The sequence below is a fragment of the Telopea speciosissima genome, chromosome 2 (assembly GCF_018873765.1).
Source record: "Telopea speciosissima isolate NSW1024214 ecotype Mountain lineage chromosome 2, Tspe_v1, whole genome shotgun sequence".
Classification (NCBI taxonomy): Eukaryota; Viridiplantae; Streptophyta; class Magnoliopsida; order Proteales; family Proteaceae; genus Telopea; species Telopea speciosissima.
In genome coordinates this window covers 49,247,036-49,319,124 of record NC_057917.1, presented here as the reverse complement: position 1 = coordinate 49,319,124, position 72,089 = coordinate 49,247,036, and the positions used below count along the sequence as shown (strand labels likewise).

Here is a 72,089-nt window from a genome sequence, read left to right as displayed (position 1 = left end):
TCGATTTGTATCGACTTACAAAGAATAAAATTTTGTATATAGTCATATATAATGAAGTCGCACGACCTAACTATGTGGACTTTGACTCGGCCACTCTCATATATATATAGTCATACATAACTACATATTATTAATACCCATCAATCATTCTATCCAGAAGGGATTACCAAAAAAAAATATCTATCTAGAAGGAAAAGATACATATTTATCAGAGTCAATAAGCGACATGCTTATTGCTGTGCCATCCAAACAATTGATCGGACAAATCTCTTCGGTCAATGCGTGTCCCTCTTCCAGCAATATCGATTTGTATCAACTTGCGAAGAATAAAATTTATTCTCTGATTTTTTTGATAGTTGTCAATTGGTTACGATTATCTACGTTCTCAATGTGCCTATTTGTACATAGTCATATGTAATGAAGCACAACCTAGCTATATAGACTTTGACTCGAACATTCTTATATATATATATATATATATATATATATATATATATATATATATATATATATATATATAGTCATATATAATTACATATTATTAAAACCCATCTATCTATCTAGCTATCTATCTATCTATCATTCTATCTAGAAGGGATTACCAAAAAAAGATTCTATCTAGAAGGAAAAGATACATATTTATCAGAGTCAATAAGCAACATGCCGGTTGTTGTGATGTCCAAACAATTAACCAGATAAGTCTCTTCGGTCAATGCATGTCCCTCTTCCAATTAGTATCGATTTGTATCAACTTACAAAGAATAAATTTTGTATATAGTCATATATAATGAAGTCGTACAACCTAGCTATATGGACTTTGACTCGGCCACTCTCATATATATGTAGTCATACATAACTACATATTATTAATATCCATCAATTTATCTATCTATCATTCTATCTAGAAGGGATTACCAAATATCTATCTAGAAGGAAAAGATACATATTTATCAAAGTCAATAAGCGACATGCCTATTGTTGTGTCGTCCAAACAATTAACTGGTTAAGTCTCTTCGGTCAATGCATGTCCCTCTTCAAGTCTTCCTCCCCCGGTCCCCATCAATGATCACTTCATCTTTGCCCTCTCCACACTGTTACCACTAATAGTTAACAAAAATTTTTTGGTCTTTTTGGATTTGATTATTTCTTTTCTGACCCCTTCACTACATGGGTTTATGAGACCCAAAGACTAAAATAAAGTCGGCTCCTCACCCTCATCCCTGCTTTCAAATTCATCATCCCAACAACCAAATTAGCCTTTCTTTCATGTGTAAACGGTTCTAATCTCATATAAGCGTATCAAATTTTTTTTTATAATCTCTAATCAATGAATTAGCAAATTAAAAATAGGAAAAATGTTCTCAACACTAGGGCGCAGGCTGCGTCGGCTACGCCAAACACATAGGGTTGGGAGAAATGACCGGCCTACCCCATGTGTCTAGGCATAGCCTGTGCCCCCTGTGCACTGTGGTGTGGAGAACATCGCCCCTTTAAAATAATTTCTTGGTGAAAGTATTCATATCCACAACGAAAAGAAACTGGATGCTAACTATATATCTAAATGAGATAGCATCTTTACAGATCGGAATCCTCTCCAATGAGAAGATTACCCAATGAGTGCCCAATGAGGCATCCAATGGTTGGGCTGCCTGGCACACATCCTGGCACACACCCAGTCAGCGCACCAGGCAGCCTAGCCGTTGGATGCTCATGCGGCCCATGAGTACGTGATGCCCTCATTGGAGAGAATCCGGAGTGATCAGATGCCCACTGATCATAATTTGTCATGCTTAACATACACATACACACACACACACACACACACAGTCTCTCTCTCTCTCTCTCTCTCCCCTTAATTTTTTACAAAGTTAATTCGTGTGTGTTTGGCGTGTGCTTCAATCTTTATTTATGCACCTTTGCAATATTGCAGCTGCGTGCCTCATGTAATTTAAGCGTTTTAATATATTTTCTTTCTTCCCATAAAAAAAAAACACACACTCCTTATCGATCCCCGACCGCCATCCTCATCATCTCATGGGTCACCTCTCTTTATTACTTTGTGAACGTTGAGGTTACCTTCTTAGTTTACAAAGATAATCAAAGTGTGTTACATGAGGCACGGATCGGCCGTATAGCACAAGTTTACCCCTGATTTTCCTTTAAAAATAAGCTCTCTTTTTTTTTTACTAGTTTACTCTTTGTCCATACCGTTTCACTGATACGATATCGGTATCGCTATTGACCACCTTCAAAATCGTGTAGTATCGACCGTATCGGGCGATCCGATATCGATACCTCAAACCATGGTCTCATGGATTGAGCCATTGAGATATTGATATTGGATAGGCACGGTATCGACCGAGGCCGATACCGATCCTGGGACGAGAATCGGTATCAAACAATGGATCGGTATTGGATCTGGATCGATCGATCCAAATCACAAGTACTTTTGTTTTTTATGGATTTTTTCACAAAAAAAAAAAAAAAACTGTTTTGTAAACTATTTCTAACATTTTTACATTTTATTATAAGATTGTTTCTTATTTTGTCCATTATTTCACCAAAATTAGGTATTTTCACTTTGTTATTTTTCTAATTTTTTTTTTTTATGTTAAGATAACTTTTTTTATTTTTTAACCGATCCCTAAAATTGATACTTTTTCGCTTTTTGGCCAATCCTAGGGCGGGAATCTATTTCTGTCGATCCGACTTGATTTGGATCAGAAGTACTTTTGTTTTTGGTGGATTTTTTCACCAAAAAATCCACAAAAATTTGTTTTGTAAATCATTTTCTAAGATTTTTACATTTTTATTGTACGTATCTTTCTTATTTTGTCCTTTATTTCACTAAAATTAGGTGTTTTTCACATTTTTTCATTTAAAAAAAAAAATTAAAGATATATTTTTTTTTATTTTTTGACCGATCCCTAAAATTGCACTTATCTGTTTTTTGGCTAAGCCAAGCCCAATAGAGGCCAATCCGAATCGGTATCGACGAAGACTAATATCGAAGATTGAAGAACATCACTCAAAGAACACATGATCAAGTGAAAAAGATGAAGAACACAAAGGCTCATATGATGCACAAAATGCAAAGAAGATTGAAGAATTCAAGGACCAAGTCAAGAAAGAAGATCAAGACATCTAGTCTAAAATAGTACACATTATGCATACTATAAACATTGCATTTCATTCATATGCATACCATTGGCCTAAAACAACTCTAGGTGGTACGGTGGTACCAAATAACTCACAAGTAGGTCCTAAGAATAGTGGACATGGTCTAGTGAACAAATGTCCAAAGTCAGTCAAAAAAAAATAGTTTAAATGATCATTCGAGCGAAGTTCCCGGTCAATCGATGAGCCACCGATCGCACTTTCGGATGACCGTAGATCAACCGGCAAACTCCAACGGCTCTTTTAGACTCCAACGATCATATTGACTAGTTGACCGAAAAACATAAAAAGTATAGCCGTTAGACTATTTACTTAACTTATTTTTTAGGTCATTTGGTGATGTTATAAAAGACAAATCTCCTCATATTAATGTGAACCACCTACCATCCAAACTTGAGTTTTATTGTAAAGAATAAAATCATCAAACTGAAATTTTGTCCTTGAAGCAAAAAAGAATATTCTCATTGTCATCTTCTACAAGGACCAAAGTGTTCAAGTCTTCTCTTTCATCAAAAGTTTTACATCAAAAGTATCAAGGAGCTACTTCAAAGTGCACTCATTATCATTCATGTCATTGAACACTCACACAAGAAATTAGGCCACATTCCTTGTTAGGTAACTAATTATTTATGCTCTTGAGTTAGTAAAAACTCTAGGTTTTTTTTTGGGGGTCTATCCTACTCAAGGGCTCACAAGCCCACCACAAGCTAAGGGGGGGAGGCTAAGACAAGCCCACAATCTACAACTAAGGGGGGGGAAGGGGAGAGAGAGGTGCCTTTTTTGGCACAAAATGCAATCTAGAGGTGCCTTTTTTGGCACGTCTAGATTGAGCATTGTGCATTATCATCAGTCTAGACAGTACTTGCACTTTTACAAGGACCCTCTCATCCTTAAGAGATTGCATTGTATTAGTCTAAACTGCACTTAGACTATTACAAGGATCCTCTTATCCTTAACAGATTTGTAAAAGATCCTCTTATCCTTGAAAAATATTTGTAAAGGTGACATTTCCTCACATATTGTATTGAAAGAGAAATACTATTGAAATTATCTCAAGGTTAAGAGGAGTGGATGTAGGTTTGATTGGCTGAATCACTGTAAATCTTTGTCTCTCATAATTGTGTAATATGTTTTTGTATTCATTGTGAATCACCTTAGTTTAATTTTTGCATCAATCATTGTAATTCACAAGAATTAAAAAAAATACAAAATCCACTAGTAATTACCTATTCACCTCCCTCTAGATTATTGTTGGTTAAATGGAGTGTGTTGTCATTGTTGGCAACATATTTGGTCATAGCGGTGTTGTGGCAATAGCTATTGGCGGTTTGGTAAAGCTGGAATGGTCAAACGGGCCTCTACACAGTGTCAAGGGTAATTTAGTCATTTGACATGGTTATAGTGGCATCCGAGCATGGAAGATGAATTTTGGTAGTATATTGGGTCCCTAAGAAGTATTTGGCAAAGGCCCAAAGCAGCAGGTGAAGGCCTCATACATCAAAAGTTGTGATTTCATAGGATAGTGCAGTGGGTCCACTTTGAAGTTATTTTTGAAACTCTTAATGGCAAAACTGGGCAAAACACTCATTATAAGAAATGTAGCTCGTCGAATCTTGGTTACAACGCAATTTGTTTCACCTCTTTTCAATGTCAGACGAGGAAGTTGTGGAGTTTTTTGTGTCGTTGTGAGAAAATGGAGTGAATCTGGAGAAGGACGTTTTCTCTCATACTTAGCCAAATTTTTTGCTCAAGTTTAATGATCATTCTGTAAATAGTCAATTACCATTGTTTTGTTAAAACTACAGAATCTTTTGGGCCGTTTGATTGGATTTTAGTGGCTAGATTCCTTTTGGAGGACACAGAATGACCAAGGCGAATTTGATGCTGGTGCTGCACTTCTATTGGTTGGATGCACCAAGGATTTATGTACTAGCATTCCATTATATTAACCTTTTAACGGTGTTATGCAGGTAGTGTTTGAGTGTTGAGCACGTACACTAAATACGCTTGATAGATTCTTTTTAAATGGATTTGATTCATTAAAAAAAAAAAAGGGTAAAAGAAGGAAGAAAGAAAGGAAATAAGTGTTCGGCAGTGGAATGTGACGTCGGCATGACGCCACCCCAATTTCTAAAGAGGCCAGGATTTGTGAATTCTCTGACGCGTGTCCGTTACACGTGGTTTTGTCACGATGAATCTATTTAATTATGATTCGGCCCCTAGTTACCAGTTTTGGAGCATTCATCATTGAAAGGCCGTATCTTGGCCATCTAGAGTCCAAATGGGACGAATTTTTTTTTTTAAAACTGCATGTTTTATCGAGAGCTATCCATTAGAGCCACTTTCAAAGGTAGAAAATACAGAGAATGAGTTATTATGCATGAAATACACTAATTGATCGATCTTTGAAGTTGTAATGAACATTTGGATGTATGCATCGACTCTCGAAGGGGTACTGCTGTAGATTAATCTCTAGAATACATAGGAGAGAGGTATTCTTTTATTTACAAGTCCTATTAATTTTTAGGGTTTACTTATATGTTGAAAAAAACCCTAGTTTTGTTCATGTATAGGGGAAGGACTTGTAATTGGTTTTAGATTCTTGTACTCTCAATTGATGGATTGTAATTGGAGAAGGGGTTGCTATCCTTATTTGTGTTGTTGCGCAAACCGAAGAATAGATTGTAGTTCTTAGGCTGTTGTTGCAGTCAAAATTTGAGTAGCTTATTGAGCAATATACGAAACCCTAGGTAGGGTATTGCTCCATGGACATAGGCAATTTGGCCGAACCACATAAATTTGGTGTCTTGTCTACTTTGCTTTCCATTGCATATATTGGAGTGTGTTTGATCTGCAGATTGGGGTGCAATGTCTGGTAGATCTAGCCACACAGTAGTTGCGAGGTGGACGTGCATGTGTTGTGGGTTTCGTAATTATGGGATGGCCCCGGCCAATCAGGTTTGCTTGAAGTCTTCTACATCGGCGTCAACACATTACTTTTGAAGAATTTTGAAGAACACTAATTCACTCCCTCTCAATGTCAACCTAGGATCAACAATTATTTCATAGGATTGAGTGTTATGTAAAGAGGGACAAGAAGGGTTCACGAAAGGGGGATAGAAAATCAGGGGAGGGACTCAACGGGGTAAACGGTGATGGGATTGGAAGGTAGAGAGAGGTGAGTGATGTGGTAGACAAAGAGGGGTTGGGAAGGGGTTCAAAAAATGAGGATAGAAAATTGGGAGGGGGACTTATCATGGATGACAGGGATGGGGTTGGGAGGTAGAGAGAGATGGGTGCTAGGCGAAGGGGTGCTGGGAAGGGGTTCAGAAACAGGGGATAGAAAATCGGGGTAGGGACTCAACGGGGAAGACAAGTATGGGGTTGGAAAGTAGGGAGAGATTAATCAGGGGTTTGGTTAGCGGGGAAGTTAGGGATGGGGTTGGGAAGTAAGGAGAGATTAGGGGTGGTGGGGTTGGGATTTATAGAGAGAGACGAGGGATTGGGGCCAGAAAAAAAAATAGCTATCGTATGGATAGGGCTGGCTAGTTACCGACTACACGCACTATCGACCCAACAAATCAACGAGACTTTCTGATCTTCGTAGTGACCTGTAACGCATTGCTCTATATCTCAGTTCCAAATTTCAGACTGAATTGGGATACACACAAATCTGGAATCAAAACTAGGTTCCACAAATGTCATTGTTTATCTGCCTGAGATGAGAATGAGAGAGCGAGAGTGAGTAAGTGGCTCACCATTCTCTTTGAACTCACCGGGAATCACACTGTGCAAAAAAAAGGACCGTTAAAGAGAGAGAGAGAGAAATCAAAAATTTATTAAGAAGTTAAAGACTCGGTTTAATATGACTTGGGAAAAATCATCGAGTCAATGAAAACTCGGACTGACTCAGACCTAATTAGGTCATTTCATAAACCTGGGCAAGTCTTCATGATTCTTAACTAGGTTTCATGTTTTCTTGAAGCACCGGAGTAAAAACCTGATTTGCCAACTATGCAGCTAACTAGTAAACTTAAATTATTTGGACTTGAATAGAATAATATGGCAAGGATAAAGAATTTATATGAAAAGTTTAAAAGAATTTTGTATTGGACTTGAATAGAATAACCACATTGGATGAGTTAGTAATATAATCACAATTATAAATAATATATTTTCTTTTAAATTAGTTTCCCTCACTTCATTTGTAACCACACAACGCTTTAATGAGAAGTAAATAAAAAATAAATATTAAAATAGAACCCTATTTTATTTTATAATGGATTCCAAAAGTTAAAATATTGAACAATACAAATTTTTTTTAAAGAGAAAAGGGGAAATTTAAAGGGGTAATCTGTCTGTAACCAACCTAGTTACAACAGATTTCGTAACCACTTTTTTTTAACCCTTGTCTCTTTCTCTCGAGCAATTTGCAATTAGGGATAGAATGGTAAATTCACTTTTAAATTTGTGGCATTGGTCCGACTTAGCTTGGATAAATGGCTCAACTTTGGCGAAAACCACTTTGCATTGTTTCAGGTAAATTTTCTCTTCTTCACTTCAACCTACGCCATGTTTCCTATCCGAGTTCTTGCATTTTCTTTAATGGCGAAATTGCAGTCTCTGCATCTCTCTCTCTCCCCCCACCTCTTTCTCTTTGTAACTCTCTCTCATCCCTCGATCAACGTCACGGAGCAAGAAAGGATCGCTAGTTCAAGGAAAACTTTAGGTTGATCTTCCACGTATTCCAATCAACCAGGTTAACTGACCAATTTGCAGAGCCGGCATGCAAGTTCTTAGATAGCACCTGTGAGGTACAGTTCATAATGCAGATTGTGCCAGATTGATCTTTCCGCCAAAGAAAATTCTTGTACAAGAATCAGATGTCTTAAAGATTCAAAACCCGATTGTCAGGACAGTCAATTCACTCAAAGAAAATTGATGCCAAGTCTTTTGGGAGTTCCCAAGACTGCTGGTTTGTCTACTTGTTTGCCATCTTCTTGTTTTTCTTCTTCTCCTCTTTGTTCCACTCTAGGTCCGATGACCCACTCGTGAATACCTCACAAAGGCCATCTCCTCCATTATGTTCTTGCCCTTGATTTTGATTCTTCTAAAAAACCCAACCCTTGAAGCTTGATTTTACTTATATGAATAAGATGAACAAGGACTCTAATTTGATTGCATTGGCCAAGAATCAATGCAATCCCCCCTCTCACCTACGTTTTGTTTGATTTCATCTTTGACAACAATGTCATTGTCTTTCAGAACTGTCAGATTTGGCAAAGAAGGCCCTCCTAGACCACAAGAACTCCACCATCGCTTGGGGTCGCTATGATACCAACTAGAACACCGACTTCTACATCCCAATACTCCAATGTTGGCTGACAATGTTGGAATTGGCCCAATTGCAAAGCGGATTTGGATCGGGTAAAACACTTTTGCATTTGAATTCAAGGGATCACAAAATAACATAGAGGGAATAATAGGGTTACCTTAGAACCACAATTAAAGTTCATCATCCAGATAATAGTTCTTCCTCACTTGAGCAAGGATAGAGATTGATCCATTCAACTCCTTGAATCTTCAATCCAATGCGTATTATGAATAATTCTTTAACCAAAATTAAGAATTCACAATCTTTGATATCTCACCACTACTCACACACAAACGAGAGAGAGAGAAATCGGCCAGGGAGGGGGAGGTTCCAAAAAAATCTTTGGAGCATATCCCTTTCCTTTCCTTTTTATATTAAAACCTTGTCAGGGTTTCTATCTTTCGCGAGGTTCAGTTTCCTAAACTGAAAACTGCTTCTTTGGTAAGAGATAAAATGCCGAGCTTCAAGGTGGAGAGGTCCTTCCAAGATCATAAGCCAAATTGTCGTACACTATTAGACCGATGTGGGGTCTAAACTCTCCTCCAATTTCTGGACATGGAGCGCACACTGCATTAACTCCCCCCAAATTTGGGCCATGGGCCCCCACATGGCCGGTGCACGGACATCCCGCTCTGATACCACTTAATGGTGTCCAACCCAAAAACCTGATCTTTAGGGTGGAGAGGCCCTTCCACGATCATAAACCAAACTTCTGCACACTACCTAACCGATGTGGGACTAAATTCCCCTCTAATTCCTGCCCATAGAGCGCATTCACTGCACCAGAAGAGATAAAATTTAAAAGGGATATTTATCTTATATAATTACAGATAAAATTTAATCCAATTAAAATATATAGCATTGCCATAATTAAAAAGATAATTAGCTTTTTATAATTTCTTATATAATGTCATACATAATTAAATTCTTTTAATTTGCATATAGGACCCTCCACTAAACAATATCACATAATAAACTATAAGGTATGTATAATCAATACTGCCCAATTTCAATTCATTGTACATTTCCTTATCAGAGATTCTGTGATCATGATTGAACACCAAAATATCTTGAAATAATATTTAAATAATAACTATATTACATTTGATATATAAAAATAATTTTGTAAGCGATTTACAAAAAGCAACACTATACCCAAATTCTAGTCTGATCAATCACAGACATTCCCTCTACTTGATAGTCCCCAATAAAGAGTAGTGGATTTCATGTTGAGTATCTCTTTCATTCACGATACGCTACCTTGAATCTAGTGCATCAATATGTAGTCCAAGGAACATCACCCTTTTGGTGCACTAAAACCCGTAATATAACACTGTAACAATAAGGATCTCTTAGGTCAAAGGGTCAACTAGTAGTGGATTTCGTATTGAGCATCTCTTTCATTCACAATACATACCTCGAATGCAGTGCATCAATATGTAGTATGAGGGACATCAACCTTTTGGTGTACCAAAACCCGTGATATAATACCGTAACAATAAGAATCTCTTAGGTCAAAGGGTAAACTGATGATGAGTACGAATCTTGTCTTTACACAATGCAAGATTCATACCAGATTTTTTTTTTCTATACAAATGCATGATGTGTAATCACATTTATGCCATAAAAATCAACATTTTAGTGACATACAATGTAACGACCATGTAGATAGGATGTCTAGTCCTATTCCTAACCGAGAACTATTTTAGGTAAATACCACTAGAACAATCTTATAAACTCATAATGAAATATCACGCATAAAATAAATACATTAATTTATTAATCAAATTCAGGTTTGATGGACACATATTTCAACAGACAGTATGGTTGCACTCACGTTGTTGGGGTACAGAAAACTTCGCTATAGATTTCGGAGCCTGGTTGGTGACTCTGACTTCATTCGGCTCATACTTGAGCGACAATAATTTTGGCTGTTAAAACCAATTTAATGTGAATTTATCACATTTAACCCCTTCGTCTAAGAGAATACAAGTCATGGGAAGGGGCAAGTAAAGTAAGGTTACAAGTTCGGTTTGTGACCTGCTTGGTTACAAACACTCAAACTCTTTAATTATATGAAACCAAAATATGTAGCATGTATATAAACAACACAAAGAAGTAAGGCAACAAATTTTTTTTGGTAATGAAGTAGACAACCAATCAATAACAACAAAACTTGACTCTATGGGTATCAAACAAAAAGTAACAATAAAATAGGAACAAGTATCTATTTCTCTAATAAGTTTTTTTTTTTACCCCGAATATTATCTGGGACCTGGGCTGGCCCCTAGGATTTTATTAAAAAAAACAAATCAAACCAAAGTACATGGGGGGGACGTAGACCGCCGCCTTACCCCAAACCCAAGGACAAACCTTTCCAAAAACTCAGCACGAAACGCCATACCCATACCACTGGACCAGGGGAACTGAAACTCCCTAACACCGAAACACAGGAAGACCTGCCTTATCCTCTCTAACAATGCTGGAGAGGTTAGACGGGAGCTCCCCATGCAGCGTAAAGATACTATTAACCTGTGTGCCACATGCCCAATTAGCTAAAAAATCCATTGCTCGATTGCTCTCCCTAAAGGAGAAAGTCACATTAGCCTGTAAAATCTCTACCAACTGTAAAACCTCCTCAAACCAGTACCAGCACTTCCACACCTCACACCTTTTCACAGCAATGTACTGAACAATAGTTTTGGAATCCGAATTCACATGGCAGCCTACAAGTCTCAGTCTTTCACAATGGCACAAGCCATCTAACAACGCCCTCAGTTTAGCTTCCGTATTGGAGCAATGGCCATAAAAATTCAAGAAAGCCATAACCAGGTTGCCCTCATGGCAACGAATAATCCCACCCCCACCGCTATGGCCTGGGTTACCTTTACAGGCGCCATCGACATTTACCTTCACGCCATTGAAAGGGGGGCACCAGTACACTGGGCGGGGCAGTCTAGACCTTGGCGAGGGGGGACATATCTTCGACACTTGGATTGCCAACTCCTCCCTCAAACTCGTGACTGCAGCTGGAAAAGTAGGTAAAGGAATCTCCTGCACCCACTTGAGTATTCTAGCGATAATCATGTTCGCAGACCGCCCTCCCTTTCCATGCCTCCTATTATTCCTTTCCCTCCACAATTCCCAAATAATAAAACAAGGGATCACCCCAATCACATACCCGAAAGCATTGCAAAATGAGCCGAAAGACTGCCAAAAGCACACTCTTATCCTTGCATCTTGGGTGTGAATGACCTGTATATCAAGCAGGTTAGCAAAAAACCGCCACACCTTAACTGCCACCATCCCACACACAAACACATGGGTTGTCGTTTCCTGGTTTGGGTGTTGGCAACAGACACACTTCGAGGCCAAAGGAATCCCTGTCCGCATCACTGAGTCATCTGTGGCTATACTGCCACACAGGACCTGCCATGAAAAAAACCCGATCTTGGTGGGGACCGTCCCATTCCAGATCCAGTGTGCGTACTGCACAGCCGTGCTCCTCCTCCTAACCGAATGCCAGGCCGACTTAAGGGTGAACTGCCCATCACTTGTTGGGGACCATACCAATCGATCTTCCCTAGATGAGAGTTGAACATTGCCATTGGATACTCTCTCTTGAACCCCCGCATTGTCTATTCGTTCTATGATCTCCACCTTCCATCCTCCCATCTCCTGCATAGCGTCCTTCACACGTAGCTCAGTGTCTATATGAATTGCACCATCCACATAGTCAAACAAAGGGCCCTCCCCACTCTAGTTATCTAGCCAGAAAAAAACATTTCCTTGCCCCACAAGCCAAATGGACTTTTCAATCAACAGATCCCTTAGAGCCAAGGCCGCCTTCCAGGTTTTAGTGCCTGTTGCTGGTTGTTAAACTAAAGCGATGTGTTCCCCCTTCATGAATTTTGCCTTGAAAAACCTGCTCCACAGAGATGAATCTGACAGTGCTCTCCAAAGCCCTTTGAGTCTCATGGCCACACAAACCTCAGTAAGAGGCCTAATCCCCAGACCCCCCCCTCCTGCAAAGGTCTACACACTTTCTGCCAGCTGACCCAATGCCTTTTATTTCCAAACTCCGAATCACCCCAGAGAAAATTGGCACACATACCATGAAACCGGTTCAGAATGGTTCAAGGAACATCCAAACAAGCAATGATATGGATAGGGAGCGAGGAAAGCACATATTTTAATAGAGTCACATGCCCCTTGCCGAGAGCAGCTTACCCTTCCACCCTGCGATTCTCTTTCTAACCTTGGCCAAGAAATCTTCAAAATACGACACTGATCCTTCCTGTAAATAGGGGTGCCCCCAAGTAGGTAAGAGGCAGCGTCTTCCTATCAAAGCCAGTAAAATCTTTCACCCTCTTGCAAAGCCTAGGGGAAGCCTTGCAGCCTACAACAAAACAGCTCTTATGGCGGTTCACTAGAGCACGCTTCATACTTCGAGATACAGCCCATGATCTGCCGGATAGAGGACCTATTCCCTTTCGAAAAAATTAGAGTGCCGTCAGCAAAAAGGTTATGAGTAACACCTGGGCACTCTCGGGGAAGGTGGAAAAAACCCGCCTTGCCTGCAGTAAATAGATTAGTAAGTCCTCTACTGAGAACCTCTTCCGCCAGAACAAACAAAAGAGGAGAGAGGGGGTCCCCCTGCCAAAGCCCTCTAGTGGACTTGAAAAACCCAGTAGGTCCTGAATCAAGGAGAATAGAAAACCAACAATTTTGCAAGGTCTTCTCAATAAGACGAATCCAACCAGTGCAAAACCCAAACCTGCGCAAAACCTCCACCAGAAATCCCCACTCCAAGCGATCATAGGCCTTAGCCATATCTAGCTTCAAAATTACATTTCCACCCCGAGTGCATCTATTTATCTCGTGGGTCACCTCCTGAACTAAGGCAATGCTGTCATGAATGCAACGCCCTTTAACAAAACCTCCTTGCTCTTCAGAGATAACCAGTGGGAGGAGAACCGCTAGCCTAGAGGCCAGGACCTTGGCAATAATTTTATAAGAAAAATTGCACAAGCTTATCGGTCTAAAATCCGCCAGCGACTCGGGTACCCCCTTCTTAGGAATGAGCGTGAGATGAGAGGACGTGCAGCTACGCGGGACAGCACCACCTTCAAAAAAATCTTTCACCGCAGCCCAAACATCTGATCCTACAATGTCCCAACATGCTGTAAAGAAATGCCCTGTGAAACCATCTGGCCCTGGAGCACTGTCTTTAGAAAGCACAAAAACCGCTTCCTTAACCTCCTCAAAGCATGGCGACGCATAGAGCATCCTGTTCTCCTCCGCCGAGATAATTGCAAGGATGGCATTCAGCATTTCTTCATTGTTCGTGGTCTGGCCCGAAGCAAAACTATCCCGGAAGAATCTAAGGTCCCATTTGGTAACACTTCCATTCTGGGAGAATGTTCTTTTCACAGAAGTGCTCTTTTTCGATTCCTTGCTGTGAGAATATTTTCGTGGAAGAGAAACAGCGTTTGGTAAGACTGTTACAGAAGTGCTCCACGAACAGAAAAATAACAGAAATAGTGTTTGGCAAACATTTTACAAAATCACTTCTTTTATATAAAAAATTACATAAATGCTACATAAATGCCATTATGTTCATTATTAATCCATAATCTTCCCAAAATCCTGGTTCATTCCTTCTAGATTGTCTACCAAATAGCATTTTGATAGAATCATGTTCCAGCCTCTGTGTGTGTGTGGGGGGGAGGGGGGAGGGTTGTCCATGCATATGTAGACCCAAGAAATGCATCCATAGGAGAAAGACCAGCATACATGACACAGGCAGAATTAGAAAACCTGTTGCAGCTTATGGGTCCAAATAGAATGCTCTTTTGGAAAAGCTTACTAAATATGTATTTATCCTTCAAAATGTAAACTACAAGTAGGGGAACCATGCCCCACGATTTTGATGAACAACATAATGTTCTTTTGTGAGTTTTGCTGGTATGGCAATTCTTCCTCTAACCTTCTTCCATCTTCTCTTTCTATTTCATATTTCTTCTAACTGTTCTATTGATTTCCAACATCCTTTCTCTCTAACCTTAATATTTTAGGCACTTAGCCTATTCATTAGAGCCTCTAATCTTTCCAAGTTCAACCCCATCGGTTGTAGCCTTGTAGGGAATCAAAGCAATAGTTGATGGAAAACAGCTATTGAAAAAAGAAAACGATCCCTAAAGCAGGGCCCTAATAGCAGTATTTTAGGTTCCAGAACTGAATTCAACTAATGAATAAACAGTAACAACAAAATTATAAGAATCAGATTTGATGTTCAGAAATCCAGATTTTGAAAAGTTTACTTGAAGTAGGATTCTGAAATTGATTTCAAGGTTTACGGTTTAACAGAACTGAAACTAAAATTAAGGAACAAGAATTCAGAAGGAAAAACTGAAAGAGCAGAATCCTATCTAGCAGGATGATATTTCAGTAAGTTAAACAGAATCAAGAGAAGATAGAAAACTATCATGCACAGGATAAGAAAAGTTCAAATTTGATCTCAATCTATGGAGAAGAGAATAGGGATGGGAGCCAGAATCTCTGCTACTGAATCCACAGCAGCCACCACATCTGAGTCCATAACCTGAAATCCAATAACCAGCAAAGCAAGAGCTCGCAAAGGGCCACAACCAAACTGCAAAGCCCAGAGTTTATTTTTGGGGCTGAAGGCAGGGGTTTTCAAAGAGAAATAAAGGAAAAAAACGCAGGTTTTCAGAGAGAAATAAAAGAAAGAACGCAGGGGAGGGGCTGCGTTTTGGATTCCTTTTCCGGAGAGAAATAAAGGATAAACGCAGGTTTTAGATTTCCTTTTCTTTTCCATGGGTTTTCTTCTTCGTTTCAGAATTCCGATTGTAATAACTCCCTGAAATCTCAGAGATTCTGCTTGAGAGACAAAGTCACCTTCGTAGTTGCAGAGACCTTCGTTGTTGCAGAGAGGGTCCAGCTAGAGAGGAAGCGGATGCAGCAAGGGCTGTGTGGAGCTCGCGGAAGAGAATGGCGTGAGAGGAGAGCCTTTTCACTCGAGTCTTTTTTATCGGGAATAGCTTTTAGGTTTTTATCCTTTTGATCTTTAATTTGTGCCAAAGAATCGAAGAAGCTTCAATTTGGTGTTTCTCAAGTCTTGATCTTCTCATGTTTTTTGAACCGATCCAGTCCTGGAGAACACAAGATTGGACCATGTGTGCCAAACACGTTTCTATTCTTTATGCACTCCCGTAGAACAAAAGAACACCAAAAGCACTTTCCAGGAGTGTTACCAAACGGGACCTAACTGCTTCCGCCTGTACTCCCTCCCTGTCCAGAATCCACTCCCCCTGCCCATTTTTAATTTTCCCAATACCACTCTGCTTCCGTTTCACATTGACCACAGCATGGAAAATGTTTGTATTTCTTTCCCCCTCCTTCAACCATTTCACCCTGGACTTCTCCTTCCAAAAGATCTCTTCCTGTAACAGGGTCAGATTTAAATTGTTGCGTGCGCCTTGAAGTGCATTCTGAGCCTGCTTAGAGGGATCCGACTCAAAGTGAACCTCTGCTCTAGACACCGCATCCTCCGCCTTGCGAACATTTTGGTGGATATTGCCGAAACACTCCCTATTCCACTCTTTGAGCCTGCCTCTAAGAAACTTTAGCTTTAAAAATAATACGGAGAGGGGGGACCCAACAAAACTCACTTTCCAACAGTCTGCCACATAATCTCTGAATGACGAGTGATGGATCCACATTTGTTGGAACCTGAAAGGAGCAAAGAAACGCGCTTGCATAGTGGCCAGCTCCACACAAATAGGGGCGTGATCCGAGCAAGTCCTATTTAAATGTTGCACCCTGGACACCTGGAAAGAAGCACACCAAGCTAGATTGCAGAGCACTCGATCCAGCATGGCCTTGATTAGATTACCCCCTCCATGCCCATTAGACCACGTAAAGCAACTCCCCTCAAAACCCGCATCAACCAAGGCGCATCTACTCACAAAATTACCAAAATCCTCCATCGATACCCCACAGGGCGAACCCCCTCCCAACTTCTCCCGGGGGTCCAACACTGCATTAAAATCACCACAGACCGCCCAAGGGATGTCCACCGAAACAAGCAAATCCCCTATAGCAACCCAGACTTCCTTCCTATCCACTAAGGAGCAAGGGGCATGCACCATAGTAAGACCGAACCTTTCACTAGAGGTTTCACATATTATAGACACAAAGTGGGTCCAACTCCCCACCACCTCTACCCTAATATGGTCCTTCCAAAAAATCCACAACCTGTTCACACCCTCAGGGCCACTATTCACACACTGCTGCATATTCAAACTTCTCATAACCTACGATGCATTGTCGAAAGAGATCTTTGGCTCAGCAATTGCAACCAAATCCAGTTTGTACTCCTTAACCAACGCCTTCAGCCTTCTAATCGTGGGCTTGTTGCCTATACCACGACAGTTCAAGAAAAGAAAATTCATTCTAAATATTGGGCAGGTTTCCTAATCCCTGGGCCCATGCTTCGGGTGATGCGACGCCCCTCGAGAGTTGGCTGAGAGATCCTTAAACTGTCCACTGTGTGCTCACCACCCCCTGCTGGTTGTCATTCAGAAAATCACTAACTCGATCCAACCTTCTTTGTAAGGAGCACCCAAAAAATTTCAACGCCAGGAGCGTGGCTTGTCGGTCGTCCTCAACAGGATGAGCCACCTCCAACCATGTATCATCTTTGGGGGCCCCTGCACAGCCACGAAACTGCACCCGCTTCGGCCTCTGAAGCAAATCAAGCACCTGCGTGCCTTCAACACCCAGCTCCCCTTCCACGCGTTCCGTCTGCAACAAGCCCACGCCTTCCAACTCACCCTCCTTAGACGCCGAAACCTCGACACCAGCAAGCTGTTCTTGTGCCAACACCACCTGGGGCTCAGCCCTCTCCAAACTCACAGGGGCGGCGTGCAACTGCGTACAACCCTCCTCAACAACAGCCCCTTGAATCGCTTCTGTTTGAGGCTCCTCCCCCCTCACATCGGCCTGGGATCCCCGCGTGTGCAGATCATTCTGTAGGCGCAAAAACACAAAAGCGCGCACTACCAGCTCTCTATTATTGCGAACACCCTGATCGCCCCCATCAACACCCTCAGCAACATGCAAGTTCACACCTCCCCCTGTCGACGCAGGTGAAATAACCTCGCCCAAAGCATGCATGGACTCACCTCCTTCGCCAGCAACCCCTATCGACGTAGGTAGAACCCCCTCCAAAACCTCTGTGTGCACAGCTTTCTCTTTATCGATGGCCAATACACGTCCGACGCCCTTTCCCTGGCTCCTCCTACAGCTCTCCCTGACATGACCCACCTTAAAACACACACCACAGTACGCCGGCGTGTGCTCATACATGACCTTCTGGAAAAAACCTTCCGATCCACATCCTACCCAAACCCTTTCCAGATGATGCTCTCACAGATTAAGCTCCACACAAACTCTAGCCGCAACCGTGCGTGAGCAGCCTACAATTGCGCCATCAACCTTGATTGGTTTTCCAATCGCTCCCGCCATAGAGAGCAGGAAATTCCCTTGGTACAGGTTCACCGGCATACCTGGGAAAGATATCCACACAAGGACGATGGGGGGACTCATTGCCCAGCCTAAAATGCCGAGTCCACTTGAAGAACCTGAACAAAAACCCCTTAATGTGAAGTTGTATTCAACCAGACCTTCACGAAATCAGCACAATCCACAAAATGCAGAAGGAGGTGTTGTTGGTCTAAACTGAAAATCGCCACATCTGTCGACAAGTGAAACGAAGCCTGCAACCTTGCCTTCACATCAAACAACGACGGCCTGCCATACGCGCACTTGGCAATAAGGGAATGTCCAAAGCGGTGTTCCGATTGCTCAATCTCTTTCTTGGGTGAAAATCACAGCAGGACAACCCATATGGGTGGTAGGACACCTCAAAGGAACCACCTCCGGCTCAAAAGCCAAACCTCTGGTCACCATAGAAGCATACGTAGAACGTTGCATGGAGGGAATAGGGCACTCCTCCCGAGGAGGATCCCCCATGGTCAACCCTGAGTCGCTTAGCGGCTAGGGTTTTTTGAAAGAGACGACAACCTTATTGTGTGCCTACAGAGCCCCTCGGGAGGAGTGCCCCTCATTGGTGTAGACGCTACATGATCAGACAACATTCTCTTGCTCTAATTATATTAAGAATTGGGTTTTAAAAATAGTACACATATACTAATGCTTTTTTTTTTTAGGTAAAACATATACTAATGTTGAAATACATTAAAAGACAAACTCATTTGAATGGCCTGCTTTATTTATTTATTTATTATGGTCAGCCTGATAGGAAAGCCCTTCCTTTATTCCTTTATTTATTTATTTATTTTAATAATTTAATTTATTTGTATTTTGTTCCATCGAAATACTTTTTTTTTGGTAAAATTCTATTGGAATACTTCAATGATAGTGATTATGTTGAATTTATTGTAGAAAACATCAAATAAGATATGGTTTTTATACCTTTGAAATATGATTAGAGGATAAAGGAAAGTGGATATCACCCACTAGAAGAGAGAATAATTTCGGTTCAAAATGGTGAAAAGTTTGTTACGAGTCATGAGATCCGATAGAAGAAGTGAGGGTAGATGGCGGGAAGGAAGGAAAGAAAGAAAGAAAAGGAATGGTCAGTGAGTCAGTGGTGTGTACTGTTACTGTGTAGTGGGGAGGGTTTTAGCTGTGAGAGTGAATCCGTTCGTTTAGCAACCATAGTGTTTTCCAGCGCAGTTTTTGTTTATTTGGAGGGCAAAAAGGTGGGAAAAAAGGAGGGATATTCTGCGGAACTTGTTTTCTTTTCTGCCTTTTTTTTTTTAATTTTTTCCCCCTTATCTCTCCGTCTCTCATCTAAAATCTAGGGTTCTTTCTCTTTCTCTCTCCATCCTGTCTCTATTGGAGATGGGTCTCGAACAATCCTTTCCTGGAATGCGATTTCAATCTTGAAATTCAAGGGCGATTCCTCTAGTCCTTAGCCCCAATCTGTAGCATTTTCGATGGAGGTAAAAACTGATATACCTTCCGTCCATGTATTTATTGGATTCGAGATCCATCCACCCTTTCAGTTTCATTTGTTCAATTTTAGTTTCATTTTATACATTTTATTCTTCCGTCTCTGGGTTTTAGTCTGTTGGTTATCCTTTTGAGATTGAATTTTGTGACAAAATGTTGGCTTTTTGTTTATTTTAGCTTCATTTCTACTAGAGGTTTATGTTTTTTGGTTTTGGGGATTGAATTTCTTCGGAGTTGGAATTTGATGTGATTTCTATTCGGTTGCTTTATTTGGTATTGCGGAGATAAATATGAATTTGGGTTTTGCATTTTGGTAGGTTTCAGCAATGGAGGAGGAGACTAAGAACACTGAAAACCATCTGACCTCGGCTGCTGCTTTTGTGGAAGGGGGAATTCAGGAAGCCTGTGACGATGCTTGCAGCATCTGCCTTGAAGCCTTCTGTGACAGTGATCCTTCAACGGTACACCTTTTAATTGATCATTCTTTTTTAGTTATACCCACTTCCTTTCTACTCCCCTGTCTGTTAATTGAAATTTTGTCTTTTCTTCATGAGCTCTGTTTGTAGCGAATTGTCTTTCTTAGAAACAAACTTATTACTGTGCAGCTAACTACTTGCAAGCACGAGTTTCATCTTCAGTGCATTCTTGAATGGTATAATCTCTTTATTTAATTCTGAATCATATTTGTGCTTCTCCCCCTGAAGGTTTGTGATGTGTAGTATAGTGTTACAGCAGTGAGACTTGTTGAATTGCATTTGGGCAGTGGATCTGTTAAACTGCCTCCTTTGTTCATTATTTCACTGTCCTAGTCAATTTAAGTTACCTTATTAGTTAATGATAGGGTTAGGCCTTTCCTTTTAGTGTCTAAGTCTATTTTTGAGTCTTCTATAAAAGTTTGTAAGGGAAGCCAGCATTGTACACGAATTTGATTAATGAATATTGGCTTGAGCCTTTGTGAAAATCGTGAGATACCCTTCCATTGGTGCTTGATTCTAAACCCTAGTTTAACAGTGCTACAAATCAAGTTCAAGAGTGCTTCAGGCTTTTGGGATTTCTTCAACTGATTTTCACATCGATTTCTTGAAGATTATTACATCAAGATCATTGCATCGGTTTCTTTTATTTGGGAGTTCAACTTAATTCTTCAAGAGATTATTCAACTTCAATTGCAACTTCAATAGGTCACTCATTTGAAGGATTATATTTGATGCAGATTCATCCCAAATTGGGCTTCTTTGCTTAGGAATAAGTCTAGGGTTGGGTTGTATTCATGTTGGGCCTTTGATCTCATGGGTTTTCAATGTAATAGGTCACTTTTATGGACCTAAAGTTTGGACATTAGCTTCTATACTTAGTTTTATTTTAATGCTTTTATGTTTTAAATTGAACCGGTTTGAACCAGTGGTTCAATTAAGTTACTAATTAGTTTTTATTTTATTTTGGTTTAGTGGTTATGTGACTATTTAACATGACTATTTAAGTAGTCACATGACCTTTTAAATTGGTCCACTCCTCTCCACGGTTCGTAGGAGAGGATGTGCTTTGTAATTAGAATCAGCTAAGGATTTCCATTTCTTGGCCGAATAGGAAAAAGGCCTTTTGGCTATTATAAATAAAGCTATTTTTGTTGGGGGGGGCGCTTTTCTCACGTCACAAATTTAAAAAAAAACTCTTAAGCTGTTGCTGCAACTTGTCTTCTCCAAGGAGTACTGTCTTGTGTTTGATCAAGGCAGGTGGGATTGGTGTTTGATCCAATCGACACCTTGCGGTGTGAAGCCCGAGTGGATTGTTCAAGCAGTCTTTATTCTCCATTGGTGTTCTACATTCAAGTTCTGGTTTTTCTTCAAGTATCTTCAATCAAACAAGTTGTTGTCCAAGTATTCCTTCAACGACAGTAAATTTGGATCATCCCTAACCTTAGCCATTCTTCTTCTAATCCTCTAACAGCCCAAACTCTAGATTTCCCCCTTTGTTTTCTTGTTTCCCCAAAACCCTAAGATCTCCCCAGCCCATTTCAGCCATCAAAACAGCCGTATCTTTCCAAAACCCAAAACCCTAGAAATTCGCTTGCTGCCGATTCTAGTTAACAGACCTAGACCTATTAAACTTTAACAAGACCTTCACTAGAAGACTCCCCTACATCAACTTAACCTTAACCCTACCATCAAACCCTAGACCTCACTAAACCCTAACCCTAATTTGACCAAAATTACCTATTTTAACCTAGCCGAACTACGTGTTCAGATCAGATCCTGGTTATTTGGCTTCTAGTTGGATCGCTTCCAAATCTAGAACTACATTAATATTATTTATTTCTCTTGTTCACTTGTGGTTACCAATTTGAGATCTCATCATTCTCTTCCAACCAATTTTAGATCCCATTGGTCTTGTATTATTGGACTGATCTTTTGGTGGAAAATGTTCTTCATTTTAGATAATGAAACCATTCCATTACTACCAACCCAAAGAAATACAACCTCTCTGAGATATACGGTTCATGCTTCTTTCTCCCAAGACTCTGGAAGTTTTCTATCTGATCCTGTCTGGGATTAGATCTATTCTGGTTCTACTCTTACATTAATCAATCTGCTCTCAACCAGTGTGTCTGTAAGCCTATTGAACTGGTTGCTTCTCCATTATGTTTTTCCATTAGTTGGCACCTTTCTTGGTTAAACCTGGTAAATAAAGTCCTTAGTTATTCCTTGATATGCATTTCTCAATTGGTATTTCCTGTTTATTCTTCAGGCACTGAAGTATGCCGTCATTGTTTCCATTCTTCGCCCCCTCATCCAAAACATTGTCACAAAAAAAGTCCCATGCAGTATCTATTTCTTGATTGCTTATTTGCTTGATCAAACATTGTTATTACTTCCATTTATTTTGATACCTGAGGTCAGATTGCATCGACAGCAGCAATATAGGTCAAGACCAATAAACAAAATCATAAAGTCTATATGCTACATTTGAAGGATGCACATGTATGAAATTCCATATGATTAAAAAATGATTCTTCTCTAATCTCACTACCAAATGTGGTACAATATGCCCCAGAATATGAAGGATTAATGGTTTGAAGAAGAGCAAATTAGGACCTTTCTGTAAATTAGAATCTCTGATCTCCTTATGGGTTGCTATATATTTGCTCAGCCTGCCAACTTAATTTTGCCTAACTTGGATTAACTAGCTTTGGAAAATAATAAATTCAGGGTCCAGATAATTAGGTTAGGCCAGAACAAAAACCAGGTGTCCCTGGGTTGGCAATTCAAAATTTGCATAGCTTGAGCAGGTTTGTCTGAATTAGGGTTATTGAAATATACTCTATAATAGGTTTATCTGGTTCATAAGTTAAATGTTAGCTTAGTTGGTTATAAATTGTGATTTTTAAGTGGTGGAATAAAAATCTTTATCATTTTTACAACACATTCAGATCTAATAGAACTTCTAGAATTATTTCTCCCAGATGACGACGAAGTGGGTTGGACACAATCAGCCTGAATGAAAGCCTTCTAGATGGTATTCCTCTACTGAATTTGCATCTGTTTAGGGCCTCTAGGCCAGATTGATGGTTATTTGTGACTAGATTTTTCGCCCAACTTGAAAGTGGATGTCTCTCTCTCTCTCTCACACACACACACACACAAGTGTGTGTGTGTGTGTATTGAACACAATTATTAATTACAAAATAAATATTTTAACATTGAAAGGGAAACAAAGTAAGGGGAAGTGATTTCCACAGCACCTAAAATTGTATTTTTTCTCAACTGCTATAATCCTGCAGTATCTCTATTATAGGACCCTTAGCATTTATGATTGCACTGCATGAGCAAGGTTCTATAACTCGGGTTGTGACCAGGTTTTGACCAGCCAGAAACCGAGATATGGTCGAAACCTGTGATTTTTTCCCAGCCAACTCGAGCTGGTGGTTTCGAGGCCCAGAAATATTTTTTTTTATCTGATTTTTTGTATACAGCCTATTTTTTGACTTTCTAAACACAATGCATGAACTATTTTCACCAACAAAAAAAAAAAAACATTCAAAATGGTACTTGTGGGTTTTAACCAAAGTTTACTAGTGTACGCACATTGTACTAAGAATCATAGTTGTCCAGACAAACACTTATTTATGCCAAATATCATTTGAGTAAATGTTTTTATATTTGTTATTTCATTTACTTAAGATATTATTCATAAATAAGCAAATACCCCCTATTTGAATCGAATAAAAATAGTTAAAAAATAAATTTTCAAAAGGATAAAAAAGTTAACTCCCCAATTCAAGAACAAAAATTGGATTTTCAGTTGTAGGTGCAATTTTCAACTTTTAAATGTTTGAGTTTTCTCAAATCTAAAAATTTCATAAATCTTAATATGGTAAAACATTGCTAAAAACCAAAAGTGTGGTAAAATATTCATTTGTTTTGATGTCTAAAAAAATATTTTATTCAAAGCGATTTTAAACAGCATTCGTGAACAACAAATAAGGTTTGACCAAAACATAACTCGTTCAATATAAATCAGATTTAAGCAATCTTGGATTTGTTTGAAAGCTTTGATGGAAAACTTTACATTAAATCCAAAATTGCTTAAATCTGATTTATATTGAAGGATTTATGTTCCAGTCAAACTTAATTTGGTGTGCGCAAATGCTGTAAAAAATCGCTCTGAATGAAAATATATTTTGACATCAAAACAAATGAATACTTTACTGCACTTTTACTTTTTAGCAATGTTTTACCATATTAAGATTTATGGAATTTTTAGATTTGAGAAAAACCCCAACATTTAAAAGTTGAAAATTGCACCTACCGCAAAAAATCCAGTTTTTGATCTTGAACTTGGGGGGGGGGTGATTTTTTATCCTTTTGGAATTTTATTTTTTAAGTATTTTTGTTGGATTCAAATAGGGGGTATTTGCTTATTTATGAATAATACCTTAAGTAAATGAAAAAATATTTACTTAAATGATATTAGGCATAAATAAGTGTCTGTCCTGGTTTCTGACATAAATAACTGTCTGTCTTGGTTTCGAGCCAGGTTTCCTCAAGTTTCGAACTTTCAATGGGCATGAGTGTCAAAACTTGCATAATATGGGTTGTTTTGGTCGAAACCCGTTGAAACTAGTGACTTTTTAATCTCCACCCACATCTTGTCTCGGTTTCTTGCGAAACCGAGATATCTCGGTGGTTTCGGTTGGTTTTGACCGAGTTCTCTTTCCATCTGCATGAGAACGTCTCCACTCAAAGGACATACAGCCTTGCACCTAACCTGATCTGGAATGAGTTCCGAAATGAATTCTAAGCAGTAATACTGAGCAAAGGAGGCCCCTTTCCCACACTTTCTCTCTACCTGGCCTTAGCCCGCTTAAGTAGGTCTCCTTACACTGTAGATATAGAGTGGTTAAGTGTGATGATCAAGATGTATCAAGGAACACCAATTTTCATTACCTTGGTTTGACTCAATAAAGAGGGAAGCTTGAAGAAGATGTTCTAAACGATAATTCAGTGGATGGGTTGAAGGGGTGCTTCTATGATGCTGTCCAATTGATGCATGGCATTAGAACTTAATGGGGAAATTTTATATGATGACTACGGCTCTCTTTGGTATGATTTTTATTTCAAAATTTCATTGATTTCTTGAAATAAGCCAACAAATTGGTTTTTGTCAAGAAATTGAAATTGTTTGGTTTTTTAATTGAAAAAGTTTCATGAATAAGAAATTCATTTGGAAATTTAACTTTTGAGAATAGATTCCACCTGTGTGAGCCAATAGAAAGGCAGGATGGGGCTGGGGTTGCAGGGAAGGGGGGCGGTAGGGAGCTGCAGAGGAAGGGGGTGGGGAGATGCCAAGATCCTGCAGAATTGTTTCCTACGGAGCAAGCCACAAGATCAATTCACTGTAGACTGTCTATGCAGACTAGAAGGACACATGAAGTAGGTCCCTCGTGAAGCAAATCATCATGTCTTCCTTGGCTCCTCCAGCAAGGTTTTCCAAAGGAAACTGTTCCTGACTAAGGCATCGGAAGAGGAAGCTTTATTCATACATAATTAATAAACTCAGATGATGTGATCTATCAATCCATCATCGGAAAAGAAAAATAATCGAAAAAGGAAATTACAGAACACAATTGAGTACATCTATGCTGTCATATACTCAAAATCACAAGTGTGGATGAAAAAGAAAAGGTAGAACTTCATAAGCTACTATGATCAATCTCACCGCATTAAGACCGGCCAGGCATCGGTCCTCTGCTTTTTTGTGAGGATCGACCCTCTCATCAGCAATTGACGATGAAGAGACCTCGGAAGCCATTTCCATGGCTTTGGCGGAGTTAGAGGTTCTATCATTTGAGGTGGGTTCTCCCATAATCTCAATCTGTGACTCTCATTGTCTCATCTGTCTATTAATGATTTGTTTGCTTCATGATTTAGTGGTCTAGTTTTGTTGGCAGTTGCAGATTAGAATTAGATAGGTCCACTTATGAGAAAGAGAAGAAGTAGAAAGAAGGAGAGATGCTTTCCTTTCTTTTTTTCTCTCTCTATTTTGCATAATGATCAGGTTACAACAACCTGAACATTATCCCATCATTGTAGGATATCCTGAGTTTGAATCTCGTATTTTTGAATTCAAATGGTGTGATGGAGTTGAGGATGTTGAGATGAATGACGAGTGGGAAGAAAAGTAGGTTGGTAACGAATGCACTGGGAAGAACTTTGGGGTGGCATCTGCTTGAGTTGGTTTGGTCATTGGGATATGAAGAGTTGAAGGGCGAAGAATGAACCAGTGACCGGGGTGGATATATTTTAAAAGGATTGGAATAATGGAATAGTATTCATGTGGCCAACTCCAAGAAGTGTGGATAGGACTGAGTTGAGTTGGTTTGACTGGTTTGTTCCATACATATGTAGCATCGAACACATGTATTGAATGTCACATATAGTAATCTTAAACATTTCTCGTACTTGGTCATATATTTAAATAATGTAGAACAAAACTTCCCTTTCCTCCATCCGATAATTAGTGTAATACATTCAACTAAGCGACATCAGCTTCTTGGCCTATCATTGTTTGGCATGATATTGGATCCAATAACCGGGCAGTTTTGCTAAATTGACATTAATGGTTGCTTTATGAGCAATCCAGGACCTTCAATGACGAGGTGAGTAGTCAGGCTGTGGGATGGAGAGATTGTTGGAATCTCTTTAGTTCCTGTGGGGGAAGGTGATTTGACAATGCAAAGCTCATTTCATTAGCAGTTGATTTTTGAAGATGCATTTAAGTGAGGCTTTTTGGACATCATTGCAGAGAGCAATTCAGCTGATTACATTGGCAGAGATATGCTGTCAGGATAGTTGGCCTTGGAGATTTTCATATATCTCATTGGCCAACACAGACATATGTTTATCAGATGAATGCTTCATTCTCATGGAAGCACAGATCTGCTAATGAGTTGATAGATGAGCGGCAAATAGGGTAGCAAGGGCTGGAGATTATTCTGGGTCGTTGTTTTGCTTGTAATTCCCTGTTGTATTTTGTTTTCTGTGTGCCACCTGTCCGCTTGGTGTTTTCATGATGATGTTGGGGTGCCCATGGTTGACAGGTTGAATCTATATCTTTCTCTTTTGATCAATAAATTTGCTATTCATAAAGAAAAGGGATATCTTACAAATTTGTAATATTAGCTTGCACCTAGATACTTCCTGTGTGGAGAGGGGGAACTAATAATTTATGTTAATTAGAGCAAGAAAAAAAAGTTATATTTTCACACCAGAATCTATGAATGGCCGAACTGACATTATCTAATTGGGCTAATCTATGATAATATGCCTCTGCAACTTAGCAAATATAACAGATAGAAGATAAACAAAAGAATGACTTTGATCATTTCACCATATAGGTGTCAGAGAAGCTCTCAATGTCCAATGTGTTGGCAATCCATCAGCTTGAAGGATCCCACTAGGTTAATTTTGCTCACTCTCACTCTCGTGTCTTTCTTTTCACATTTTAGTACTTCTTTGTTTTAATCATATTTACATCTAATTGTTTTGACGGAATTTATTTATCATGTATGTTGTGGCAGTCAAGAACTGCTTGAAGCAGTGGAGCGGGAGAGAAGCTTAAGGTTTAATCCATCACGAAATGCTACTATATTTCATCATCCCGCCCTGGGAGATTTTGAGTTGCAGCATGTCAGTAGTCCTATACAAGAGGAACTATTATTTTCTTATCTTTTTGGTTGACAAATGATATATTTGCTACTCCTGTATGGAGTTGGTCACATTTTGTGATCCATGTTACTTTTCTTCTTAATGCAGTTACCTGTAGGTGCAAATGATGCTGATCTTGAGGAACGTATAATCCAACACTTGGCTGCTGCTGCTGCAATGGGTAGAGCGCACCACATTGCTCGAAGGGAAGGCCAACGAAGTAGGGCCTCAGCTCAGGGCCGTCCACAGTTCTTGGTGTTCTCAACTCATTCTAATGCACCTCCTGCTGGTCCTGTTTCTGTCTCTGCGTCTCAGAGAGTAGCAGACAATGAACAGGCTCCTGCAATTGTTGCTGCTAGTCCATCTGTTCCTCTTGCAGCTGTGGGAGAAGAACCATCAGAGCGGAACCCACAGCCATCTTCTGGCCAAACTGAACAAAATCCTTCCCCAGCATCTGGATCTACTGTCAGTGTAGCCAATCGACATGGATTGTCCTTCAATAATCGGTGCTTATTGTTCACAAACTTTGATTATCATGTTGCCTGTTCCATTTGTCGTTTGTCATATAGGTCAGTTCCTATATGCACTGGTCAAAAAATATTATTTTATTAATTTTTGTTTTGTAGGAGTTCTGGAAGTCAATCTTCTCCTGTAAATGATGATAGAGCTGGACCTTCAGATTTTCAATCTTTCTCAGAATCCCTGAAATCTCGATTTAATGCATTTTCGATGAGGTATTATTCTTTATTAAAAAAAAAAAAGAAACCACTTTCTATTAGTTTTTTTAAATAATTAATGATCTGGTAATTTTTATATGGTGCCTGGTTGGTGCTGGAAATTCATCTGGTGTCATTGATGTATATAAGATACAAAGAGTCGTTTTCAAAGAGCACAAGAGGTTGGAAGGAGAGGCTGTTCTCTCGGAACAACTCTATTGCAGATCTTGGTTCTGAAGTTAGGGGAGAGGTAAATGCAGGAATTGCAAGTGTATCCCACATGATGGAACGCCTTGAGACAAGAGAGAATAGTACAGATGCTGATTCTTCTGTATCAAATAACTCAGAAGGTCCACTCGCAGAGTCCAGTAACCAGAGTATTGCAGAGTCTCGTGGTAATAATCCTTTAAGTGACAGCAGTTCGTCCACTTCTGCTGCTGCAGGTTCTAATTAGGTTGTCCTGCATTATTGAACAATGCATGCATCCTCGGCATTCCATCAATGAAGGTGAGTCATGGTGTTGTTGCTTGAAATAGTTACAATATTATAGTTAATACAGACAATATTTTATGTTTCTAAATGTAGTGATACAACTATGGATATGAAGTTAAATACAAAAATTTCTCTATAGTTATTTCTGTTTGCTGCATTTTCTTTGTTCTATTACTAGTTCCAGCCTCCAGGTACAAAATGAAGCAACATTTATTTGGCTTGGAATGTTGGGGAAGCACCCTGTGTTACTGTAATGGAAGTTTTTGGATTCTGATTGTTTTTTGTAAAGATATCATATGGCCACTTGTGAAACCGAAATATTTCAGTAGTTTTGGAATTTCACCAAAATTTCGAACATTTAGTCAAGGTAGAGTTGACGTTAGAAGGTGGTTATAAAACTCTGGGTTCATAGCTTTCCAGAAGTTGCAGCACCAATTAGAAAGTAAGGATGTAGAATGGAGTAATGGACCACTCGAACCAGCAATCACCTGGGCTCCCAATTGGACCAGGTTCATGGGTCTATTGAACCAGCCAGCTCTGGCTGAGTTCTCCAAGTCGTGGGAGCTTAATAGCATATTAATTTGTTTTGTTTTCTGTCCTAGTTCTAATAGGATTAGCCTATTTAAATCCTATTTGATTTCAGTAATTTGTAATAGCTAATAACTGTACTCCTAGTCCTAATATGAGTTTGATTCCAGCTTACATAGTTTTAGTAGGAGTTTATTTTCAGTTTATAAATATATTGTAAGGCTTATTAGCCATTCACAATTTGATTAGTTGAGTTTTTGAGTGCATTTGGTCTTAAGGATCTGTGAAAGACAGATTGGGGTGGGATGCCTTAAACCTGCGATAGGTTTTCTCTTCCTTTTTCTCTGTTCTGCCGCCAATTGCTGTTGTGCTCGACTGCTGATCAATAGTTCTGTTTGATTACAGATTTCAATAGAGCTATTTGATCTCTCATCCATTGTTACAATCCTATTAACAGGTAAGTTCAGAACAAAGTTTAATTTCAGTTCTATCAAACCAGTGGCTGCTCTGTTTTATATCCTATTTCAGCATAGTTTGATTTGTTAATTAAACCTGAGCCAATAATCTGATTCCTCTCAAACTTTGGGGATTCGGAGGCCCTCCCTTGACCTGTTATTCTTAGTCGACCCCATTTAGTTGGGATAAGGCTGAGTTGTTGTTGTTGTTGTTAATTATTATCATAAACCGGCAACTTGTGATTCCAGAAAATTTGTTCCTTTAATTAAATCTAATCTAGGCATTAAATTAGAATCAAACATGGGGGTTTGGTGAGTCCATCCTAGGGGAGGACTTGATCCAAATTTGAGGGGAATCCATTGGTCTGATTTGATTTAATTTTGGTTTGATCAAAATCTGAGTTTTCTCCTTCAAATCTGTACTTATCTAATTACTCTCAAATTACCCAACCAATCTCTCCACACTGTTAGTATTCATTGTGGGGGACTGAAATCTAGAGTTTGGCCATCATTCTGAGAAGGTTGACTTTTATGTTGACTTTGTTGATTTAGAGTTGGCTTTGAGGAATTTGACCGTTTCTTGAGATCCTGCTGTGAGATTAGGTCTGAGATACTACTACAGGTGTAGTCTTGCATTAAATTGGTATCAAAGCCATGACTAAGGGGAGTTCTAATTCTCCACACCATGCTCCTGAGACTACTAATGCTGCTCTTGATGAAGCTATTTGACAGTTAACTGAGAAGTTGTCAACTATGGAGCAATGACTTGATGCATATAACAGTGACCAACCGAGCCCCTTTAAGTTTCTGTTCATCCTTTATTGAAGCCCCAAACTGTTGTTGATCATAGCTGCTGATTAGAGAAGATCTTAGTCACTTGTGGCTCAGTTTTCCTCCTTGTTTCAGTGCTGATTCGAGTTCACATATCTCTGCAACCTGAGAACTGACAGAGTTGAAATTCTAGGGATCTATTCCCCTGCCAGAGATCACCACTCGATTGCAAGTTGGGCCTGATCTGAGGCCTGCTGGTTGGGATCTCAGAAATCTCCAATCAGACCTATGGTTGTCTTGTTCACCAAGTAGTTCTGCGGAAACTTCATCTCATTGGATCTCAGCAACCATCCACCCATTAAGGAATGGTATTTGGAGGATTAAATCAGAACTTTGAGAGCTCCACTCGATCCTGTTTTGGTCCACATCTGTTGGCTGGGTTTGTTTATCTTAAGTTTTTGTTTGCATTATCATTTGATATCTCTGCATCTATCCGTCACCTTGACCTGCGATTTCTAGGGTTTGTTCAATCCGTAGAGACCCAAACTCAATGGGAGTCTGAGCCAGTCAGGTGGTTGCCGGTTAGTGTTTTGATTATCTCCAGTTTTCTGGGTTAATACCAGTTTTACACCCTGCGATAGAGGGTATTGTGCTGCTGGTTGTGTTACCTTTGGGCTGGGGTTGTTCTTTATTTTAGTTAAGTATTATTGAAGATGCGAGGGACCGATATATGTATTTTTTTTATTGTTGTTAAGTTAGTTATATATTCTGATATCAGTTTTGAAGTCGGTACCTATTTGGAGTTGATTAGTGATCCTGTCTGTGGTTAATGTAGTCAGTAGTGATAATTAGCCTTACATTAAATTCATATCAGAGCTATGGCTGACAGCTCAAACAACCAGAACCGAACTACTGAATCTCTTGTAGAGACAGTTTGAAAGTTGGTTGAGAGAATGACAAGTATGGAGCAGAGGTTGGATTCGTTCATTGCACCAACTGGGGGACAGCAGCAAACTACTGTTAACCATCCTCCTCGACCTCTTCTCAGAGCACAGAGAATCATCAGCAATCAACTTTCCAGGAAGATGATGCTACATCCCATTCATAGTCCGAAATCACGCGAGATCTCGCCGAGATTCTCGGTTTTTGGATTTTCCGAGTCGAGATGGCCTACGAGTCCCAAAAGTATACTTTCTCGCCTCCGAGATCTCGGTTTGACATAGGCAAATGCCCATCTAGGTCCTTTATATGAGTGCCACATCTCGAAATCTTGGTGGAAAATCTTGGTATACAGACATCTATCTATGCCAGGAACCAAGGCAGACAAGATAGACACTTATTTGTATTTCATTTACTTAAGATATTATTCATAAATAAGCAAATACCCCCCTATTTGAATCCAATACAAATAGTTAAAAAATCAAATTCCAAAAGGAAAAAAAGAGAACCCCCCAGTTCAAGAACAAAAACTGGATTTTCGACGGTAGGTGCAATTTTCAACTTTATAATGCTGGGGTTTTTTCTCAAATCTAAAAATTTCATAAATCTTATTATGGTAAAACATTGTTAAAAACCAAAAGTGCGGTAAAATATCCATTTGTTTTGATGTCCAAAAAACTATTTTCATTCAGAGCGATTTTGACAGCATTCGCTCACATCGAATTAAGTTTGACCGGTACATAACTCTTTCAATATAAATCAGATTTTAGCAATCTTGGACTTGTTGGAAAGCTTTACAACAAGTCCAAGATTGTTTAAATCTGATTTATATTGAAGGAGTTATGTACCGGTCAAACTTAATTTGATGTGCGCGAATGCTGTCAAAATCGCTCTGAATGAAAATAATTTTTTGGACATCAAAACAAATGAATATTTTACCGCACTTTTGGTTTTTAGCAATGTTTTACCATAATAAGATTTATGGAATTTTTAGATTTGAGAAAAACCTCAACATTAGAAAGTTGAAAATTGCACCTATCGCCGAATATCTAGTTTTTGTTCTTTAACTGGGGGGTTGACTTTTTTCCCTTTTGGAATTTTATTTTTTAACTATTTTTATTGGAATCAAATAGGGGGGTATTTGCTTATTTATGAATAATATCTTAAGTAAATGAGCATTTACTTAAATGATATTAGGCATAAATAAGTCTGTTTGTCCTATGTCTGTCCTGCTTTCTAGCATAAGTAAGTGTCTGTCCTGCTTTCCCAATGATATTAGGCATAAATAAGTCTGTTTGTCCTATGTCTGTCCTGCTTTCTAGCATAAGTAAGTGTCTGTCCTGCTTTCCCACTAACTGAAACTCCTATTTGGACTTTGTTTTTGCAAAATCTGATAGTGCCATTGTGTTTAAATGGCCTAAAATAGGCTGAATACCAACTTTCAGACCTGAAAGAGGTCTAAAACCCACTGAGATGGGCTTCCGAGTCGGAAAAAAAAAAGTGCACAAACTCGCCGAGATCTCGGTGAGATCTCAGCCCAACTCGGTTTTTGGCTGGGCCGAGATGGCTCTGAGACCCGAGTCAGGATGATAAGTACAAAGTGAAGCTGGAACTGAAGGAGTACAACGAGAGACATAATCCACAGGTCTTTTATGATTGGTTGTGTGCCCTAGACGACTACTTTGACTATTTCATCTTAACAGAGGAGTGAAAGATGAAACTGGCCCAAACCAAGTTAATTGGTACAACAAGGGAATGGTGTAAACAGCTGTGAGATCTGAATGCTTGAGTGATCAAAACCGATCACCCAGGCCCTTTATTTATACTAAATTGAATTACAATGAATCACAGTAAGAATAGAAATAAAACCTTAGTCCTAGTCCTACTAGGAATTCCTAATACAACTAGGAATCGCCAAAGTAGCACTCAGCTGAGGGGAAAGAACAAAAAAAGGGAAAAATAAAATAAAGACAATCATAGTACTACTAGGACTAGTTACCCCAATCGGGTAACCAGCCTATCTCAACACTCCCCCTCAAGTTGGAGCATAAATGTCAACCATGCCCAACTTGACCAGAATAGGATGAAAAACCTTCCCACCTAAGCCCTTCATGAACACATCAGTAAGCTGGTCAGTAGATTGCACAAAAGGAACACAAACCAGCCCTCCTTCCAACTTTTCTTTAATAAAATGCCTGTCAACCTCCACATGCTTGGTGCGATCATGCTGAACAGGGTTGTGAGCAATGCTAATAGTAGCCTTGTTGTCACAATACAACATCATGGGAAGAGGAACAGGAGTACCAATATCTTGCAATAAACCTTTGAGCCATAACATCTCACAAATACCTTGTGCCATAGCACGAAACTCTGCTTCAGCATTAGACCTTGCCACGACGTTATGCTTTTTACTACGCCAAGTAACAAGATTGCCACCAACAAATGAGCAATAGCCAGAAATGGACTTTCTGTCAGAGGAACCAGCCCAATCTGCATCAGTATATGCTTCGACACGAAGATAACCATTCGGAGACAAAAGAATACCTTTACCCGGTGCTGATTTTAAATACCGAAGGATCCGAATAACAGCATCCATGTGAGAGAAATGTGGATCATGCATGAACTGACTAACCATATTCACAGATACTGCTATATCAGGTCTTATATGAGACAAATAAATGAGCTTACCAACCAATCTTTGATACCGACCTTTGTTGACAGGAGTTCCCTCCTTTTCTCTAAGTCTGGTAGTAGCATCCATAGGTGTATCAGAGGGATGACACCCTAACATTCCAGTCTCGGTCAATAAATCTAGGATGTACTTCCTTTGAGAAAGAAAGATGCCTTTAGAAGACCGAGCAACTTCTATCCCTAGAAAGTACTTTAGTCTTCCCAAATCTTTTATTTCAAATTCTCGCCCAAGATAAGTTTTCAACTGGGTGATCTTATGATTGTCATTCCCGGTCACCACAATATCATCCACATAAACTATTAGAAGAGTTACCTTTTCACCATTTTTCTTGATAAACAAGGTATGATCAGCATTGCTCTGCTTATAACCTGCAAAGACCATTGCCTTATGAAATCGTCCAAACCAAGGATGGGGGGGATTGTTTCAGCCCATATAAAGCACGCTTTAATTTACAAACTTTCCCGCTGGTCTTATCACAAGAGAAACATGGTGGAATGTCCATGTACACTTCCTCGTCAAGTTCTCCATGGAGGAAGGCATTCTTCACATCTAAGTGTTGGAACTCCCAGCCAAGATTCACTGCACAAGAAAGTAGCACTCTGACGGTGTTTAGTTTCACAACTGGTGCAAAAGTCTCCTGATAATCGATCCCATAAGTCTGAGGAAATCCTTTTGCCACCAAACGTGCTTTGTATCGATCCACAGTGCCATCTACCTTCTGTTTCACCACAAACACCCACTTACATCCAACTGGTTTCTTTCCTGGAGGAAGAACCACAAGTTCCCATGTATCATTCTTTTTTAAGGCTTGCATTTCTTCCATCATTGCTGCTTTCCACTTTCCATTTGTAAAAGCTTCTTGCCAATTTTGGGGAATACGAATAGAAGAAAGAGAGGAGACAAATGTACGAAATGATGGAGAAAGGGAGTCATAAGAGACTACATGAGAAATGGGGTGCTGGGTACAAGCCCGAATACCTTTACGATGAGCAATAGGTAAATCAGGAGACGAAGGAGGAGATATGTTACCTGGAGATTGATCTGGTTCCAGAGCCGACAACTGTGGTAGTGCTGGTGCTGCAGTGGACGGAAGCTGCTTGTATTTGGAATGTCCCCTATGATAGGTTTTGAGATTAGAGTCGTTAAGTTTCTTCTGAAATTCCCTAATGGTTTGTTGGACTGGAGTCATCTCCCCCTGAAGGGAATTGTTACCCATAGGATGAAGGGAATTGTCACCCATAGGATTTTCAGCATTTTCTAAGTTCTCCCCCTGGGGAAAATCCGGTGGGGAACCATCAGAGGGAAGAGGGGAGGAAACAACACCCGGTTGAGGGGTGGGAGAAACAGGTGGTTGGACCCGAGTCTGGGTCTGTACCGGAAGGTCAACCATCACATCTTCATTGAAAGTCTCCCCCTGAAGAGGTGTGGATTGATAATAGAAGAGAGTTTCATGAAAGACAACATCCATACTGGTGAAGGTACGATGTGTAAGAGGATGGTAACACTTATATCCCTTTTGTGATGGAGAATATCCCAAGAAAATACAACGGACCCCACAGGGTTCGAGCTTGCCAGGGGAGCGGGTATCCCGAACATAACAGACACAACCAAAAACCTTGGGTGGGACGACAAAGCAGGAAGATCCCAACAGTAAAGAGGCAGGGGTGTCAGGGTCAAGGATTCGGGTAGGGAGCCTATTGATGAGATAGGCAGTAGTCAAGACAGCATCTCCCCAATATTGGGAGGGGACAGAATGGGCAAACATAATAGCCCGAGTCACCTCAAGGAGGTGGCGATTTTTCCTTTCAGCCACTCCATTTTGTGCTGGGGTATCGACACAACTGGTTTGATGGAGTATACCATGGGCAGCAAGGTAGTGTTGGAATTGACCATCCATGTATTCTTTACCATTGTTACTCCTCAATACCTTGAGAGTGACATTGTATTGGGTCTGAATCATCTTATGAAAATTTTGAAAACAAGAAAAAACATCACTTTTATTATGCATTAAATAGACCCATGTACTCCTAGAATAACAATCAATAAAGGAAACAAACCAACGATGGCCTTTGAGAGATGGTTTTTGGCTAGGACCCCACACATCAGAGTGAATAAGATGAAAAGGAGAAGAACTTCTTTTATTAGAAATGGAATAAGTAGAACGATGTTGTTTAGCCAAAACACAGGCTTCACAAAAAAAATCGTTTCTATGACATTCTTTAGCTAATGCAGGAAATAAAAGGGATAATGTTCCTAAAGGGGGGTGACCTAGTCTGTTATGCCATTGTTGAAGTTCAGACGAAACTAACGAGCTTTGATGTATAGGAGAAACCAAAGATGGTGGTGAAGTAGGACTCCCATCATCAAGCAGGTACAATCCACCATGCATCTTACCACATCCAATTGTCGCCCCCGTTGCCAGATCCTGAAACACACAGTGTGAGAAGGAAAAAAAGTTACTTTGCAATTCAAATCACGGGTAAGACTACTGATGGAAAGAAGATTAGTGCTAAATTTAGGAATATGTAAAACAGAGGATAAGGGTAAGGAAGGAGTGCAATTTGATAGAGCCCTTCCCAGAGATAGAAGAGAGAGAACCATCAGCCACCCGTACTTTATCTTTACCAGAGGTGGAAGAGTAACGAGTAAATAGGCTGGAGGATCCAGTCATATGATCAGTGGCACCGGAGTCTATGATCCAAGGAGAGGAGACTATCGATGCACAATGACCAGCAAAGGAAATACCTGAATGGACAAAATTTGAACCTGGATTGGTGGAAGAACTAGCAGGAGTCGATGTAGTAGAAGCAGTGGAAGCTTGTAACATACGACGGAATGCTTGAAGTTCTTCCTTGGATAGACCAGTGTTAGTAGTGGGAGTAGCATAGTTGTCATGGCGTCCTGGCGCTGGAGAGGGTTGCATGGCGACCTACGCCATGGCGTCCCTCCTTGATTTCTTCTTCCTGTCTCTCTTTCCCTATTCGATTTCTTCTTCCTGTCTTCGATTTCTTCTTTCCCTCTTCAATTTCTTTCGATTTCTTCTTCGATTTCTTCTTCGATTTCTTCTTCCTGTCTTCTTTCCCTCTTTGATTTCTTCTTAAACCTTGAGAAACAATAGAGAAAAAATAAAACATGGCTTGAGTATACATCTATTAACACATTAAAAATAGAGAAAATAAAAAATAAAACATGGTCGACATGCTGTGGCGACATGTCGATATATCGACGTGACACCCCTCCACCGACTTGGATCGCCGTGACGCCGTGACAACTATGGGGAGTAGTAGTGACAGCCTCAGTATGATTGGCTTTGTTTTTTCGACTTCCGGGCAGCACGTTTAGCTTCAAAGTCAGCCGGTTTACCATGGAGTTTCCAACAAGTAGCCTTGGTATGATAAGGCCTATTACAATGTTCACACTTCACCGTTACTTTAGAAGAGTCACTAGTAGTGGAAAGCCCATCAGGTGTAGGAACAGCAGTGGCAGCAGTTTTTAGAGCTGATCTATCACTGGTGGGAGTGTGTAACATAGCAGTCCGCCTGCTTTCTTCAATATGTACTAAGGCATAGGACTGTTCCAAAGTAGGAAAAGGGATCCTGCTGAGTACCTGGACCCAAATCTGATCATATTCCACATTTAATCCAGCGAGGAAGTCATATACTCTGATTTTATCAACATGCTTGCGATAGGCAGCAATATCAGTAGGATTAGTGGGCTGGTAATCAGTGTAAAGATCCAGTTGTTACATAGACCTCGTAGGAGAGCATAATACTTGGAAATAGAGAGGTCCGTCTGAGTGGTTTCATGAATTTTTTTTCGTAATTCATAAACCTGAGCATCGTTACCAATCTGTTCATAAGTTTCTTTGGCAGCCATCCATATCTGGGCAGCAGTCTCTAGAAGTAAATAGCCATTGGCAAGGTCTTGGTTCATAGAATTCAGAAGAAAGGCCATGACCTGAGAGTCATTAGAGATCCATCGAGTCTGTAGAGGACCTGCAGTAGAAGGTTTTACTGAAGTACCAGTAAGGTGGCCAGTGAGACCACGGCCAGCAATAATGAGATAGGTTGATCTGGACCACATGAGATAGTTAATTCCATCAAGTTTGATGGAGGCAGCAAAGGGAAGGTACTCTTGTTGAGTTGGTGCATCAAGTCCAGAAGTGACTTGATCATCTGAACCAGTGGATACATCAGAATCAGGCATTGTACTTAATATGCAATGAAGATGAAGAAGGTTGTCTTAAATCAGTCAGCAAACAGAAGATCAACCTCCAACAGGTCGAGTACTCCTCTGGAAGTGGGGAATATATTCTACAAAAAACAGTACTGTTGGATGAGCCAAAGAGAAACCCTAAAAAGAAATTAGGAAAACCTGGGTTTGGAGAAATTGCAGGGCTGGATCTGAATTGATTGTGTTCCACTCGTGCAGTCTTCAAACAAAGGAGGTGTGCACCAAGTAGCAGCAGAAAAAGACACAGAATAAAAGGAAGAATTGATCTGCAACTGTATTCAGAAATCGATCTTCAAGGTTGGAGAAGTTCTGCCGGCAGAATTAGGGCACACCAATGATCTGAAGTCTTCAAAGAGGTGATATGGAGAGCAGCATCTAAATCCTTAGCAGATTCACCTCATAGATGCTGCCCTGAATGAGAGAGAAGAGCCAAGAGTGATAGAGAAGAGAGAGCTGGAAACCGTGGAGGGGAGGGGAGAAAAAAAAACCAAAAAAACTGAGAAGGCTGTTTATTCGATCAGAATATGCTCTGATACCATGTAAACAGCTGTGAGATCTGAATGCTTGAGTGATCAAAACCGATCACCCAGGCCCTTTATTTATACTAAATTGAATTACAATGAATCACAGTAATAATAGAAATAAAACCTCAGTCCTAGTCCTACTAGGAATTCCTAATACAACTAGGAATCACCAAAATAGCACTCGGCTGAGGGGAAAGAACAAAAAAGGGAAAAATAAAATAAAGACAATCATAGTACTACTAGGACTAGTTACCCCAATCAAGTAACCAGCCTATCTCAACAGGTGGCATACACATAAAGACAAGTTGTATCGTCGTTTACAAGAGCCTACTCCTTGGGAGGAGATGAAATAAATATCAAAAGAGTACTCACCCTCAACCTTCTGATGTAACCCTCGGACGGAGATTACATGATCAACTGAATACTCTTCGTCAAGGTTCGATGACGGTGGAAGAATATCTGGACCAGTTCGATGACTTTCTGGCGCATGTAGGTGTGGACAAAGAAGATGATGAGCTCCTGTCTCGCTTCAACTTGGGGTTACAAACTGATATTCATGACAAGATGGGTGTGATCTGTATCCTCAGTTGGAACGACTGTTTCGAGAAGGCACTTGAACTGGATGACTTACTCAAATCAGTGCCTCGACGTTTTAATTCACAATCCGGGGTTGCCAAGCAGAACTCTGCAACACATAGGCCAAGTGATACTCTTAACCAAGCTCCACAAGTCACATCAGATAAGGGTAAGGCTCCTATGGGTTCTAGAAGTACCATCAAGTGCTGCCATTGTAATGAGTCTTGCACCATTCAAAAATCTGTCCCCAAGTGGGTAAATCAAATTCAATCATTACCGCCATTGACACAAGTTTGTGAGTTCCAGGTTGATGGTGATTGGGCAGTTAATGCAAATGCAACCCTTGAGGGTGGAGGCAATGACGATTTCCCTGATGATGATAATGAAGGAATTTATGAAGTCAACATCGTGAATAGAATTCAGGTTGCTGAAGCAAAGGGTGACGACTGGCGATGACATTGCATCTTCTACACTTTGATGACTAGTGAACCGTTGACATCACAGGTGATAGTGGATAGTGGAAGCAGTATCTCAAGCCTTTGTCATAGAAAGAAAGCTGAAAATGGAGGTTCATCCACCACCATATAAAGTTTCCCTCAATGACGACACATTGGAGGTCAATAAAATGTGTTTGGTGACACTTAAATTGGGAGAATATGAAGATGTTTGGTGTGACGTTATACCCATGGTGCTGACTGATGTCTTACTTGGACGACCATGGATATATGACAACAATGCGCTGGTGGGAGGTACCAAGAACCAATGTTTCTTTGATTTCGAGGGTAAGCTTATGGTACCAAGGTTCAATATCTCGTGATATATTGGTATCTCAGGCTGTCCGAGATATCCGAAATATCCGAAATGTACCGAAATTTCGTCGAAATATGGTATTTTTTCTTCCATATTTCGGCAGTCCATTTTGGTGGGTTTTTGGCCATATTAAGGCCTGATACTTCATGTACACCCTTATTTAAGCTAAATAAACACATTTAAACCTTCATATTGCAAAAAAGTGAACTTAAAATGGTGTTTTGGGTTTGCACCCTTGATTGACAGTATATGATCGGACCTTGATGTAAAAATAGTTAAATACACATTGTATAACTATATAAACACTCAAAGATATAATAACAAATTGAAACAAAGTAATGAATAAAAAATGAAGTCAAAATGTGGCCTTTAGTTTTCCGGATGAGGCTCCCGCGTGTTTTTGGTGACAATCCGTCGAAAATGAGGATGAACAATGCTTGGATGATGCTTGAAAGAGTGGAAGAAGAGGAAAAAAATGAAGGATTTGGAGCTCTATGCAGGTCTCAGTCGAAATATCGACTGAGACTTGCGAAATTTGAACTTTAAACCCATGGTCACATGAGCCATTTAAGTTATAAAGGAATATTTCGACGATATTTCGTGATATCTCGAAATATCACCGATATCTCACGAAATATCGTCGAAATATTGTATTTTTTCATTTCGACCAAGCATTTCGTCTCGGTAGGCTCGAGATTTCCGAAATATGCCGATATATCGGCGATATTTCGCGAAATCTTGAACCATGTATGGTACTTAATCCACTCAATGTACCAGCCATAAAACCTAGATTGAAGGCTGCCCAAGCCAAGCACCAACAAATGTTGAAGCCTAGTCTTGAGAAGCAACCAGCAAAGGGGGAATGTAAAAGCCATCAGCAGCGAACAAGTGCAAGCACAAGTAAAGGACAGCGTGTTGAAAAGACATTAGCATTACCTTACATGGAGATCTTGACATCTAGTGAGGAATCAGATGTAGCACCTTTACAAAAATAGCTTGAGTCTGTAGCTGAGACGGTTGGAGACACACGTGTTGATGATCCCATGGATACATCTGAGGATGAAGCTGAGCATGTGAAGTTCGTCATTCCCTTGAAGTACTTTGAAGAGTGCCCTCCTTGCCTGTACGACTACATTTTTACTTTCAAGGAGCTGCCTGAATGTTGCTATTTGATGACGGATGTATAACATGTAAAGATTGGTCCCTGACTTATCAAAACTTGTGGACTAGTTTTTTTTAAGTTGGGGGGTGGGGGGAATTGATGTAGAATGGACCACTTGAACCGGAAAGCACCTGAGAAGCTACTGTTTCATGCTGAGATTTCCATTGAAGATTTCCAACTTCATGATGATATTGCTGTTGACTGAGGAGAGGTTCTGATTTCTTGAAGGGTTTTTGCTGAAACCATAAGGTCCATTGATGTTCCTATCTACCCATCAGTTGCTGCCCATCTATGGAGATTCCAATCAGCATCCCTAGGCTGCAGTTTGATGGTGGTTTGGTGTACATCAGATGGCTGGGATTGTCTATGTCACATACTTTCTAATTTCGAACTTGCCCATATCTCAGTTACAGCCCATCATATTAAGGTGAGATTTGGAGGGTTTGTTCATACCTATTGGGCTTCTCTTCGATAGGAATCTTGGCCTCTTCCAATCTTTGTGAAGGTTGTTCTAAATATTGTTTGTTTTCTTGTTATTTGGGCCTTGTAATACCCTGCGATAGGCCTCCTTTAGTTGCTGATTGACTCTTACTTTTGGCTGGGTTTATTCTATAATCTTGTTAGAGTTTGTTAGAGTTGTAAGGGTTGTCTTACCCTATTATTCTCCTACTGTTGGTGGCTGTTACGTGTATTGTTGCGGAGACTGGCAGCAGTGTCTGATTTGGTTGTAATTAAGATCCTGTTCTGGGGTTAAGTCACTTGTGACTTGGCTGTACATTATTGGTATCTGAGCCATGGCTGAGGGGACTTCCAACACCCCAAACCAGGCTTTGGAAAACTGATCTTGATGCAATCTGAAAATCCAGATTAAGGATCTCAGATGCAAGCAGGCCCAATAATCAAATCTGTGATCAGATCTTTGATAAGGGAAGCAACTGCGTTGTTAAGGGAAGAAATCAGATTGATGGAAGGGGAGGGAAGAGAGATGAGATCAATCTTCTTGGGAGGAAGAAGAGGGAAGAAGAGAACAAAAGAGAAGAGAAGAAATCAGGTTTGGGATACCAATCCCATATGCACTGCTCAACAACACCAATACTCTTAGAAAAAACTCATAATCTTTACTCTAATCATCTCTAATTGATGGGGGATGTATTATATATATATAGACCTTCTAAAATTCCTATTTTGACTCATAAAAGGACTCCTAATCGCTCTAATACATTCAATAAAGTAAATAAACTCAAAGCAGAATTCTATCTAGCTATTAAGTATCCTAATCTAACTCAAACACTCAATTTAACTACTAAGCCCGTGTGATGAAGATTATCACCAAACTGGGCTTCTTTCCTTAGGAACACAGTTATCAAGGCAACGCCATGGCGTCCAGGCTCCTTGGTGACACCTTGGGCACCTAGGCGGGCGCCTTGCCACCATGGCGGTGTCGCCTTGCTTTTAAACCTCTAAAATGCCATGGTCGCCTTCCCGCCTTGATAACTATGCTTAGGAATAAGTCTAGGGTTGGGTTATAAACATGTTGGGCCTTTGGTCTCATGTGTTTTCAATGTAATATGTCACTTTTATGGACCTAAAGTAGGGGTAATTAGGTTGCATACAGGTTAGTTTCTATACTTAGTTTTATTTTAATGTTTTTATGTTTTAAATTGAACCGGTCCAAAATTGGTTTGAACCAGTGCAATTTAAGTGACTTGAGTCACTTCTCTTTTAATTAGTTTTAAATTGTATTTAGGGACCACACCTCCATGATTTGTGTGAGGTTGTGACTTGTAGTTAGAATCGGCTAGTAGCTTTTAGACTCCTAGACTGATTAGGACAGCAGGCCTTTTGGCCATTATAAATAATAAAAATCGTGGGGACTCTCTTCAGACCTCACTTTTGAAAAATTATTCGAAGCTGCTGCTGAATCTTGTCTTCTCCATTGGAGTTTTGTCTTGTGTTTGATCAAGGCTGGTGGGATTGGTGTTTGATCCAATCGACACCGTGCGGTGTGAAGCCCGGTGGTTCTTTTGAAGCTTTCTTTTGGTGTTCTTCATTCAAGTTTCTCCCTTCAAACAAGCTGCTGCCAAGATTCTCTGCAACAACAATGAGTTAGAAGTATTCCCCATCCCCATTGTTCTTCTTCTAATCCTCTTACATCCCAACCCTAACAATTCCCCTTTTTGTTTTCAACTTTCCCATAACCTAAATCCACCACAGACCTTACCAGCCATCAGAACAGCACCATACTTGGGTCGATTACTCCCCCCAACCCATTGGAGCGCTCGATCCTAAACCCTGCCACATTCCCCCCATTCAAACCCTAGATACCCCAACTCCATTCTAAAACCCAAAAGCCCTAATTTCTGCCTAGCCTATTCCCACCATTAAAACCCTTCCATAACTTGGCCGAGTGCCCCATTCCCCACTAGGGAAACTCGCTCCAAGTCCCAACCCTAAACTCTCATCCTAAACCTTAGATTTCCTCAATTTCCACTTTCAAAAACCCAAAACCCAAAACCTAACTTACTGTCTAGTCAAGTTTACACACTTCCCTTCATCAAAACATTTCAGGACCTTCACTGATAGACTCCCCTAAATCAACTTGACATAACCCACACATCACACCCTAACCCTAATTTGACCATAAACTCTATTTTTACGTAACCGATTCACCTATTCAGATCAGATCCTGGTTGATTGGCCTCTATTTGGTCTTTCACCAATCTAGAGCTACATTACCGTGTAGTAACATTATCCCCACTTTATAGGCTTATAAATTAGGCCTGTTACATCAATAAACCCAAAATTAAGAAGCCCAAGGTCTATAGAACCTAACCGTGCGCCAAAATAAAGTTTTCTGAGGCCCAATTGACCCAATTGGACAATCTTAACTGCATCAATTCTCCCAGTGTTGAGAAAAACTTGACCTCGAGTTTTGTAAAACGAGAGAATCACTCGATCTGCATCCACAAACATCGGCTTTAATGGAACAATGATCAAACGCACCTCAGAATCAACAGTCATGATCTTTTGATGATTGTTAGCAAACAATATCTCTTCTATGAGAATCTGATCGTGGGGTTTCACAACTGAAATTGGACCATCGATCAATTCTTCAACCGCAACCTTAATCGGATCGCTCACTTTAGTTTATTGTCACGTTCTTTGGCCACCTCTGATCCGCCTTTTGAAGATTTATCATGCTTGACACCTTATAATAGAAGCTGTTATTATAATTGGCAAGCTCCCGATAGACAACCTGTCTTCAAATCATGAAGTGTTTTCAATTTATGGAAACCAGCTCTAATCAAAAGGAGTAAATTGTATCGATCAACCTCCATGATGTAGCCAGGTTCGGCTCCGATACCAATTGATACAATCTGAAAATCCAGATTAAGTATCTCGGATGCAAGCAGGCCCAATAATCAAATCTGTGATCAGATCTGAGATAGGTGAAGCAACTACGTTGTTAAGGGAAGAAATCAGATTGATGGAAGGGGGGGAAGAGAGATGAGATCAATCTTCTTGGGAGGAAGAAGAGGGAAGAAGAGAACAAAAGAGGAGAAGAAATCAGGTTTGGGATACCAATCAAGTATGTACTGCTCAACAACACCAGAACTCTTAAAAAAAAACTCATATTCTTTATTCAAATCATCTCTAATTGACCCAATTGGACAATCTTAGCTGCATCAGATCATCCTCTTGTTGAGATGATATTACAGTTGCCTGAAAGAATATCTAATATGGAGCTACATCGCATAACTAATTCAGTCATTGCAGCTGGTGAATCCAACCCTGAAAAGTGAGTCTGTGAACCTCAAGTAAATGATGACTGGGCTATTAATGCCAACCAGCCCTCGACAGTGAGGAATAGGACACTACTCTAGATGATGACAATAATGAAGATATCTATGAGGTTAACATCGTGAACCATATTGGTAGCTGAAGCAAAGGGTGAAGATTGGCAACATCATTGCATATTCTTCACTCTGATGGCTAGTGGAACAATGGCATCTCAAGTTATAGTGGACAGCGGGAGTTGTGTATACATTGTCTCACAAGCTTTTGTCATGAAGGGAAAACTGAAAACAGAGGCGCATCCACAACCTTACAAAGGTCCACTTCTCAACAACACATTGGAAGTCAATCAATGGTGTTTGGTGCCACTGTAGTTGAGTGATTATGAGGAGGATGTATGGTACGATGTCATACTCATTACAGATGTTTTGCTTGGACAACCATGGATGTACGTAAACAATGTGTTGGTGGGAGGTACCAAGAATCAGTTTTTCTTTGACTTTAACAGCAAGCCTTTAGTGCTTAATCCACTCAATGTACCGGTGTTGAAGACAGCTTAGAGCTGCCCAAGCCAAGCACCAACAGATTTTATGATATGTAGCTAAGAAAAAGCCAGCAAAAGAAGGTCCTACTGAAGAGGTCTATATCAAAGGCATCAAAGTAGACACAACTGAAGTGGTGATCGATGATGTAGCATTTGAGAACATTCCACAGAAAATCATCAACAAGCATGTTACTGTCCTTGAAGAGATGGAGTACATCTCTCAAGTCTTTGATGAGCAAGTTTCCAAAGTTGAAGACTCTAAGGATATGACATTCACAGTTGATATTGATTCAGAGGTTGAGCACATAGAGTTCATAATGCCTCTGAAGTTCTTCGAAGAGAAAGCTCCCCACCTCGGAACATTACTTTCCAAACATCCATGAGTTACCAAATTTCTGATATGGGCTTAAACAAGATATCCATCACACAAAGCTTATCCCTAAACTTAATAAAACTCGAGGTCGAGTTTCGTTTAAGTGGGGGGAGAGTTGATCATAGTTCAAGAACTTGGTTTCAATATTGGTTTCGCCCAACCAAAAAACCGAGTTGGACCGAGATCTCGCCAAGACCTTGGTGAGTTGGTGCATTTTTGTTTTTGAACTCGGTTTATGGTTTCGGTGGGTTTTTTACCCAGTTTGGTCATGAAAGTTGGTATATAGCCTATTTTGGGCCAATTAAACACAATGGTTTGAAAAATCAAAGTCCAAGTAGGAGTTTGACTTGGTGGGAAACCAGGACATACACTTATTTATGCCTAATATCATTTAACTTAAGATATTATTCATAAATAAGCAAATACCTCCTGTTTGAATCCAATAAAAATAGTTAACAAATCAAAATTTAAAAGGATAAAAAGTCAACCCCCCAGGTCAAGAACAAAAACTAGATTTTCGACGGCAGGTGCAATTTTCAACTTTTAAGTGTTGGGTTTTTTCTCAAATCCAAAAATTCCATAAATCTTAAGATGGTAAAACATTGCTAAAAACCAAGAGTGCAGTAAAATATTCAGTTGTTATGAGGTCCAAACAAATATTTTCATTCAGAGCGATTTTGACAGCATTCGCGCACATCAAAATTAAGTTTGACAGGTACATAACTCCTTCAATATAAATCATATTTAAGCAATCTTAGATTTAGCAATGTTTTCATCTAAGAGTGAACCGAGACCCTGTGGAAGCTACTGTTTTCATGCTGAGATTTCCATTGAAGATTTCCAACTTGATGCTGATATTGCTGTTGACTGAAGATAACATTATTCCAACTGTGATTCTGATTTCATGAAGGGTTTTTGCTGAAACCATAAGGTCCATTGATCTCCCTGTCTACCCATCAGTTGCTGCCCATCTTTGGAGGTTCCAATCAGCACCCCAAGGCTGCAGTTAGATGGTTGTTTGGTGTTCATCAAATGCCTGGGTTTGTCTATGGCACATACTTACTAATTTCTGAGCTTACCTTTTAATTTCGTAACTTGCCCATATCTCAGTAACTAACTACCCATCACATTAAGTTGAGATTTGTAGGGTTTGTTCATACCTATTGGGCGTCCCATCGATAGGAATCTTGGCCCCATCCAACCTTTGTGGAAGGCTGTTTTGAATATTGTTGTTTTCTCCTTATTTGGGCCTTGTTAATCCCCTGCAATAGGCCTCCTTCAGTTGCTGATTGACTCTTACTTTTGGCTGGGTTTATTCTAAATCCTTGTTAGAGTTGTAGGGGTTGTCTTACCCTATTATTTACCTACTGTTGGTGGCTACATGTACTGTTGCTGAGACTGATATCAGTGTCTGATTTGGTTGTAATTAAGATCCTGTTCTGGGGTCTTTTGACTTGGCTCTACATTACCTTATTTCAACTAACACTAAGTTATTTAAAGTTATTTGTGTTGTTTCTTCACTAACTAACATTCAGCTCAGTACATCATTGCTGGTCAGATAACTAGAAAAGGGTGTACACTATGCATGAGGCTCCCACCACTGCGGGGTTTGGGGAGTGTTATAATGTATGCAACCTTACCCCCGCTTCGCGGAGAGGCTGTTTCCCGACTTGTAACCACTACCACTAGGTCGCAATGGAGCAACATTGCTCTGGTCATATAACTGCCCTATAAAATTTTCTTGTTAAGTTTTAAAGGAATACTTGGTCACACGACACTCCAGATGCAACCCTCCACTTCATTGATCCTATTCTAATCTATGTGCACCATCATCGTCTATTTCTCCTCCATGATTTGTGATTGAACCTAGGTACCTAAAATTTTCACTTTGCGGTATCTCTCTCATCAATTTTCAGCACTCTCTTTCTTCCCTTTTGTTACTAAAGTTACCCACCATATACTTTGTTATGTTGCGCATCTGATTATAGAAAATTGGAAAGACCTCCTTTGCATTTGGAACTTTACTTTATTGCTTTTCAAATGGAAGACTTTCCCTGGCTATTGACCATTCAACCTTTTTATGAAGAAGCAATTACTTGCCATGTTACGTGGACACTGGTGCAGGATATAGAATCTGACATGGACAGGAGGTGTTGAACTTTGCACAAAAAAAGAATTTGGGGACAGGGAGGGGGAATTCATAGTTAATTTAAATTTTTTGAAATAATTTCATTCCATTCTAATAATACCAATAGTTCTATTCGTGTTATGGAAGGGATCAAATAAGTTACATATTGTAACTTAATATTTGTAATACCACTATATTTTATGAATAATTTCCGAGTGGTTTAAATTTATGGGTTTGTGATAGAGTCAAAATGATTTTTAACATATCTCATGTCACAAACCACAAATAAAATAAGAGAAATGAGTTCAAAGTGACAATAAAATAAGAGAAATGCCACTAGATCCCTTTTATAGTGAAAACAGAAATACCACAAGGATCCTTTATAGTGAATGGCATTTTCATAAGTAATGGAACTTTTTTAATTCAATTCCACTCTTATTTTAGGTTGAATTTTGACGGGTGCATGTGGTTATCACATGAATCAACTTGTGCCCTTTCAAATTCTACCATATTCCCATTTTTTCATGTATTGTGCAAACATTATTGTTTGCTGCTCAGCTGATATGCCCATTTGTGTTGAATGTGTCCAATGTGTGCATTTATGTTGATACTGGTGATTATCCCATTCTGAAGTGCCATTTCAGCATACTGGGACATTCAGTCCAAAAGGTGCCCCTTTTTTTTCTGGAATTGTGTGTTACTCTAGGGAAAAAAAATCCCTTTTTTATCCCCTTTGGATGGGTGCAAGGAGATAGACTGGCTTTAACCCTGATCTGCCAAAATGATACAGGGGTTTGCATTCAATTTTCTGTAAGCTGCTCCTGTTTTATGGTTATGTTAGTTCATGTGGGGTTGATATGTGATCAAGTACTATTGCATGTTTTATTACGTTGATTGACAAAAAACTGAGATTTCCAGATTGGTGATAATGAAATAATGATGGTTTTTTGCTTCTTCAGGTAGTTGTATCAAATTCCAGGTAATGGATGCTGAGGATAAGATACATTGTGCTTCTCGCAGGCCAGTGATTCATCTACATGCATGGGAGGAGTATTATTGTTGTTTTTCTGATTCTATCAGCCATCTTAATCAGAATAAGGTAAAAAAGGTGCTCCCATTCAGACGAAGTTCTAAATGCGTTTTTGTAAATTTGTTTATATCCTGAATTAATTTCAAATATACGTTACTAATATTGTGTCAGGGACAGTGGATATCAAACTAGCTTGTGGAGTCTGTATAATTACAGGGAGAGGATTCTATCAAATTGTGAAATAACTTAAAAAAGTATTGCAGCGAAATATAAAAACAAAATTCTCTATGGGTATAGTTACCTACAAATTTTATTATGGGAAGAGGAACGGTAACCGGTCGCACAGCATGGCATGTACCTGTACCCAGACACAGCCGCATGCGAAATGACCAGGGCACCTCTGGTTTCTCTCCGCCTTTCAGGGGGTTACAATGGTCATTTTATCTGCTGTTGTGTCTGGGTGCAGGTACACGCTGCTGTGCGTGACCAGTTAGCATTTTTTATCCCTTTTATTATTTATTTATTTTCTGGTAGAGTACAGATTCTGACGAAATTATCAATTAGGATATCATGTACTCTAATGCAAGTCACTGCAGATACTACCCATATTGGCTAGTCCATGGGAAAACTTAATTCCAATCTGTCGGAGAGGCAATTGGCTGCCCTAGAATTACTGTTTGTTGTCAGAATATAGACACATCCATTGTTGTGATTAATAGATCGGTGTGACTATGGCCTTCCAAGACTTCTTTCACAAAGCATATATTCTTAAAATTAGAAGAAACCAAATTGTACTAATTCTCAAGACCAATGACCCAGAAGAGACCATGGACCATTTCAAGCCCATTTCAAGCCTGTTGCCCTTTGTATGTTGGGGGTGGTTGGTGTTAAGGTTTTCTATGTTGACATTGACTGGGCCTGGGCCTTGGAGAAGCTTTTCTTGAAGCTGGGTTTGGACCAAATTTCAACTTTGGCTCAGATGTATAGTGCAATGCATATGGTCAAGGTCAGATACTTGTTTCTTTTGATTGGGTTTCCAAAGTGGGGATGTTAGATCAACCTGGGGAGGGGTTAGACAGGGTGGTAGTGTGGTACTCTATTTTTTGGAGAAAGAGAACTCCGGTTTCGGTCGTGCAATGCATGCTGCCCCTGCGCCTTGACACAGGGGCATGCGAAATGACCGCCACAACCCTGGAACCCCGGAAATGACCAAGGGTGCGGTGGTTATCTCACCTGTGTGTCACAGTGCAGGGGCAGCGTGTCTGGTGTGACAGGGTGGAGTTCTTTCTCCCTTTTTTTTCCACTATTTGCACGGAATGCCTTTGCCCAAGGAAGGAAGGAATGTTTGTCCTACAATTTGGGGATTCCTTGATCTTGCTTAATAGCTGACTTAAGTTAATTTTGTAGAACTGGTGAAGAAGATCTGAGAGCTCCATTGGTGGAATGTGGTTGGAAGCGATTGGCCAAAATTGACCTGCTGAGCTTCATAGATATCCGAACCCTTAACTCACGTGTTAGCGGTCTTGGTCCGTCTGAGACCTACTACATATTCGCCTCAATTTGGTATTCGGTAGCGCCTCCGTCTGCATTGGCTCTTTCTTTAGAATGTTCTCCAAGGGAACACACTTCTGATGCATATTTGATGAAAATACATCATTGGTTTTAAAATGTTTAGGTATTTCATCAAAGACTTCAAGGGTAGATGATTTTTTATTCAAAATAAAACTAATCTTCAGCAAAAAAATATCTCAATTAGCAAGTCCTTCACGAACCAGATCACCATACATGATAGGCAAAACGAGAGATACAAAGACAGATCAAAAGAGAATGTCCCAAGTCAAGGAAATTTAAAGAAATTTTTATAAACATGGTTTCCCACATAAACCCTTGTGTTGCAATATTGAAGGTTACTCTTATCATGCAAATTAGGATCAGTTAAGGTCAGAGGAAGTTAGGATAACATTGAAAATAGACTGTTCCTTTGCTAAGGTTTGTTTCTCTACCTGTCCAAATAGAGAATCTTTGAAATAGTCGTGACGAGCGTCGCGAACAATTACTAAGACTGAATTATTTAAGCCTAACCTTGTTAAAGGTTTAATGGCTATCTGTACAAGGTCAATATGCACATAAGTAAAACCCCTTTCCCTGTGGTTCTGAAGTTGAGAAGCAGTGAGCAACTGATATTGCTCATGTTCAGAAATAACTGAGAGAGTACTCTCACAAGTTTTAATTGCATAATCACTAGTGAACTTAAAAGTTCTTTTGTGATAAATTCCAGTTTCACTAATTTTTGGAATATTCTAATTTTCAATATATTTTTCTAAATCCTTAAAAATTATTTCTTCACTATTTTGAGCAGAAGTATGAGCAGAACAAGAATCAACTGACAATCTCCTAGATGTAGACCTAAATAGGTTAGCCATAGGGAACAGTGGATTGGTATCTGTCAACACGAAAACAGTCCTCAAAATACCTTATGCTTTTCTTTCTTCAACGGCGACGATGTGAGGTCAGTGCGACTTGGGTGATACACAACCCCAACCTTTGGCTCTGATACCAGAATAGGTCTATCCAAGGAGACAGAGTATCCAGGAAAACAGAGTGATTAAAACACTAGTCTAGACATTTTCCATTCAATTCTAGCTTTGTCTCTCTTGAGACGAGCAATTTCTATTTTCCTTTGTTTTATATTGAAAGCTACCATAGAGATTAAACTATCATGGTATTACTGCAATTTTTAACTGTAGTTTTGTTCCGCAGTTACAGGGTCCACTTGTTAATTTTGTTGTAAATACCACAACAATAAGTATCTCATATTACTACAGTTTTGTTTCTTTAGTTACAAGGACCACTATTACTGCAGTTTTTAAATACTGCAGCAATAAGTATCTCATATTACTACTCATGAAGAAACCGCAGTTATAGGAAATTTATAACTGCGGTTTTTCGAAACAGCAGTTAAATATCTGCAACTACAATTGTGTTTTGTTGTAGTGGAGGGTCCTAGTGATCCAGACTCGTCCGGACCATCCATCCCAAACCTAGATATCTATTGTAGTGACGATCCCATTTCGGCAGTTACGGTGAGTCACTCTACCAACTTCTATTGCTAAGCTCGTCCCTCTCCCACCTCTCTCTCCCAACTTAGTCACGACTTTTGCAGCTAAGTCTTTTTAAATGAGGAGAGAGATAGCATGTTCATTAATGAACAGATACGTTTGCTTACATAAGTAAGAAGACGTCAAATGTACCCATCAACAAAAAATACATACCATATATACTCAACCAAATGCTATTTTTAAGAAAGGGGCAATTACTATCACTCCCCTATACTTGCCCTATATATATATAACGTTATATGTATAATGCCTTAAGGTTTTGAGTTGGAACCTTCTAACACTCGTTTCACATTGTCTAGATCGACTCCCTATAGATCTACTTAGCTAGAAGAAGGGATAATAATTTGTAAAATCACGGAATAATCCCACATCATCTGGGAATGTGCCATGGAATACGCATATATATTGTGGCCTCCTTACTTGATATGATACGTTTTAAAACAGGCTTCAGTCCAAAACGGACAATACCGTTACATATGTGGGGACCCCATGATTTAATTGTATGTATGATCCTTCTCTCTCTCACAAGATTCCATGAAAAAAAAATGGTGATAAAACATAGTAGTCTTCTTGCGATGTTGGACCCTAATTATAGAGATGTATTTTTCTCTTAGCCTAACCAAACTTGCTCAATCTATTATAGCACAATAAAGGCTACTTTCAGAAAAGAGAAAAGGGGAAAGAACCAATATCATAATTGATCACTTTAGTTCACTAATAGTTGCCTAATCAAAACCAACTAGGGCATCAATCATTTTTTTTTCCCCCTTTTGATGATCCAGTAACCTTGTGACATTGATGATGCTGTGATAAAGATTTAAATAAATAAACAAAAAAGAGAAACAAAAAGAAAAAGAAAAAGAGTACCCATTTGGATGATGGGTTGTTTGGTGTTCACTTTTTTTTTTGTTTTTGTGGGTTAGTATCTTAAAAATCATCTTTCGATCTGGCTTTTCTTTTTCTCCCAAGAAGTAAGAAAGAGACCAATTACACACATGTTTCAAATTTTAGGAATACCTTTGCTTTCTTTTTGTTTTCTATATTTCTATTTATATAATATAATGAGTGTTGTTTAATTTATGTGCTCTAAGAAAACACTGGACATTTAATAACACAAATATAATGGCTGCATGGGCTGGCTGTTTGTGTTGGTCAAAAGGTCGATATTCCATTCCCTCTGTCTTTCTTTCATTTGTTCCCTTCTCTCTCAAGTCCCAAAGTTAAATTTTTGATTAATAATCTACTCATGAGGATGTCTCAACCTCACAGAAGTTGGGGGGAAAAATGGATTGCCAAAATGGGCATCGCAAGGAGAAAGGGGATTAAAAAGGCACTGTTTAATCTCTGGTTAATTTCACAATCTTTAGAGCACTTTAACAAAGGAAACGTGGACTACATTTATGTATAATCTATCTATTCAAGATATATAGAGTTGACCCCAAGAAATAGGTAGCTAGAGATGATCTTCTGCATGGCTGAAGTAAGTAATTCATTTATATAAGACAAGCTATGTTCATGGCAACATATATGATTCTATTTTTTTTTTTTGTGTCCCCAAAAATCTATAAGCAATTGGGTTCTGTTCAAATACAAAGATTTTTCATCCCTATATAAATATAGAAGAAAAGTTCTCTCAGCTGGGAGAGTACACCGCCCAAGCTCAAACATAGTGGGAGCGAAATGATCGCCCCACCCCTATGAAAGATGGAAATCTCTCATCCCACCCCCCTCAAGATGCCAACATGCATGCTCTCAATGGCCATCATGTAATTTTGTGTGTGAGACCATTTCGGTCTCCTATAGTGCGAAGAAGACTCTCACACTACAAGAAAAGGCTTCTTTTGCAGCATTTTTTAAGTGTCGCCGTAGCTTAAAAAAACGCCGTTATATGATTCAGCGGCGTGTATTACAAACGCCGCACATATGTCGTCAAATGTACTGCCGAAAATGTATCACGGCGTTTATGCCATATGCCCATGTAAGTATACTTTCGCCGGCGTTTGTTAACAAATGTCGCCATATATATTTTATAACGGCGTTTTCTGAAATGTCGCTATAGATTGGTAAGCGTTGGTATAATATGATTTATTTGCGGCATGTTTACATAAACGCCGGTAAAATATCCTAGAGCGGCGTTTCTTAAACGTCGGTAAAAGGTACATATAGCGGCATTTAGTAAGAAACGCCGCTACATATGGTATTTTAAAAAAAATATATTTATTTACCTAATCCTTTAACCTGTTATTTTTGTGGTGCAAATCCTTTAACCTATTGATGTGAAGAGACATAAGACTTCCACACACAAAAAAGAAGAGAACATTCATCCCTAAAAACAATGAAATAATGATAAGATCCAAAATAGTTTAAGTTTACCTGTACAAATGACCGTTTGAAACTTAATTACATTTAGTCTACCTTACCCCAAAGAACACTTACAACCTATGACTAATTATTAAAATTCAAAAACAAAATAAACAATGTATGTACTTTGCTCTATGTCTTCAATCAATGAACACCTTAGACAAGGAGTGGTTTAAATCACCAAGCAACTCCAGTAAACACACAAAATTTAGCAATAACTCATTGACATTAGTATTCAAATGGACGTTACCTGCAGCAATATAACCATGTACCAATCTTTATTAGCTTGATCATGTCAAAAAAGTGTCTGGTTTGAAATCAAACTCGCAATAGGCAATACCTGTAGCAATATAACCATGTATCAATTTTATCAGCTCATATCGGCATAAAGTATCATAGAGAACAAAGAAGAAGAATTTACAATGATTGATACACCATCTCTATGTCACTGTATAGTTCAATCATATCTTCTGATGATATCTCCAAAAGAACAAACTAAAAAAGAACTACTGCAAACACACTTTTGCTAACTTTCAGCTAAGAAGCATGACCAGATTTTCAGTACATCATCTATATCCAATTTCAACCAATGAACATGCCTAAACTACCATGAAAAAAATAATGCTAACAGCTATATCTTTAAGGTTGAAAATCGAGTTCAAAAAATACCCAAGTTTGTAAAGAAAACAAAGGAAATCCTAAACCAAATGGACTAGGTTCCCTACTTGAGTTAGAAAAAGATAATAAAGTCAAAGAACCCAGAAAACTACTACTCACTTGGCTGAAAATGCTCGTTGTTTTTCTATTCTTCTTCTCTGACCTTCCTCTCTCTCGTCTCATATAACTCTGCAACAATGTACATTGACCTAACAATGGAAACATATAGACACATTTCTTCGAAAGTGAAGAAAATAAATACAAAGCAACAATTAAAAATAAATAATGTGGAGAAGAAAGTCGTGTTTTTTACAAAATTTGTTCGATGAAACAACTTCTTCACGACTGAACTACCATGCAAAGTTCCACACCACACCACAACACCTATCTCTGTTTGTTTCCGGAGTTTCTAGAACATTAAAAGAAAAAAAAAAAAAAAAAAAAGAGCATGTATGAATCAAACAAATTTTCATGTACTCTAGAGTTGCATTGGGGTGCCAATAGCAATGGGGAGTGCAGTATACAAAATGGGAATTAGAATGAAAGGAAGAGTAATTATTGAGAAAGAATCATGAACAACTCTATGCCATCATGTGAAGTTTGCTACACAGAAAGCTACTCATTTAAAAACATCTAGACCAATTTACAGAAGAACAAAAGACTATCCATTACCTCATCAACATCTCCATTGTCATTATAAAAATAATAAGTTAGTAGGCCAAGAGAAAAGTATGAAGTCAAATTCAAATTACCGTAGATGTTGGAGCATAGGACATCATGTTTTCATCCCTAAGAAACTACATGAATGGTGTCCAATCATTACTCCACCACCTGAGCCATTTTAAAGACCTCGCTGATCCATTCATAAAATGAGACTTTCTCATGGCGGATGAGGAAACAAATTGCACTCTTTCATCACACTCAAACCAAATATTAGAAAAGCACCAAAGAGGGAGAGTCATGAACACACATTTTCACAAAAGCGCGAATAGAACTTATGGATATTGTCTACTGAACAGAAAATATTCAAGAATCGAGAGAGAGAGAGAGAGAGAAAGAGGGATTGACAAAGCTACCAAATCCACATTACCCTTTTCCCTCCTTTTCTCTATTTTTTTTTCTTTCTAGACTACTCTGTAAAATCTTTTCTATATATACCCAGAACCCATGGTACTCAACTTTCATAACAAACAGCCAGGAGAATTGAGATAGTCTCCTTTCACTTGTTAAGGTTTGCTTATTGAGGGGAAAACAAAGTAAAACAATGTCTTTATTAACTTCGATCTGGTTTCTTTATTTTATCTTTTTATTTATACATTCTATTTGTTCATTTACTTATTGATCTAATTGTTTATTTTCAGCTAAACCACAAGTTTATTTACTATTTGAGTTTGCACTTTCCCTTCTTTAGAATAGATCTGGAAGAAATTTTCTTTTGATAATCACCAAATGTGAATAAAATACAGTACCCACAATAAATAGAAAAATAAAAACAGAGCATTAGTTACTATATATGAAATTCATTTACCATATCTGTATTGACTAGAAAATTTAGAGATTCTTCTTTTTTTTTTTTTTTTTTAAATTCCTTTTTTGCATTAGATTTAATCTTTTCTTTTTCTTTTTTCATTCTTGTAGTGCCCTTGACTCAAAGGTATCTCTCTCTCCAAACAAATCTCTAGTGCCAGAAACAAAACCTTTCACTCCTAAGGAAGAACCAGACAGTCTCACCTGTTGTGCTGATTGTATCTCCAATTTTGAAAAAGAGGCAGCCATATTCACATCAGGCCAGCAAAACCCATCTTCCTCTCTTCTTAGCTCTTGCAATTCCAAAGACATGGTCAAGGGTCCAACCAACTTGCCTTACTGGTTGCACCCATATAAAGCTGACACCCATCACAAGGTAAAGAGATGTTGATGATGATGTTTTAAACAACTTTCAATTAAGTTCTCTTCCTCTGTTCTTACAACGTGTCTCCTTTATTAATATTTTATTTTTTTCAGGATGATTTGGTTGAATTGAAGAAAAGATGGAACAGGTTATGCCACAGCCTACACCATCTAAGGCCTAATCACATCCTCCACCAGAAAGGCTCTTCCTTATTCAACAACCAAAACTGAAGTGCCAAGAGCTATACCTATTCAAAATCTTACCCTTGGTGGCCTTCCACATCTCAGTACAATCAAACCAGCATTTTCCCTGAATCGACTTCGATTTCTTTCACCGAGTCTATATCGGAGACCAACCATATCACAAGCATTGCATCTCAATTGAGAAGTCACCAGTCACGAACAATTGAATTTGGTTTCACTAATGAAGAGGCATGGGAACACCGGCAGTCAGAATTGAGCTTGGATTTTCTGAAAAGCATGGAAAGCCAGGAAGTGAAGACCACTCTTGCTCTTGGCAATCCTCTTTTCTCAAATTCCATGGCATCCAAGGTTCAAAAAAGGAAGGAAAGATGGACCCAAAAAGTGATCTCTGTAAGCTATTGCATGAGAATATCCCTTGGCAATCTGCGATAATCCCTTCCATTGCAGAAGCTTTAATAGGTTCCTCCAAATTGTCCGAGAAGAATGGGAATTGGTTTCTAATTCGAGGGATGAATTGTATAGGAAAGAGAAGACTGGCACTTGCAACTGCTGAGTCAATTTATGGGTCTACTGATCACCTTGTCCACTTGAACAAGGGAAGAGAGAACAAGGACACCCAATTGTCTGTAATCCTCATAGAAGTCTTGAAAGAGAACCCAAAATGTGTTGTTCTATTGGACACAATTTTTTCAGATGAAGTTCTTTCTATAAATTACTATAATAGCCCAGCCAGCCTCTCTTGTATCAGTCGCAAAACAACCTGACTCACTGATGAGGATCAGAGAGTCAGGTTGTGTTAATTCTAAGTACTCCAAAATTGAGGGGGATGGGGCAAGAAGCTTAGAATCATAAAACTAAGATGAGAGGGATAAAGTTTCAAATCAGAAATCCACCGATTTACATTCCTCATAACAGAAGTGGGGTTAGGAAGGGAGGGAGATTGTGAAAAACAACATTGATTCCAGGTTAACCAAATGAAATAACATGTAATAGAAAAGATGGATAAGAAAGATTGTTTATCTTGAACCTGGGATGAGAGTGAGAACAGCAGAGAACTAAGAAGATTAAGAATATGCTAGGGCTGAACAGAAGAGATTGTTTGGGATTACACCATTATCAGTTCTAACTACTCCAGTCACTCTCAATGTCTAGACTGAATTCTGAAGTGAATGATTTTCCAATCATTGACTACATTAGACAGCTGGGCATAAAAAAGAAAAAAGCCCAAACAATGGACCACCCATCCAAGTGTGTTAGTATGTGGCTATTAAGTACACTTTAACATCCAACGTTAGTTAAGTGCATTACCCAAAAAAAAAAGTTTAGTGCTGTCTCTTATCTAAATAGAACTGCACTGGTTTCGTTAGAGTATGTAGAACCCATGAAATCCGCCGCTGGGTATCTCCTTAGAGAGAGAAGTTGTGGCAGAGCCGGTCAATGCCACACTATTGTCAATGAATCCCAACATGAAAGACGCACCAAAGCACAATAAAACTGATACCTCAGGAAGAGACAATACAATAGTGCAACACTGCAACCATTAAATTCAGAACAACAATAAAATAAAATAACCCAGGTAGTGTTCTTTCTCCCTAAAGGAAAACACAATATAAACTATTTATAAACCCTATCAAATAAATCTTGGAGCCTCCGTTGTACTGGTATACCAATACATTTTCCCAGCATTAAAAACAAAGAAAGTTGTTGCAAGACACCTTACTCCGAATGGTTTAATCTTTCCACCTTTTTCTTCCTATTCTTTCTACTTCTTTTTTTTTTTTTTGGGGGGGGTTCAACCGTCATCTTTTTCTATTTCATCTCTCTCCTATTTCTCCTCTTTCTTCAGTTTCCATCCTATCCCACCAGAAGCCTTACTTTCTAGATTTTGTTCCCATCAGCCCCCGAAGAATCGGAATTCTTATCAAATTTCAAATTTCTGATAGAAGCCAAAAGTTATGACATTAGAAAAGCCCTTGTGTCTGCCCCAATTCCTGTCTTGATCCAGGAGTGTTAATTGGCCAGTCCATAAGTAATTTACATCTGAACACATAAGATAGCCATCAGGACAGTATTTGATATTTAACAAATGCTACACTCAAGCCCACCCTATGTGCATCCATACCCTGGTCCCACTTCAAGCGATCAATAATGAGAATTCAGGCAGTTGGTTAGGATCACCAAACTAGAGCATTCTTTACTTTTATCAGCCTCATATAACGAGACATTCTTCTTTTAACGGTATCTTTTCCCTACCAAATTACAATGCAAGAGGTGTTGGTTAGCTAACCTCTAGGGGAGATCTACAAAGACAGAGGCCTCCAACAACCATGAAATTAACACCCTAAACCATGTAATGTGAAAGACATTCTTCAAAAATTTTTTTCCCAATAGAATTTTTTAATGCATTAAACATTCTACAATGAAGGCTTAGTGTACTGAGTCAGCAAATCATGGCAACCAAAAGGGAAAATTAGATTCAAAGTATAAAAACTTCAATATAAAATTATAGCCTTGGAATGACTTACGCCAAATTCAATCTTCTTAATTTAATCATCTAAAGCTGAGGGCAAAAGTAACGGATCTCTTCGGGGAAAATATTCAGCAGACTCAAACTATATCTAATGTCTGTCTATAGGGATAAAAAGCTAATAACAAGTAAAGTAATGAAAAAATTGAGGTGAAATTTTACACTGCAATAAAGTGAAAAAAGCAAAGGCTCTAGAATGCTATTTTGATCTTTAATCCAGGCAGTCTTGCAGGTTTCTAAATAGATGTTGGGAGTCTAATTTCAGGTTCTATCATATGGGTCATGTACAGGCTGAATAAGTCATGTGATTCCCATTCCTATCGCAACGCCCCATAGATTTCAACATTCAGTTGAAGCATACGATCACTTACCCTATAGTGCACTTTGATTCTATCACCTTTATGAGCCTGAATGTCACAAGATTCTGGCTTAAACTGCAAATAGAAAGAGCAGAGGAAATAGGAGAGAAAAGAGGAATAACAAGAGTACGAACGTACTAAGTTCCTCAGAGTAGGAGATGTTCCTCGAGCAGGGAGGACAAGAGCAACACCAATGTCAACTACAGCAGGCTGGAGCTCCTGGTAGTGGTGGCCGGAGCAACACCAACCCTAGAATCCTCCCCTTATTCCTCAATCAGTTGTTTTAGCCCCCAATGGTCCACAACGGTTGCAGCGGGAGAGAGATTGAAAGAGATTTGGGAGAAATCTCAGAGAGAATGTGAAGCTTAGATAGGGAAGAGGAACGGTGAGAGATTGAGAGGGATTTGAGGGATCGTGATAGATTGAGAGAGAAACGTGAGGGATTGTGATTTGAGAGTTTAGAGAGGATGTTAGCGCGCGGCAAGAGGCGGAAAATGAAAAGAGCTTGGGGTTTTTTCGTGAAACTTCCCATATAACGGCATTTTTTCCTAAACGCCCTAAAATGAATATAGTATGATACTACGGCGTTTACAAGTAAATGCCCCAAACAATGTTACATACCCCGGCAATCCAAGACAAATGCCCCCAACGATGTATGATACTACGGCGTTTACAAATAAACGCCGTTGTGTTTTTACATACCCCGGCAATTTAAAACAAACGCCCCTAAAGATGTATGCTACTGTGGCGATTACAAATAAACGCCGTTGTATTGTTACAAACCCCGACAGTTCAAACCAAACGCCCCCAAAGATGTACTTGTAGCGGCAATTACGTATAAACGCCACGATTTCTACTTATTATACTTTATATACCGACGTTTGTTAATAAACGCCATCGAATGTTCCTATATGACTGCGTTTACCAGTAAATGCTGCTAAAGCCCGTCTAAAAATGCCACGAAAAAACCCTTTTTCTTGTAGTGTCAATAGAAGGGTTCGGTCTCTGATCATGTGATCTTATCTATGATTGATTATCACAAACCCAGACCCTTCTACTGATAAAAATTAGGGATGTAAATGGATAGCCAAAAATCCATATCCGATTTGTGTTCGAATCTGTTTAAGGGTTTTCGAATCCGGAATTTTGGTTTGCGAAAATATCTGAATCTGTCTGAAAGATAATCGGATTCAAATTTGGATATTTCCATTTCCAACCGGATAATATCCGATTAATTAACTAACCGATTGTAAAATGGAATTAGTTTAATATTTTTGTAAAAACATATGATATACCTAATCTGAAGTTCTAACCCAAATTCTAACTATGAGTCCATTGGTAATCGGAGTCAGAAATCCGTAATCGATATAGGTCAGATTCGTTTACTAATCGGATAGTTTATCAGATTGAATAATGTCCAGATATTCGATAAACTCCCGAATTTAAATATGATATTAATTTTCAAAATTCTGTCAGATATCAGATCAGATACGGCTATGTCATTCGATAAACGGATTCAAATTTAGATATTAGTAAATCCGAGCTGAATCCAATCCGTTTACATCCCTAATAAAAATCTATTCATGATTGTTTTCTCTATAACATGTTACTTCATATAGAATGCTCACAATTACTGCCTCTTTAGTCTTTAATCATACTCCACAAAACTCAACCCAGATTTTGACCAACATTTTAATAAGTGTTTAGCAGCTCATCTGATAATGACATGCCTATAATTGAGTGCTTTTTTGAGCTAACTCATCCTGATCATCATTTATTAATTTGTGATGGTAATTTAATTTCTTACCAGAATCACACAAAGCTAGTTGAGCTTCAGTTATCTCTTTCCATAAATAGATTATTGCTGCTTATATGGATTTTGGTTTTACAGGGAGTGCACAAGAGGTAGAAACTCGGGGGTTACTTATGGGACTTCATAAGGCCAAATCTTTGGGCGCAAACAAAGTAGACGTTAATTTGGAGATAGATGCACCTCATTGTCCATAGGAAATTTGCACTTATCTATTAGACATTAAATCTGTCATGAAGTCATTTTTCACATGTTTTTATTATTAAAAAAAAAAATAGAACTTCTATTGATTTAGCACGTAAATTAACAATACAAGTAGGGCTGTAAACGGATCGGATTCGGCTCGGATAGTGCTATATCCGCATCCGCATCCGATTAGCTATCGGACGGATACGGATCGGATATTTTATCCGTTTACATGTAAATATAGCTTTTCGGATAGCTATAGCCTATCCGTATCCGCATCCATTTAGTTTTCGAACAGATTCAAATAGTACTAAATGGATACGGACACGAATACGGAAACGGATTTTGACTATTCATTTACACCCCTAAATACAAGCAAGATCCTTTTTTTTTGGGTAAAAATACAAACAAGATCTGCTAAACTTAAATTTGATAGTTTTGATCTTGTGACATCTTTCTTATGTTAGTGATTTTTCTTTTTCGTAAAAAAAAAAGAAAAAAGAAAAAAAGAAAAACCTTCTTAATTATGGAAATCACCCATTCTCTAGTTCACTCTAACTCTTCTAACTTCTCTCCATTACTATCCACGTACTTATAACTACTTAGCCACCTCTTATACTAACCATGCAAGGATAGATACTACCATGCATGTAACATATATGTTAAAAAATCATTATTTGATTAGGACCCTTCATCCTGTGACTAATCATGTGAACAAGAGACACATTGCAAACGATCGATGTGAAGCCCCATCTAACCAATTCGGATTTTCTAAGAGATGCCCTCAAGGGAAGACATGAAAATACACAAAGATGAAGTATTAGGTTGTTGGTTTACTATTATTCCTGAACCCCACCCGATGTTATTTTCATACATAAATTTGGATCCAACTTTTTGGAGAGGAGCTCAACGCCCAGAGAGTGCCTATGGGGGCATCCAAGGGCTGGACTGTATTGCACATATCCTGATACGTATACAAGCAGTCATCGAAATGTGTGCAACACACTCTCTGGTCGCTGGGACTTTGGAAGTGATAGCAGAACATATGTCCCACTCTTCTAACTCGCTAGAGTAAGTTTGGTGTTATAGAAATGGATGAATAGATGAGGTATTGCTTTCAAGCTTCGAAAGAAAACGAAAAAGAAAGATATGATATTGAAAGATTTAAAGAGAGAAAGATTAAAAGACAAAAAAAAAGAGTCCCTTTCGATAAGAATAAGGGAAAAGAAAGTTAAACAAGCGTAGAAGAATATATTTTAGAATTTTATGGGAAGTTTGATGGTGGAGATGACTTTTCTGTCAGTCGTACATGTGTTTTTTTTTTAAAAATCTTTATGAGGGTTACTATTACTTCTTCGAGGGACTTGGAGTGGAGGTCAAGCACAACCCAAAACCTTAAACTAAGGGAAAAAGCAACTTCTCCATCACCATATTTACAATTATTGAAAATTTCCCATGTTATACATGTTATATTGTAATTTTTCTTTAGAATTTTTTTTTTTTTGTCTATTTAAAATATGGACAAGAGATCATTGTCTGATCATGTAGTCATGTAGTCTTTGCATCAACATCGGATCAATGCAGCTGCATCAACATAGGTGGGATATTTGATTTCATTGAGGGTGTGGTGGTAATTTTACCTACTCCCGTATCAAAGCGCAGGAGCCCTGGTCAAGTGACTAGGTAGCGATCTTTTTTTTCTAAAATATATGTAGGCTCCATATAGATAATACCTTTTTCAAAACCATCATTGGTGTGACATGCAGATTTGATTTCTCCTCGCAATGATATCATGGGAAACCCTTTCCCTACAGTATACCGTGAAAATGATTAAGCCCATGCGGGGTTATAGTAATTGGGATTGGGATCAATATCGGTCTCGGCCGATATCGATACGATAGTGATTTGGATTGGCCCGTATTGGTCTGAATCGAACGATTTTACTCCTAAATTTCAATTAAAAGCGGTTTTTTTTTTTATAGTCTTACCCTTGATCAGTACCCCTGGGTCGGTATCATATTATTCAGGAATCGATATCGGTTTCGACTGATATCGATAAGATACTGATCCAGATTGGCTCGTATCGGTCTGGAACAAATAATTTTTCCCCTAAATTTCAATAAAACAAAAAAAAAAAAGTACCATTAGTCAGTACCCCTGGATCGGTATCATATTAGTCAGGAATCGATATTGGTCACTACCGATACCGATACAAATCAATGAATACGACTTATCCAATACCAATTCCTTGAACCATGATCCATTCACGAATCGATATCGATCATATCGATCTCTACCAATACCGATACAAATCGACGAATACGACCTATCCATACCAATTCCTTGAACCATGATCCCTCGTATGACTCAAGGGGGGATTTCTGGAAAAAAAACAGCCACTGTTGTTCCATTTGGGGGACCCAATTAGGAAAGTATTTCCCAATTCAGGACAGAGTGCAGTTGGCATTTGCTGTCCTCTTTTTTTTAGTAAAGATCATTCTATTCATTAAACCATGTCAAACACGTGGGAGGGTAATTACATAAATCCACCAGCCACGGAGTGGAATTTGACCAAACTGTCGTACATGGAATGGACAGGATCTTCCTAGCTAGAGAGTCAGCCACATAGTTAGCTTCTCTAGAAATGTGGGAAAAGATACAAGATTTAAAGAAAGAAGTTAAGTGCACAATGTCCGCTATTATCGACGCCAGGGACATTGGTGGGGCTCTATCTGGATCTTTGATAAGAGACACCACAACTTCACAGTCCGACTCCACTATCAGGTCCTCAATGCAGTGGGCAATAGCTTCAAGAAGACCATTACGGATCGCTAAGGCTTCCCCGCGGCAACGACATCAAAGGTAATGCCCTCCGACTTAGCGAGAATCAGGCTCCCACGATAATCACGAATAGAGAAGCCAATTCCACCCTTTTGCTGGTCCAACAATAACGAGGCATCACAATTAAGCTTCATATAAGGAGAAGGAGGAGGAAGCCAGACTGAAGCGGAGGACTCCATTGGAAGGGGACTGGGTCGTAAGATATTCCCATGCAAGTGCACTTCACCAAATTGAGAAAAGGCAGAGTGCGCTGCTAAGACAATTCTTCAGAGGTCCATATCCTCCTGTCAAAGCACATATCATTACAGGCCTTCCACAAATACCACACCACAAAGCTACACAGACTTTGAAACTCCTTGCACTTAGATTTAGAAGGTAAGCTCAGGCGATTGCAATCCTCAATTCAAGAAGCTAGGGCTTGAGTCGAAACAATAGGAGCTTTAAGAGATATAGTTGATCCAAATCACACCGCCTGTGCGAATGGACAATAAAATAAGATATGCTTAGGAGTCTCAAGCACAGAAGGGCAACGAGGGCAATGAGGATCGATAGGCATCTTACGCTGATGAAGACCTTAACCAGAGGCGATAGCTTCTGAATAGACACTCCATAAAATGACTTGATTTTAGGAAGAGTCGGGCAGTTCCATATTGCTTTCCACACAGTGGAGGGGGTGGATGCCCATGTACTGGATCAAGAGGAAGATGCCCGAGCTTGCTTTACACTTCTTCGCATGTTGCACTGAAGGTCGTAGGCTGATTTTACAGATAATGGGATTGATATTTTATGTGATAATGCATACATTTAGATGGCAATAATGAGTGTATATATAGGTGAAGGAATCCACATGTTGGAAGCTCAACCACCTATAATACACATACCAGAAATAGAAGATTACAATATTGTGTCATACTATGTATGAAAGATTGAGAGAGATAATATAGAGGATTGCATGAGATTGTATGCTTGATACTTAAGCAATGGTAGATATGGAAAGAAATCGGGTATGGTTGGATATGATCTGATACACCCCCTCAAGATGAAGATGTGAGCGAGTGAATCTTCAGCTTGTCCCTAAGAAAAGTGAATTTGGTCGTACCGAGTCCCTTGGTCAATATATCAGCAATCTGATCTTTAGTAGAAATAAATCAGACTTGAAGATCACGTTTGGCCACCTTATCACAAACAAAGAGGAAATCGATTTCCACGTGTTTGGTCCGGGCATGGAAAATTGGATTTGCCGAGAGATAGGTGGCCCCGATGTTGTCACACCATAACACAGGAGCCTAAGAGGTAGTAAGACCAAGTTCACCAAAGAGGGACTAGAGCCAGGTGAGCTCAGTGCAAGCATCAACAAGGGCCTTGTACTCGGATTCAGTGGAGGACCGGGCAACGGTCTTCTGCTTTTTGGAGGCCCAAGAAATCAAATTTGTCCCCATGTAGATGGCATAACCTCCAGTTGATTTACGATCGTCAGCATCACCAGCCCAATCAGCATCAGAAAAGGCCTGCAGATCTTGAGAGGAAGACTTGGAGATATAGAGCCTGTAAGCAACAGTGTGTTTAAGGTAGCATAGAATATGCTTGACCATGGTCCAATGGTCCTCCGTAGGACCATGCATATACTGGCATCCACGATTCATAAAGAAAGTGACATCCGATCGGGTGAGAGTAATGTAATGCAGTGCACCAACTATCGACCTGTACTTGGTGGGATCAGAAAATGGTACACCCCCTATAGCAGATGCTTTAAATGTAGTGCCCATTGGTGTAAGGACCGGCTTGCAGTCTGACATGCCAGCACGTTGGAGAAGATTAGTGATATAGCGGGACTATGATAATGTGAGGCCATCAGAGTGATAAGATGCCTCGATCCCTAAAAAGAAACTCAATCGGCCCAGATCTTTGATCGAGAACTCAGAAGCAAGCTGCTGTAATAGTGTATCAATGTGCATGGGCTGATTCCCAGTGACTAGAATGTCATCAACGTATACCAAAACATAAGAGGTCGTGGGACCTTGTGTATAGATGAATAGTGATGGATCCGTCTGGGACGATCGAAAACCAGATTGGATCAGAACTGGGACAAACGGCTGAACCATGCACAAGGGGCCTGTTTGAGGCCATACAAAGATTTGTGCAACCTACATACATGAGTTGGTCTATTAGCATCCTCAAACCCCTGAGGCTGAGTCATATAAACTTCTTCATTTAGAATACCATGTAGAAAGGTGTTTTGGACATCAAGTTGTTGAACACCCCATCCATTACAAACAGCCAAGGTGAGCACTGTGTGTATGGTTGTAGGTTTGACAACAGGGCTAAATGTCTCATCATAATCCAAGCCTGGTTGTTGGTGAAACCCCTTGGCCACAAGCCTTGCCTTGTATCATTCAATAGTCCCGTCGGCCTTGAGCTTGATCCTGTACACCCACTTATAACCAACCGAATTTGCATTAGTAGGAAGAGGCACCAATGACCATGTGCCATTTTTAAGCAAAGCAGCAAATTCATCAGACATGGCCTGGCGTCAATAAGAATCCTTCACAGCCTGAGTGTAACAGGTAGGTTCTATAGGGGAGGATGATTCAAGGTTAAGGGGTGTGAAATGGGCATGGGGAGCTGTGGAGGGGTCAGCATACAAGTCACTAAGAAGACGTGTATGACGTGGGGGAGAGGATGGAGGGGTTGGGGATGGGGAGGGTGGCGGAGTAGGTGAGGGGGATACAGGATCGGCACCAAGGATGGGGGTGTGAGGTATGGGGGTCTAGTGGGAGTTAGGGTTTGGGGTATGGACAGTAGGGACTGGTGGATCGGGTAAGATGGTGAGGGGTAGTGAAGCCCATGTGGGGGTGAGTGATGTGGGAGGGGGTTTGATTGGGATTCACTAAAGGGAAATCTAAGCTTATCAAAACGTATATGACGTGCAATGTAAATGCGACGTGATTCAAGATCCATGCAACGGTAGCCATAGTGATGGGAACTATACCCAAGAAAGATGTAAGGAACGGAACGGGCATCCATTTTGTGATTATTGTAAGGGCGAAGAAAGGGAAAACAGAGGCACCCGAAAACTTTAAGAAAACTATAATCGGGTGGATGAGAGGAGAGAAGCTGATAGGGGGAAAGATTCCCAAGAGTGGGAGTGGGCATTCGATTTATAAGATATATTATCGTTTCAAAGGCATAATCCCAATAAAGTTGAGGGACAGAGGCATGATGCATGAGAGTTAGTCCGGTCTCAACAATATGGCGATTACGCCTTCAACGGTGCCATGTTGTTCATGAGTGTGAGGGCAGGAGATCTGATGGTGAATGCCAAGGGTGGCAAAGTAAGAATGAAGAGATCGAAACTCTCCCCCCCCCCCCCCAATCAGTTTGCACATTTTTTATTTTGGTGGAAAATTGACATTCAACTAATGCTAGAAATTGCTTAAACACAGTGAAGGCATCAGATTTGGCCTTAAGAGGATAACACCAAATAAAACGAGTAAAATCGTCCACAAAAATTATTAAATAGCAATGTCCATCAGAAGAAATAGTGGGAAAAGGTCCCCAAATGTCACTAAAAATTAAAAATAAAGGAGAACTACTACGATGGTTCGATTCACGAAGGGTCAAACGGCTCGATTTACCTGTTTGACAAGCAGAACACAAATGCAGAGATGACGGAAGAGTAACATCAGTAACCATAAGACGCAGTGAACGATCATGAGGATGACCCAGACGTTGGTGCCAGCGATCATAAGATGAGACCTGAGCAATATTGGTGGAGGGAGGATGTGAAGATGGCAGGTGGTAAAGACCGTCTTTGCTAGGCCCCGTAAGCAGAATGCAATTGGACGTCGGATCCTTCACATGAAAGTGAGTAGCATGAAATTCAAAGAAAACGTTATTGTCAGAAGCAAACTTATTAACTGAAAGTAAAGACTCAGAAAGAGACGGTACATGTAAAACATCAGAAAGAGATAAAGAACGAGAAGAAGAGGGGATAGAGGAGTGTCCAACATGAGAGATGGGAATAGATTTACCATCACCAACCAACAAACCGTGCTTACCATTATAGGGAGCATATAAGGAGAGAGGCTGCAAGTCAGGTGTCGCATGATGAGTTGCCCCAATGTCAGGAATCCAAGTGGCTATGCTTGGGTTGGTAGCGGGTGGGGGATAATGGCCATGGTGGGAGATGTGGGTAAGGCCATGGGGTGGGCAGCAAGGGAGGGTTGTTCATGGCAATATTGGCAGATGGAGAGGGTGCTTGGTCAGGCTATTGACCAACGGTCTTATTCTTGTAATAACATGTGGGGGCCTGATGATTTATACGACCACAGATGGTACAGGGACTATGTACAAAGGCATTGGACCGTCCAAAGCCATTTGGGCCACGACCACTAGGCGTGCCACGACCTTGGGGCTGGTTAGGGGGACCGCGAGTATATTGTGAAACATTGGTAGTGGCATTGGCAATAGGATCAACAACAGCTTGGCGCGATTGAAGCAGGTACTCATGGCTAACAAGAAGCCCATGTAAATCGGTGTAACTGATTGGTTCCTTGTGGTCCATCATGGTCGGAACAAGAGGCTGAAACTAAGCTCGTAGAGCACAAAAAATATGGAGATTAAGGTCCTCCGTGGGGAGGGGTTTGCCGGCAGCGCCTAGTTTATCAGAGAGGGCCTTGGCCCAACTTAGAAATTGAGTGACAGTTTCTTTTGGTTTTTGAACAAGTTGTTGAAGGGCAGCATTGATTGATAAAATGCGTGGGGTGGAAGCATTACTACAAGCAGCATGAAAGACGTCCCAAAGCTCCTTACTTGTCTCACGTTTGACTGCAAGTGACATGGCTTCATCAGAAAGAGAGGAGATGAGTATGCTCATGATTAAGGAGTCTTTTTCCTCCCATTGTTTGACCTGCGATGCATCCTTAGGGCAGGGATTGGAGCCAGAGACATAGCCATAGAATCGCTGGCCTTTGAGATAAGGAACAATCTGGGTTTTCCAATAAACGAAATTTTTAGAAGAAAGCTTGATGGAAAGTATTTGAGAGAGGTTAGGTGTAGGTGGAATGGTGGAGGAAGTAGAGGATGAGTTTGGGGTGGAAGGAGGGGATCCCATATCGTCCAAGCTGGAGAGGACGTTGGAAGGTAGGATATGGAGAAGATAGAAAAAAAAAAAAAAAAAAAAAAAAAAGGGAATGGGTTCTCTTGCTCAGTGGAGCTAGAGGCTCATGATACCATAATGGGATTAATATTTTATGTGATAATGCATACAGTTAGATGGCAATAATGAGTGTATATATAGGTTAAGGAATCCACATGTTGGAAGCTCAACCACCTATAATACACATACCAGAAATAGAAGATTACAATATTGTGTCATACTATGTATGAAAGATTGAGAGATAATATAGAGGATTGCATGGGATTGCATGAGATTGTATGCTTGATACTCAAGCAATGGTAGATATGGAAAGAAATCGGGTACGATTGAATATGGTCTGATAACAGAAAACCTACCATTTGATGAAGCACCCCAGATCAACTTGTCTTCGGCTGGGAAGAGGGGAAGATGAATCCTAGTGATAGTTGCCAAGTTTTGTGGGGAGAAACTCTAGTGATTTGCTGTCCTCTTTAATTCCATGTTCTGATGGATTTGAATGGCACTTAAATTTGCTCTTTAAAGACTGTCTGAGGCCATAAGCATTTATTCCATAATGCACGGCTTGAAAATGTGGAGCTCAGAGCCTCAGACTTCCAGTTACGTATTTGCTTTAAAAAAAAATAGGGAAAAGACCGATCATATGCCAAATGAGATCTCCTCGCCGAAAGTTGCAGCATCAAGGTTAATTTACAGGTAAATTAATTTTTATTTTCAGAAAAGAAAGATTACCTTATGATTTCAAATATATGGCTCACCCTTTACTGATAGAGTGATAGATCTTTTTTTGTATTCTTAGCAGTCAAAATTTTTTTGAAGACATATTTATTCATTCTTTCACCATTTTTCGTTTGCTTTACTTTGGCATATACGTTGTTGCATAGTTAGATCTATGGGGCAATTACTTAGAAGTACATTTTGTGCAACAACCCTTCCTATATGATAGAAAAGGATCCCATGATCCTGAACTGATCTTACCTCGGATTGCAAATCCCAAGTTTGTCTATGAAGAGCGGATCTAATTGTATTAGTGTCTATAATTGCATTCTTCTTTGTAACACTAATTGATAGAGCCTCATTGGTAAGTGCTATAAGATCTCGTGCATTTGAACCCATGGTTATGGACCCGAATCCATTAGTATGCAACATTTTCTTTTCCAAGGGAAACCCCTAGTATATGAAAGAGTGAAAAACAACATAAAGGAAGAATGAAGGGAATATCTTATCGAGGCAATCAAATTTGTTTTGGTAGATACGCTCTTCAAGCACTTGAACCCGCTTGGATCACATCTAGACAAATAGAAGCAGGGCGATGAGCAATGACACGATATGCGCGTCGTGGTGGAAAAATATGGGTACGTATATTCCCAGACAAACCCGTTATAGTAAGACC

At 39.6% G+C, this 72,089-nt stretch overlaps 1 protein-coding gene across 3 annotated transcripts; it reads left to right on the top strand.

The window, feature by feature from the left end:
- The first annotated feature begins 19,450 nt into the window (after positions 1-19,450).
- Positions 19,451-49,895, top strand: LOC122651910 (E3 ubiquitin-protein ligase RHF2A-like). 3 transcript variants are annotated; one of them, XM_043845481.1, is made up of 9 exons: positions 19,451-19,605; positions 19,933-20,076; positions 20,221-20,267; positions 27,510-27,572; positions 27,693-27,801; positions 27,928-28,325; positions 28,449-28,553; positions 28,686-29,042; positions 49,517-49,895. In XM_043845481.1, exons 1-8 carry the CDS (start codon positions 19,600-19,602, stop codon positions 28,987-28,989), a joined length of 1,176 nt encoding a protein of 391 aa, XP_043701416.1. In that variant the 5' UTR covers positions 19,451-19,599; the 3' UTR covers positions 28,990-29,042; positions 49,517-49,895. The 3 variants fall into 3 exon arrangements, with proteins under 3 accessions (XP_043701416.1, XP_043701415.1, XP_043701414.1); XM_043845480.1 differs by having other exon boundaries at positions 19,456-19,605; positions 28,446-28,553; positions 49,537-49,895; XM_043845479.1 differs by having other exon boundaries at positions 19,457-19,605; positions 28,446-28,553.
- The last annotated feature ends 22,194 nt before the right edge of the window (positions 49,896-72,089 follow it).

Coding starts and splice junctions, on each gene's coding strand:
- LOC122651910 (XM_043845480.1), top strand. Junction 28,326..28,445: donor GGATTGTCCTTCAATAATCG/GTGCTTATTGTT, acceptor TTTGTTTTGTAG/GAGTTCTGGAAGTCAATCTT. Junction 28,554..28,685: donor TTTAATGCATTTTCGATGAG/GTATTATTCTTT, acceptor GATGTATATAAG/ATACAAAGAGTCGTTTTCAA.